This window comes from Phyllostomus hastatus, unplaced genomic scaffold (assembly GCF_019186645.2).
Source record: "Phyllostomus hastatus isolate PE091 unplaced genomic scaffold, TTU_PhHast_1.1 phas_contig_1771, whole genome shotgun sequence".
In the NCBI taxonomy this organism is placed as follows: Eukaryota; Metazoa; Chordata; class Mammalia; order Chiroptera; family Phyllostomidae; genus Phyllostomus; species Phyllostomus hastatus.
Genome location: NW_025333677.1, coordinates 3,034 through 66,314, shown reverse-complemented (window position 1 = coordinate 66,314; position 63,281 = coordinate 3,034). Strand labels below are relative to the sequence as shown.

The 63,281-nt window shown below is 34.4% G+C and overlaps 1 protein-coding gene across 1 annotated transcript; it reads left to right on the top strand.

The window, feature by feature from the left end:
• Positions 1 to 3,001: 3,001 nt before the first annotated feature.
• Positions 3,002 to 47,783, top strand: LOC123815492 (solute carrier organic anion transporter family member 6A1-like; the record flags this gene model as incomplete). Its single annotated transcript, XM_045833757.1, has 6 exons — positions 3,002 to 3,197; positions 17,107 to 17,257; positions 23,759 to 23,946; positions 39,936 to 40,000; positions 42,023 to 42,160; positions 47,632 to 47,783. Coding segments are annotated over 6 exons (890 nt in total), but the record flags the coding sequence as incomplete, so codon positions are not given.
• Positions 47,784 to 63,281: the final 15,498 nt, after the last annotated feature.

Below are 63,281 nucleotides of genomic sequence, written 5' to 3'. Positions count from 1 at the left end.
AAAAATTGATTGAAAATTCTGCACATTGCAGTTAAATTTTCAACTGTTTTGTTTCCTTTTAGGGTGGTCTTTCAAGGACACAGGTCTTTACTTGTTGAACCCCCAGTATCCAGTATTTTCTTATTGCTTAGGGCACTGATTTTCACCTTTCTCATCTCATGGCATATAAATTAATTACTAACATTCTGTGGCAACACCAAAGCATGTATTATAGTTTTGCTAATCTGACAAAAAATAGGTATAATTTTGATTCATTCATACTTGATGGCTGCTGTTGTGTTGGCTGTTGTCATTTTTTTTTTCAATTTGACAGTCTAAGGGAAAAGAGGTCAGTGCCCCTGGCTAATTAGTCAGGTATTGCATGTTTCAAAAATCATTGTGGCACACCAGTGTGCCTCAGCATACTGATTGAAAATCACTGGCCTGGGGCAGTAAGCCTAACAGCTGGTGGTTTTCTTACCTGAGTTGGGTTCTCAGTTTTCTGCTTAGAGATACAGTTGGTTTTCTCAGACCTACAGTTCTCATGTTCAAATTAAATAAATCTGGGCTCTTCTTCTTGGTCAATCATATGGCATGTGGGTGAGAATAGGAATTCTGAGGATCAAACATTCTATATAGACTGCCATCCAATCCTCTATCTCACTCTGTTTTCATTGGTACCTACTGCCTTTAACTTTTTGTGAATCTGGGGTAAAATGTGGTTTGCTTCTTCTTGATTTCCTTACAAGCATACTTATTGCTTATCCTCTGAAGTCTCCTGATTCAGTTCCAATTCTCAGAATATTCTGGACAAATATTGCCCCTCTGTACTTTTTTGCCTTCTGCCTGCCTTTTAACAAGCATTTGTATAATGTTTACTCTCTGACTAGATGATGTTCTAAGCACTTAAATATTAACTCATTTAATTCTCTCAACAACCCTATGATGGAAGTATCATCATTTACAGATTTTCTTTAGTAGCATCTCATACATTTAGGTATAATTTTATTATTGTTCAGTTGTAACTATTTTTAATTTTCATCATCACATTTTTATTTAATCGATGAATTATCAAGATTTTAGTTGCTAAATAAATGTTTTTGTTTCTATTTTAAAATAATGTTGTTCAAATCAATTAATATTTTTAATTGATTTTATTTTAATAGTGTTAAAGCTGCTTTGAGGAAGCTGAGTTAAAATACTATTTGTTTATGGACTTTTAATTTTCTTCAAATCTGGGTAGTTAAGTAATTTAATTTATACAATGTCATGATCTATTTTCATGATACATATTTTTCATTATTTTGGTTACAAACTTTGCTTTTAAAAATATCAAACTCAATAAAGTGATTTTACTAGTTTAATTTTACTTATTTAGTATTATTGTGAATTTTAATTAATTTTGACTCATTTGTATTTGCTTATTACCATTCTATTTTTCTTCTTTTATTCCTTACTATCTTTTCTGCTCTCAATGGTCATATTTTTTATTCATTACCCTTGTTTGGTTTAGGAAATTTTAACTCCCCACTGACAGCTCACTACCCCTACTTTTCAGGAGCATGTGTGTGCATGTGCATATGTGTTTGGTCTAGGTTACTAATTTTATCTTTTTAAACACCAGCTATAATTAAAATTATTTTGCAAGCAACATGCTTTTGGGCAGCTCTTATAATTTTTGCTTTATTCTAGATGTTATGAATGTCCCTAGCTTATTTTTTGTATGAGATAGATGTAATTGTTTAATTTGTACTCCTCAGTAGTTGAAGTGTAATTTTATTCCCAGGGCTAATATTTTTTGAATCATGGAACAATCCTCATCCTCAGTTATAGCTTTTCAAATATTGTTTTTCTTTTACACCTGTCATTGTATTTCTCACAACTGCTGTAAAATATTTTGTGGAGCTTTTTGTCCTGTCATCACTGTGTTTTAAAACAAAGTTTATTTTTTGAACTGCTTTAGTTTAAAGGAAAATAAATTTGAAGATAATGCTAGAGTTTCTATATATATACACCTAGATTCCATTTTCTAAAGGTCTTACATTAGTATGATAGAATGGTTAGGATTACTGAAGCAATATCACTTTTTTAAAAATTATATACTGGATGAATAACACAATGCCTTCTTCCAATTTATTCAATTTTTAGATGTCTCTAGTCTGGAATTTGAGTTTTCTTTTTAACAGTTATAATTTTAAATATCTAGTTTTCTTATTTGTTCTTTCCTTAATCTACCTGCTCTTATTTTCAATTACTTTCTATTATTATTCTAGTTTTTATTTTATGAAAATTACACTGTCATTAATCTTTCTGAGCATTCTAAAATTATCTACAAGTGTGTCAGAAAATTTTATGACATAAATTTAATCTGGTGTTAATAAGATTTTTATTTGTTTTTACCTTATATTTCTCTTCCTATTTTCCTATTTAAATCTACTATTTCTATATGTTTGGGGCAGAGGAGATTGTTATCTTCATCTGATTGATTATTTTCTAATTACATTTCTTTGTTGTGAGGTTGTTGATATTGCACATACATTCACAGAATCAATGGGTGACTTGGTCTAATTCTTGGTAACGAATCTCCATGTATTCTTTTCACTATGGGAATGCCTCTTGCTATAAACCATTAATCCAGGCAGCTATCCAATAATAGCTCTCAATAAAACAATTCTCATCTAGTTTGCATGGATTAAGTTTTGGGTTTACCTTAGCATTACCACATAAAATATCATTAATATCATAAATATCATTACCACATAAAAGCTAAATTTAACAGCTCTACTGTAAAGTCCATTAGGCTGATAGTGTCAGCCTCACTCACAAATTTGTATTAATTGTAAGGTTTAGGTTTGTTGGGTTGTCCATCATGGCTTTAAATTCTCTCTCTGTCTTTTTATTTAAACCTATGTTTGCTATATGTTTAGAGCAGAGGGGAATACATCAATGTATGAATTTTCTGTACTATCTTTAGTTGATTATTTTTAATTGTGTTTTCTTTCTCTTCTCCATTCTTTTTTAGGACTTGTTTTAATTCCAGGATTTGTACTTGGCCAGCTTCTGGGAGGCCTCATTGTTTCCAAGTTACATATGTATTGTAAAGGCTATATGAGATTTGTCATTGTTACATCTGCTATGTCACTTGTACTGGTTGTGATTTCAATTTTTGTACACTGTAATCCCATACCATTTGCAGGAATCAATGAAGATTATGGAGGGTAAATACAATTTTATATGTTATATATTTACTTCCAAACTCAACAGTATATTTTTTAGTCAGTTAATGACTATCCAGTAACTTTTATATCTTTATCATTTTTGGAATTATGGAACACAGACATATAAAGCACAGTTTCATCTTTGTTTTTTTGATAGTATTTTTTTAAAGATTTTACTTATTTTTAGAGAGGGAAGGGAGGGAGAGAGAGAGAGAGAGAGAAACATCAATGTGCGGTTGCTGGGGGTAATGGCCTGCAACCCAGGCATGTGCCCTGACTGGGAATCAAACCTGTGACACTTTGGTTCGCAGCCTGCACTCAATCCACTGAGCTACGCCAGCCAGGGCTCATCTTTCATATTAAGGACAGAAATATAATAATGATACCTGCTATATGATTGCTTATGCATTCACAAAGCAGTAAAGAAAAATACACATTGAAATGATTAGAACCTAGAAGCAGAATTCTGTACTGAAAGTGGCTAGCAACATGGTAACGGTATTGTCTGAACAAAGCGAGTCTTACTTTGTGTTCCTGAATTGGTATGTTTGCTTTCTTAAAGACATCAGAGAATGGAACGGAAGTACATGTGAAAGTATGTATGAGTAATGTCTCCTTTAAGCTAAAAATGCAAAATTCAAAGAACTGGGCAGAGACTGACATTAAATACACGGGAACAGAACTGGAATTGGAAACCAACAGACTGAACAAGTAAAACAAGTAAAGAAATTGCACTTCCAGCTACAATGGAGTAACTTATGGCAGATCAACACTCCCACTGAGAATAAGTAGAAAAGCTGAATAGAGTTTTAAAAGATTTGTTTAAAAGCTGCTCAGATAACTAGGAATTTAAAAGCCAAAATGCTGAGAAAGGCACACTTTTGAGAGGAGAAGCAACTTTCTGCTGCTTCTTTCTGTCGCCCACCCCCACCCTGCAGGCCAACTGAGGATATTTGCTAATTCTGCACATTGGCAAGAAACTGAGAGTCTGGACAAAAGATTTGGGCAAAAAGCACTAGTAAGATAAGAAGAAACCAATATAAATTTTTGACAGATCTATGAGAAAAATTAGAGGATGGGGTGGGGTATAATATCAAAGAAAGAGGTGAGCAAATGAGATGACACTCTGTTGGGTTTTCACTCAGTATATTTGCTGAATTAGGAAGCTAAGAGGCCAAAATCAAGCAGAGTCTTGTAAAAGCAGAGAAAATGTTCAGTAGTATTATGATGGCCTTTACATAAGAGGTTAATGTGCTGGGAGGTTAGAATGTACTAGGGAGAGGAACTTGGGTGAATATAAGTTCTCAATATATTTGAAAGGCTAAGACCTAGAGTGAGGTCCTCCCTAAAGCACTATTGCCTATCCAGGAGTTAATTCTGTCTTTAGTTGGGTTGATGTGATCAGCCAGCACTCTATCTAGCAGCAGAAAGAGACATCCTGCATTCTGAACAAAAGATGATACACAGAGCTGTAAACTGGCTTAGGCAAAGATGTGCATGAAAATAAATTATCAGGCAAGCCAAGGACATGGCCAAAAAGCTATGGGACAAAACAGACAATAGAACAGATCCACAGGGGATCCAGATATTGAATAGCATGGGTTTGAACTCGTGGGTTGACTGACTATATGTTTTTCTCAATAAATAACAGTCAGCACTCTGTGTCCCTGGGTTTCACATCTGCAGATTCCCACTCATGAATGGAAAATAGTATTTTTGACCCACATTTGGGAATGCGCATATACAATAGGTCAACTTAAGTTATACATAGATTTTCAACTGTGTGTGGGTTGGAGCTTCTAATCACCCAACCCTGTGTTGTTCAAGGATGAACTATGTGTACGTGTATTAGGTGTGTATATAGTTGCACTATATGTATCTATACTGGTCTGTTTACCTATACTACTGCCTGTTTTTGTATGGTCTGCAAGCTAAAGAGTGGTTTTAATATTAGTATGGGTTGTGAAAAACAGTAAAGAAAGCACTTCTAGTTTGTACTCTGATAAGCAAAGAGCATATAAATTGTTACTTGTCACAGCAAGAAAAAAAATTGAACTAATTACAGATTAATAAGTGTCCTTAGATTCTCCAGAGACTTGAGACCACAGGGCAAACTGCTGCCCCCCAAACTGGAGAGATAGATCAATAGAGACAATTGCAATTTACTGGGAGCCGAAGGTGTCAGTGCTGAACATTAGACAGTATTTGAATATTTTTGGATGTGGAGCTTGGACTAAGTGGAGAGTTAATAACTCTTGGACATGTAGTCTTAGGAAGAAACCCTCTCCACTTTAAGGGCTCTTATATTTAGGTGCCCTGACCAGGTTCTCGCAAGAAGAAAAATCCTCCTGTGTTTTGGATTGGGGGAGAGGGAATGTAACCATTTTGAAATATGCCCAAGAGAAGTCTGCTCCCTGTCACAAAACCCTGCTTTTTAGGGAAACAACCAGAGTTTCCTGTACCAAACTTTAGAACAGAGGGCAATTAGACAAGTGGGTCTTTCTCTAACCTTCCTGTCTCATACGAGGGAAAGAAAAAAAAAGAAAACCTAAGCAAAACTTATGAAGGCCACAGTCTAGAGACTCAAGCCCATGAAAAAACCTGAGATTTAATCATAAGATTTAATCATGAGAGTATAGAATACTTCCTCCCTACAATACTACCACATCAACATATATTATATAATGGCAGGTAATTACAACTGAAAGAGCTACAAGACACACTCTATTCAATAAAGAGTTTCTAAGGAAACCCAAAGACGATAGTGAAGACAAAATGGGGATACCACAGTAAGATGAGGCCTCTGATACCTACAGTTACAACGAACTTTAATCACAGCCTAATTCCTAGACAGATAATCGAAAAACCTTACAAAAAGCCCTATCTGCCTGATTTCTTATTACCCGATACACTCATTAGAACATTACAAGACATTCTAAGAGGCAAGAAAAAGCACAGGCTGAAAAGACAAAATAGGTATCAGAACCAAGTCAGATATGGCAGGTATTTTGGAATGATGAGACTGTGAACATAACTATGATTAATATGCTAGGGGCCCTGATAGAAAAAGTAAGCAGAGAAATGGAAGCTCTAAGAAAAAACATCAAAGTAAATTCTAGAAAGAAAAAATACAAAATACTATAACAGGAATGAAGAGTTCCTTCCTTGGGCTCATCAGCAGACTGGACAGGATTGGGAAGATTATAGTGACTCTGAAGATATGTCAATAGAAACTTCTCAAACTGAAAAAGAGAATAAAAGAATTTAAAAAACCAAAACAGAATATTCAAGAACTATGCAGCAATTTCAAGGGTTTAACAAATGTGTAAAGGAAACACCAGAAGAAGAAGGAAAGAAAGGAACAGAAGGAATAAGTGAATAATGGCTGAGAATATTCCAAAAATAATGACAAATACCAGGCCACAAATCCTGGAAGATTAGGAAACACCAAAAAGTATAAACATCAAAATAATCTATACCTAGGCATATAATATGTAAACAGCACAATTAAAAAACAAAGGCAGAGTTTTGAAAGAAGACAGAAGAAATAAAAACTTGCCTATAGAAGATCAAAGACAATTTATAACAGACTTTACAAATTATGCAAGCAAGAAGAAAGTGGAATAAAATTATTAAACATTGAGTGGGGGAAATCCCCTCAACCTAGGATGCTGTATGCAATGCAACTGTTTTTTCAAAAATGAAGGAGAAATAAAAAATATTCTCAGGCAAACAAAAAAATAAGAGAATTGTCACCAGAAAACCTGCCATGCAAGAAATGTTTAAAGAAGTTCTTCAGAAAAAAAAATGATGTAAGTCAGAAATTTGGATCCACATAAAGGAATAAAAGGCAAAGAAATATAGAACATTAGAGATACATGAAGATAAAATACAATGTTTTGTTATTCTTATTTTTATTTGGTATAATAGATAACTCTTTGTTCAAAAATAAAAATAGCAATAAGGTGTTTAGTGATGGTAGTTTATGGACAGTGAAATGTGCAACAGCCACCTGGTGGAAAGTAGGGAGGATTGGGAATGCTCTGGGGCACCTGAAGTGCCCATGAAGTAGAACAGCGTTCTTTGAAAATAGATTTGTTACTTCTAACTGTATAATGGGAACTCTAGGGAAACCACTCAACTGTTTTTTAAGTATGATTGCTGTGCTAACAGAGGAAAAAAGATGGATGGAATTCTATAAAATACTCCATTAAAACCCAAGAAGGCAGAAAAAAGAGGGAAAGATGAAAATATGAAAGCAAGCATGAAAAAACAATTTGATGACATATAATTGTGCATAATAGTTTCTTATAAGCTTCATCTTTTGTTATCAATCTCCTTGTTCATTTAATTTCTTTTGTGAACTTTATTTTTATTGTTGACACTCTGACAGAGGCCCCCATTTCCCCTGTCCTTCCCTTTGCTGAGTCCCAGCCATCCTCTCCCCTTTTTTTCCTTGGCAAGTCTAGTTAAAGATTTGTTTATTTTGTCTACCATTTCAGAAAAACAGCTTTTAGTTTTATTGATCTTTCCTGTTTTGTGAGATGTAAGTCTCTATTTCATTCATATTCACTCTGGTCTTTATTTCCTTCCTTCTACTAACTTCAGGCTTAGTTTGTTCTTTTTCTAGTTCTTTGAGATGTAAAGATTGGTTGTTTGTCTGAGATCTTCCTTCTTAATGTAAGTAAGTACTTTTTGCTATGAACTTGTCTCTCAGAATTGCTTTTGCTGCATCCCATCAGTTTTGGTACATTATTTTTCTATTTTTATTTATCTCAAGGTATATTTTTTAATTTTTCTGCGACCTGTTGGTTGTTCAGTAGCATGTTGTTTAATTTTCATATATTTGTGAATTTTTTATTTTTCTTATAATGAATTGATTTCTAATTTCATACCATTGTGGCTGGAAAAGATGTCTGAGACAATTCCAATCTTAAATTTATTTAGATTTCTTTGGTAGTCTAACATAACATCTATCCTGGAGAGTGTTTCGTATGTACTTGAGAAGGATTTATGTTTTGCTGTTGTTGGGAGAAATGTCTTAAAAATGGTTGTTAAGTCCATCTAGTTTGCATAATGAAGTTTAAGTTAATAGTTTTTTTAAATAGACTTCATAAATTTTTATGCATAATTTTATTCATTGCTGAAATTGGGATATTGAATTTTTCTAGTATTATTGTAATGCTATTTATCTCTTAAGGTCTGTTAATATTTGTTTTATGTATTTAGGTGCCCCTATGTTGACTGCATAAATATTTACAAATGTTATATTTTCTTTGTGGGTTGGTCCCTTTTCATTATAAAATGACCTTCCTTATTTCTCATTACAGCCTTTGTCCGAAAGTCAATTTTGCCTGAGAAAAGTATAGCCACCTGAACTTTCTTTTGGTTTCTGTTTACAGGGAGCTTCTTTTTCCTCCTTTCACTTCCAGTCTTTGTGTGTCCTTACACTGGAAGTGAATCTCTTGTATGAAGCATGTAGATGGGTGCTGGTTTTGTAAAAATATATTCATGTATTCTATGTGTTTTGATTAGGGAATTCTGCCCATTTACATTTAAAGTTTACATTAGTGCTTGATAGATATGTACATATTGCCATTTCATCATTTTCTGGCTATTTTGTAGTCCCTATGTTCTTCTCTTGCTCTTCCTTTGTGACTTATTTTCTTATTGGTATACTTTGACTCCCTTCTCCTTATCCTTTCAGGGGAGTCTAACCTTTTAGTGCCTCTGGGCCACAGTGGAAGAAGTGTTGTCTTGGGCCACACGTTAGGTACAGTGAGACACATAATCACACAAAAAAATCTCATAATGTTTTAAGTAAATTTGTGATTTTGTGTTGGGCCTCAGGTTGGACACCCTTGCTTACATATTTACTTAGGTTTTTGTTTTGTGGTTGCCATGAAGCTTACATAAAATGTCTTATTTTTATATGAGTTTCTTTTTAAGTTGGTAACAAGTTAACCTTAAATACATACTAGAGCTCTACATTTTTACTCCCCCTCCCCCCACATTTTGGTTTTGATGTTAGTTTACATATTTTACCTGATACAAGTGTAAACACTAATTATTGTAATTCTATTTATTTTAATAACTTTTAACTAGATGGACCTTATCCATAACTATATCCTTACTTATAATTGTGATAACTAGATTAATTTTATTACTCAGACAAGCCAGAGCTCTTGGATGCCTCTCAGACCTTTGTGATTGTGCAAGCCACCTTCTTTGTCTTTAGAGGCTCCCAGTGGTAGAGAATGTTCCAAGAACTGTCAGTGTCCCAAAGGAGAGTATTGCAGTCAGCATGTAGATGAAGGTTAACTGGAAGCTGGACCCTTAGGCACTGAGAAGTATGTAGTTAGGACCCTTCAATGGAGAAACTGGAAGATGGGCCTTTTTGCTTGATGGCTTGCTTCTTCTGTGTTGGGCCAAAGTGTACAGTTGTAGGGGTTGTTCCTGTGCTTTTTAACAACTTCTTTGTTTCTCAGCCCCATGGGACTCATGAATGCAAGCCCCTTTGGCTATCAGAGTCAGGCCTCTAAATGCCCATCCCTTGGTTAGCAGCTGCAAAGAGCTGTGGGTACCTGCATCCATGTAGGCTCCTTCTAGGGAGATAGTGACAATTTGGAGTAGAATGAAGAGAGAAGGCAGAGATGGTGTCTAATGACTTTCTTGGTCTCAGGAGGATTGCAGGCATCCCCTAGATACCTGCTAAATTAGGAGCCTTACTTGAAGGCAGTATCTTTCAAAGTATGCAAATAGGTCTCTTTCAGGGAAATTCTGAGAGATTGGCTATTTTCACCTGTTACTTCCATGCTGAGCTCTGGGGGATGTAGCCAGAGTGAGTCCCAGAGAGACTGTTAGGAACTATTTCTTTACTATGGTCTTGTGGGTCTCCTGGACACAAGGCCCATTGGCTTTCAGAACTTGGTAGTTAGGAGGCCCATTCCTCAGGTGTGAGACTTAAAAGTTGGTGTACTTGATGTGAGTTCCAAAATCTGTGCTGCTCAGGAAGGAAGTTGGGAGTTGGGAGCTCCTTCCCAATTATAGACTCTGTGCTGAGGATGGAGTTTACAATGAGAGTGTGTCTCAGCTTTTCCTACCCGTTTCAATGTGGGCGATGTGGATATTTTCTCATTTGCCCAAGGTGTAAGAGTCACTCAGCTAGTTCCTGGATTCCTTGTAGAGAAAATTTCTCCATGTATAGCTCTCCACAGGAGGTGATGAGTTCAAGAGGCCCCTATGTCAACAATCTGGATCAGAATGAGGATAGTCTTCTCATCAAATGGTGCTGAAGTAATGGAAAATCTACATGCAAAAAAAAAAAAAAAAGAAGGAAGAGTCTCTAGATACAGAATTTACACCTTTCACCTTTCACAAAAAATTAACTCAAAATGGATCATAGACCTAAATATAAAACACAAAACTTTATGTAAAAGAGTATGGTAAAACTTCTCAACAATAACATAGGATAACATCTAAGTAACCTTGGATTTGGTGATGACATTTTAAATATAACACCAGAAGAAAGATGCATGAAAGAAAAAGGAATACATTTGACTTTATTAAAATCAAAAGCTTTCTCTGTGAAAGATATAGTGAATAGAATTAAAGATAAGTTACAAGTTGGAAAAATATACAAGTATATCTGATAGAGGACATATCCAAAATATTAAAAAACTTTTAAATCTCATTAATTTGCAAGTAAATAACCCATTTAAGAATGGCAAAAGGTTTGAACAGACACTTTGCTAAAGAACATATACAGATTATGATAAGCATATGAAAACAGACCCAGTATCATATGACATTAGGAGGTTTCAAATTAGAACTATAAGATACCATAACATTATCTATTAGAATGGCTAAAATTGTAAAAACCGATAAAAGAAAATGCCAGTGACTATGTAGAGCAACAAGTACTCTTATTTACTGCTATTGGAAATATATAATGGTAAGTGACTTTGGCAGTTTCTTACAAAGCTAACCATAGTCTTGCTATTTGTCATCTACCCAAATGAGATGAAAGTACATGTTCACACAAAACCCTGCTAACAAGTTTTTATAGCAGCTTCATTCATAATTGCCAAAAACTGGAAGCAGCCAACACACCCTTTAATAGGTGAATGGATAAACTACACTATATTCATATATGGGATATTATAGAGTGATAAAAAGAAATGAGCTCTCAAGCCACAGAAAGACATGGAACAACCTTAAAAAATACATATTGATAAGTGAAAGAAGTCAGTATGAAGGCCTACATAATGTATGATTCCAACTACATAACTATTGGAATCGGGAAAAGGAAAAACTATTCATTCACCAATTTTTTAAAAATGTACCATACTAAAGCAACATATTAATAATAGGTGAAATTGTGTATAGGAGAAGAACATGGTAACTCTATATGCTCAATTATTCTGATCTAAAAAGTGAAGTTTATTAATCATAAAAGGATAAAGAATATACCACAGACAGTACAAGTTTTGTAAAGCTTAAAATATTTACTATCTGGCCCTATACAGAAAATATTCATTCATTCCTAGCCTAAACCTACTTATTTGAAGGCAGCAATTTCAGATTGGATGACAAGATTAAACCCCAAGTAAATGTAGTCTGTATGAAACCTACAACAAACAATGGCATATATAGTTTAAAACTATAAAAGATAATAAAAGTTATACAAACAGTAAATGAAAGAATGCTAGAAGGAGTATATTGATATCAGACTTCAGAATCAAGAAAATCTCAGGGATGAAGAGACATTGCAAAATGTCAATTGGTCAATTTACCAATAAGAACAAACACCTCTACTTAGGTACACAGCTAACAACAGAGCCTCAAAATATAAGAAAGAAAGGCTAGCACAACTTGGAAGGAGCAGAAGGCAGATCCAGAAATATGCTTGAAGCTTGATCACTACCCTCTCAAGAGAGAATAAGGAAATACTAAATAACACAGTCAACCAACTCAACCAACTCAAACTAATTTGTGTCTATGGAACTCTCCAGTCAATAACAGCAGAAAAGGTATTCTTTCTGAGTACAAATGGAAAATTCAGCAAAAAATATAGACCATATTTAAGAACACAAAACACACCTTGAAAGTTTAACAGAAGAACTGAAACTATACAATATGCTTTCTACCCCAGTGAAATCAAACTATAGTCAATAACAAAAAGATAATGGGAAAATCTCACATTAACAAATTAAGTAGAAATATTTTTTAAAACCAAAATTGTACATACAGAAATGAAAATTAGGATGTGTGAGAAAAATACCCTGAATACTCCAAAATTATACATTGCAGAAGATTAGTGAATATGAAATCAATAGAAATAAAAACCTCCCAAGAAGGAACACAAAGACAAAAGAGAATTAATAAAAATGAACAGAGCATCAGCAAGTTGGATGTCTTCAGGTGGACAACTATATATTTAGTTGGAGCTCCCAAGAAAGGGGGTTTGGGGAAACAAAATATCTAAAGAAGTTATGTCCAGAATTTAAAATTTTCATATAAACTATGCATCTACAGATTTTTTTTAAAAAACCTCAGCAAACCTTCACTATAAGAAACAAGAAGAATATTACACCATGGTTCATAATAATCAAGTTGCTCAAAATAAGTGTAAAGAGAAAAATCTTAAAAGCAGCAAGAGGTGAACAAAATACTTTGTATACAAAGGTCCAAATATAAGGCTAACATAGAATTTTACATCAGAAAAAATATAGGTAAAAAGATAGTTAAACAATACTTTTAAAGTACTAAAAAGAAGCCAACCTATAACTCTATATTGAGCTAGAATATCTACAAAAATAGAGAAATAATTTTAGACATAAAAATGTACATGATATACATGATATTGAAGTGCTAAAGGAAGTCTTTCTGCTTGAAATAAAATAATACTAGGTGAAAATAAGAACTACACAAAGCAAAGAAAAACAAAAGAAGTGATTACTATATAGTAAATATTTTTTCTTATTTAAATCACTTTATGTAATTTTTAAAGGGTATTTAACATGTAATATGAGTTAACATGAAGTGCTAGAATATGTGTTGGTACACGAAGTTAAAGACGTATAGAGGAAATTTTAAAGCAATCACTAAAATAAAAATGAATCGGAGTTGATAAGCCCTCATGAGAGTTAACACAGCATTTCATAAAAATATCTGTTTAATCTGAAATTAAGCAGAAAATAGGAAAAAGAACAAAGAAGAGATAAAATGAATAAAAAGAGGATAGATTCAAACCCAGTCATACTGTTAATCACATTAAATATAAATGGGTGTAATATCCCAATAAGGCAGAGAACCCCCGACTTGATTTTTCTTAATAATTAATGCAAGTAGTCCAAAATTAACCAGTGATGATACAAAAGATTTGAATAACACTGCCAACTGGATGAAATTGACATTTGTAGACTTTTAATCTAACTTTTTCATCTAACAGAGCAAAATATACATTCTTTTCAAGTGATGAAACACTTAGCAAAGTAGATTGCATTCTGCAAAACAAGTCTCAATAAATCAAAAGGATCAAATCATACAACAGAATTAAATTTCTAACCATGGGGAATTAAATTAGAAATAAATCAATAAAAAAGATTTCTGGAAAAACGGAAATATTTGGAAAATGAATAACAGACTTCTAAGTAACCTGCGGATCAAAGAATTTTTTGAAAAAGGAATTGGGCAGTCTTTTGGAATGAATAAAAATGAAAACACATAATAAAATTTGTGGAGTTCTGCTCAAGTAGTGTTTATGGGATAATGTATAGCATTAAAAGCCTGTATTAACAAAAGAAAAATAGTGTTAAACCAGTGATATTTGCTTCTACCTGAAGAAATCTGGAAACACTAAAGCAGATTGACCCCACAGGAAGTAGAACAAATGAAATTGAGATTGGAACAGGAATCAATGAAGTTGAGATAAGAAAAAACAATGGAAAAATCAAAAAAAAAGCACAGGTGATATTTTGAGAAGATTGATAAAATTGCTAAACTTCTAGAGGAGAAAAATTGCTATCAGAGTTAGAAATCTGATGTGATGTTAGTGTAGATTCTACCAGTATATTTTTTTTAGATTTTATTTATTTATTACTAGAGAGAGGGGAAAGGAGGAAGAGAGGGAGAGAAACAGCCATGTGTGGTTGTGTCTCAGGTGCCCCCCTACTGGGGACCTGGCCTGCAACCCAGGCATGTGCTCTTAGACTGGGAATTGAACCAGTGACCCTCTGGTTCACAGGCTGGCACTCAATCCACTGAGCCACACTAGCCAGGGCTCTACCACTATTACAAAGTATAAGATAATAGCATGAACAAGTTTATGTCTATAAATCTGAAAAATTTCATGAAATGGATAAATCTTTTAAAAGCTACAAACTCACTCAAAAGGTAATAGATAATTTATATATTTAGGAAATAAATGTGTAGCTAAAAACTTTGTGATAAACCAAAACAAAAACAAGTACAGGCCTAAATGGCTTCCCTGGAGAATGCTACAAAACATTTTTAAAATATCTGATTTTACAAAAATTCTTCAAGAAACTGGAAAAAGAATGGATAATTTTTTAAAATTGTACTTTAATTGTTGTTCAAGTACAGTTTTCTGTCTTTACTCCCATCCCAGACCACCCCCAGTCTTCCCCACCTCCCTCACATTTCCACCCCCCTACTTTTTGTCTATGTGTCCTTTATACTTGCTCCTGTAGACCCTTCCCCTTTTCCCATGAAATTCTCCTGAAATTTCCTCCACTCTCCTCTCTGGTCACTGTCAGCCTGGATAATTTCTAAGAGAAATTCTATGAGACTTTTTTATTATGATATCAAACTAGACAAAGACATTGTAAGAAAAAAATACTTATGTCATTCATGATCATTAATTCAAAACAAAATTCTTAATAAAATCTTAATAAATTAAACCCAATAATATAGTAAAAGGAAAATAAATTATGATCAAGCAAGATTTATCACAGAGATGCAAGGCTAGTTTAATATTTGAAAATCAATATAATCTACCATATCCATAAAATAAAAATGAAAATGTATATATAATCACAATCAATGACAAAAAAGCACTTGTTAAGTGCAATATTTATTCTTGGTAATCTAGGAAACCAGGAATGGAAGAGAATCTATGAAAATACAACAGTGACATCACACTTAGTGATTATTATGTACTGAATGTTTGTTTGGCCTCCTCTCAGAAAATTTGTACGTTGGAGCCCCAACCCCCAATCAATAGTATTAAGAGGTGGCACCTATAGGAGATAATTAGGTTTAGATGAGGTGATGAAGTTGGACCCCATGATGATGGAATTAGTGACCTTAGAAGGGGAGGAAGAACCCAAAGCCTTCCATCTATTAGTCCTGTGAGGATACACGGAGAAGTTGGTGGTCTTCAATCCAGGAAGAAAACCCACACCAGAAACTGAAGCTGTCTGTGCCTTGAGCTTGGACTTAGCTTCCAGAACTGTGAGAAATAATGCCTGTTGTTTAAGCCACCCAGTTGATTATATTTTGTTATAGCAAGCTGAGCAGACTGAAAAAAGATGAGCCACTGAATGACCAGGAATGCAATAAAGATGTTTGCTTTGATGACCTATATTAACATTGTACTGGAGGCAGTAGTCATTACTGTAAGAAAAATAAATAAAAGGCATCCAGGTAGAAAAAGTGGAAGGATACCTGCATTTATTTGAAGAACAACACAGTTATCTACACAGAAAATCAAAACACTATTATAACTAATAAACTGAGTTTAGCAAGTTTGCAGGATATAAGATCAACATAAAAGAATCTATGGTGTTTCTATTTATTATCAATAAATTGGCGGAAATTAATATTAAAATATTACTGTTAAGAACAGTATCAGGAAAAAAAATATTGTCAAAGAAAAGATCAGCCCTGGCTGGCGTAGCTCAGTGGATTGAGCGCGGGCTGCGAACCAAAGTGTCGCAGGTTCGATTCCCAGCCAGGGTACATGCCTGGGTTGCAGGCCATGACCCCCAGCAACCGCACATTGATGTTTCTCTCACTCTATCTCCCTCCCTTCCCTATCTAAAAATAAATAAATAAAAATTCTTTAAAGAAAAGATCAATATACAGGAACCTATAGTAATTCTAGCTACTACTTACAAACAACTGGGAATTTATAATAAAAATATTAGCATTCATATAAAGAAAAAGAAATACTTAATGATAGGTATGAAAAAGATGCTCAACATCTTTAGTCATTAGGGAAATTCATATTAAAAATCACAATATGAAGTTACTGTATCCCTGTTGGAATGTCTAAAATTAAAAAGGCTGACCATACCAGCTGTTGATGAGGAATGCAGGAAACAACTGAAACACTCACACACTACTGGTGAAGTGTGTAATAACACAACCCTTATGGAAAACTGACAGTTTCTTAAAAGGTTACATGAATACCTACCAGACTATCCAAATGTTCTTCTCCTTAATCTTTACTCAAGAGTATGGAAGCACATGACCATACAAAGATCAGCTGCATGAAAGTAGCCAGATAAAGAAAGGGTGCATTATGTATTATTCCATTTCACTAAAAGCTATGAAATCCAAACTAATGAATGGTGACAGAAAGTAGATCATCAGATGTCATGGGGTGGAGGAATTACAAAGGAGCATGAGGAGGTTTTCTGGGGTGATGATTATGCTTGTTAACATGATTTTGGTGATAATTTCACAAGTGTATGCATGTATCAAAATTTCAAATTATAAACTTTAAGCATGAATAGTCTATTGTATATTCATTATACATTAATAAAGCTGTTAAATTATTTTAATAATATTTTGTGAACCTCATTGATATCTTGATTTGTACATTAATAAGTATACTACAATGACATTATAATTACATTCAATGTCTTTTTTTTTAATATAGGACAGGGAAGTTGGGAGACCTGACAGCTCCTTGCAATTCTGGCTGTAAATGCTCAACATTTCATTCACCTGTGTGTGGAAGAGATAATATTGGATACTTTTCTCCTTGCTTTGCTGGTTGTACATATTCTAAAAGAATAAATGATCAGAAGGTAATTATTTTAAATTATGCTTCTTCCTCTCCAGTAAGATTTTGAAACTGTAGATGATGTTTACATTATGGCAGCAATCCAAATAACTTAAAATTGAACATATGTTATCTGTGTCTGTCCTTTGATATTTACATGGATCAAGTCTCATTTTAACATCCCCCTATTTGCTCATTTGGGGCCATTATCATCAGAATATCTTATTTCCCGGGGCCTTCTACCAACCTCCAAACAAATTCCCCTTTTTTGTCATATGGAGCAGTTTACCATTCAGCTATTTTTTGACTCCAGGTTAATTTTCTGTATCCAAAGTTGCATAAATACGCTTTCAGCTAAATAATGGACTGTAACTGCAGATTCTTCCTTTTAAGTGGCATAGGGGCAGGGACTTGAATTTTAAAAATTCTATATTTCTCTCTCTCTCTCCTCAGGCTAGTTTTTGTAAAGGGGAGAGAGCAACAGAGATGAATATTTCTTGATCCATAGGCATCGTCCCACCTCCCTTAGCTGGTAATAAAGTCCTGTGTTGGTTATGCACCTACATACCAATATTCTCTTCCCTGTTATACACAGATCGTTTCACTACAAGATACTAGCACACCTGACCAATTTCAGTTCCTTATAGTCATGTTTCAGTTGTCTATGATTTAATGATATACTTTTAGTTTTTTATTGACTATTGATATAAAGAGGTTGCATACCCTTTAAAAAGTCTTTATTAAATGTTATGATATATATTTAAAATTACATTTAAAATCTTTGAAATATGTTACTGGGGAAAGCATTCAATGTAATAGAAAAGCATAGTAGACTCCTATATGCCACTTACCTATCTTCAACAACTTATTAAGTTACAGAAAATCTTATTTTATACTCCTGCTTACTTCCTGTCCTCTATTTTTGTTTGAAACTAGTAAATGATTATTAAATGCTCACATTTAACCTTGGCGTTTGACCTTGGCATTTTGAACCAATATTATTTAAGAACTAAAACAGACAGCCACTGTGTAGCTCCAACCTCTTTTTCTTTTAGGGAGAATTCCTTTTAGGAATTTTTTTTTGTTTCTATTTAATAAAAATATTTATAACTTTCTTATGTTTTTCTAGGAAATAATTCATAGTGAAAGCAGTGAGAAAAATTAACAAAGTAATCAAACTATGTGATAACTGTGATATTAAATAAAAATTAAAAGAAGAACAAAATATTTTTTGACAATTTTTATAAGATTTATTTGAGCCAAACTGACAACACATACTGGAGAGCAGGATCTCAAGTGCTCCCAGAATAAAATATTTTTGACAAAAATTAGACATCTTAGAAACTACCCAGGACAGTTAACCTTGACAGAAATAATGGCTCTGAGGGAAAACTGACAATAGCAGAAGCTGTGACTACTACAATTTGATATGGATGCAACTGATGAATGGATAAAATGTGCATTAATTTTAGATGGAAAAGAATCAATAGTAATAAATATATTTTTAACAACATGAAAATTAAATAAAAGAAATACCATATACAAAAATGATCAAGTAGCTAAATGGTTTTAATGGAATTCCCTCTGGAAAATATTTTTTCAATGAAAATATGTTAACTTTAAAATAAATCTGATTAAATGTTAATTTTCTTTTTTTTTAAGATTTTATTTATTTATTTTTAGAGAGGGAAGGGAGGGAGATAGAGAGAGAGAGAGAGAGAGAGGAACATCAATGTGTGGTTGCTGGGGGTTATGGCCTGCAACCCAGGCATGTACCCTGGCTGGGAATCGAACCTGGGACACTTTGATTCCCAGCCCGTGCTCAATCCACTGAGCTACGCCAGCCAGGTTAAATGTTAATTTTCAAAACATGATCTGGGTCAACATGAGTTAAAATTGGACATGTTAATTACCCTTACACAACAGTTTGCAACTGGAGTGGTGGGAAATACTGTATCTCTGAATAGTATTTCCTATAGAAAATCAGAGCTTTACTAAAACTGAAAATAGATACATCCTCTTCATACCGATAATATTCCTGGGCAGGTTTGCTTCATTGAAACCCATATATAATCTTATCTATGCCACCAAAGATCGTCAAATTTTCTTATGTAGATGTAAAAGAAATCTTGTTGTTTTCGTCTTCATCTTCTCATTTGGATTAGTTCTTCTCAGCAGCTAACAGCTTTCATGATAAACAAGAAGAGAGGGCCTTTTCTGAAGGCTGCTCTAGTCCAGCAGGAGCCTCACTCCAGTGACCTATAAACAAGAAATCAGTCTCACCCACGGCATTTAGGATTCCAGGAAGCCAGGCTAAGGTCTCATTCAGCTGAAAACATTCTTAAAATATTTTACTTCTGTTACTTACCTCCCATCTTTGTGTTTTGTCATATATTTTATTTCTTCATATATTTTAAATGATACTTAACTATTATTGTTGTTATTTTGTACAATCAATATGCACTTATATTTGCCTACCCATTTCCTTGCATTCCATGCTTTCATTTCTTTTTTCTTGAAGAACTGTATTTCAGCTTTGTTTTAAAAAAAAAACAAATAAAAACAAAAACAACTGTTTTCACTGGGTATGGAATTCTATATTGGCATTTGAAAGATGCCATTATATTGTCTATGTCTCTGGCTGCTTTTAGGATTTTTCTCTTTGTTTTTGATTTTCAGCAGGTTTCCTTTAATGTGCCTAGATACGATATTTATTAAATTTATTTTGTTTGGGTTTCACAGAACATCTTTAGTCTGTGGATTTATGTCTATCTGTTGGAAAATTCTCAGCTATTATTTCTCCTTCACTCTCTCTTCTTTTTTGCAGGGTGCATGTATTAGTTTACTATTGCTACATAACCAAATGTCACAATGCTATGTCTGTAAATCATACCCATTTATTAGCTCTCAGTTCTAAAGAAAGAAATCCAGATACAGCATGAGAATCTCTTCTGCTCAGACTCTCACAGGCTGAAATCAGGATGTAGATTGAGCTGTGTTCCTTCTGGAGGCTCTGGGAAAGAATCTACTTACTAGCTTATTCCAGTTATTGGCCAATTCAGTTTCTTTGGGTTGCAAAAAATGAGGTCCCTGTTTACATGCTAGCTGTCCGCTAGGTCTGATTTTAGCTCTTAGAGGCACTCCCATTCTTTGCCACGGGACTTCCTCCATCTTCAAGGCTGGCAACAATCTCCTTTATCACATGCTTTGAATCTCTGACTTCAGGAAAAACTCAGTACCTTTTAAGGCTTTGAAGTTTACCCACTCTTTCTTAAAGTCAATTATGTCACATAATGTAACTCGGTAGGGGGTATAAAATTCACCAGTTCACAGTCCTAGGAATTATGTAGACATTATAGTATAAAATAGGAGGGTGGACATCTTAGGTGCCATTTTTGAACTCTGCTACCACACACTACCAGTAGACTTTTCCACTGTGTCTAATACTCTTTTGTCCTTTTCTCTGTTTTCCATCTCCTTTCACCTGTTTAAGTGTAAATATTTTTTATTGACTTGTCCTAGTCTCTATTCTGTAGTGTCTATTTGGTAATGTCTACTCTGCTGTTAAACCTGTTAACTGAGGTTTGAAATTTACTCATTGTATTTTTCAGTTCTAATAATATAAGTTTTTGTAGAATCCAAATCCTGTTGAAATTTCATATCATTTAAGATATTTTACCCTCCCTTTTGGAAAAATATTAATTACAGTTATTTTAAAGTTCTTGCTATTAAGTCCACTATCTAGATCAACTATGAGTCTACTTATATTTGTTCTTCTTTTAATTTTAAACTAATTATTCTTACCAATTTGTAAGCCTTGAAATGTCATATTAAGTCCTGAACATTGTGCATAAAAATATTTCCTAATATAATTATCATTTGGCTTCATGTGTTTTCAGACTCTGTTATTATATGCATAAACAGTGACAGTTATATCACCTTGATGAGTTCCTTTCGTATTTATAAAATGTCTCTTTCCACCATTCTCTGTCTTTAAGTAGTGCACTAAATTTTATATATTAAATAGTCACTCTGGCTTTTTCTGACTGTTTCCATGATGCATGTTATTTCACTCACTTTATTTTTCAAATATTTGTGTCTTTATGTTTAAAGTGATTTTGTAGCCAGCATATAATATGGTTTTTCTTTGTCTTCAGTTTTGTTAACCTGTTTTTTAATCTGAGTTTTTAGAGTACTCGCATTTATTATAATTATTGATATGGTGTGTTTAGATCTATCTTCCTTTTTATTAATGGAAATAAATGTATTTTACTATATTATTTTGATATGACTTTTGGCATCTCGATTATATCTCTTTGAATGTAATTCCCCCATTTTTTGTTTGGCCCTTTCAGAACCTGGGATCTTGTGATTCTACAATCTGTTCACCAACATTCTTCATATTTTCACTTTTGCCCTGAGGCAGCCTAGGTTTTATAACCTGCAAACACTGGCTGTGCTACATATCTTTTGTCTGACCTCCAGATCCACTTTTCACACTTTTTCCCAGTCCTCATTGTTCCAGGAGACTGATTTATATGATGAGAGCTTCTTTGCCTTCTGGCTTACAACTACACTAAACTAATACAGAGTTCTAATAGAAAATCAGAAAGATGAGGAACAGCAGTGAAGTCAGCGTCATTTTTTAGGTGCCCTCTCTGACCCATGGACTGACTACCTCCCCAGACTGAAGGTCTCAGTTTCCTTCAAGGAAGCCTCCACGTGACTTTTTCCTTCTGAACACCATTTCTACCCTAAGAGTTTTCAGAAAATCCTTTTAAATCTACTTTCAGAATAAATGCTGGATCTAGCTACCTTCATAAGTTCCTCTGATACTTACCGTGGTCCTAATCAGCATCACTTTGTACCTTGTTTCAATATCTTTTTAACTGTTTTCTCAGCTTTCACCTTTACCTTCATAGGCCAAGGGTCTCAATATAGCAGCCAAGTGATCTTTTAGAATGTCATTTATACATATATCCCTCCAATGGTTATACATTACTAAGATTAAAATCCAAAGTTTTTAAATTAGCCTTGTAATTATTTACCAGTCTCTGTATAATCTGATCTTCCCCCACTACTCCATTATATTTTCTTGTAGTTTACTTTATGTTCCTCTGCTCCAGCCACATTTTTCTCCTTGCTTTTCTTTGAACTTATCAAGCAAGCTCTAGACCCAAGACCTTTAAATTTCTGTGTTTGTTTTTGTTTCTCTGCCTAGAATGCATTTTTTAAAAGATAACAAATGGCTCCCTCTCTTCCCTTCTTCATATCTCTGCTCAGTTTATCAGTGAATCACTGGGGTAGTCATTAATTATAATAAGTTCACAAACATGATTTTTGGACCTACATGAATCATTCAGATTGAAGCCATCTTCGTTTCCTCTTATACCTTCACTAGTAACCTAGTGCCATATTTCTGTTGAGTTTATGATATTTCTTAACTTAAACCCTTTTCAATAAATTAATAAATTGCTAATTTGTCTCTGTATCTTCAAACTCCGTTTAGTTCTTCTGAGACAGTATCACCTATTCATCTTTCTTGAATTATCAACCCTACAACAACCACCCCCAGTTTTCATTTGCTCCCAGTTAAGTCTATCTTGTGACTTTGGCCCTAGAAACTTTGCTTTTGTAAACAAAATAATAATAATGATAATAATAAGAGTAACAGCAACAATAATACATTTAAACATTAATGTACAACTGCATTAGTATGAAGACAAATATCATCCAGGCCAGATTCATTATTATTATATTCATTTTTTCAATTTTCAAAGACACTAAAATTACAATTTATGTGGCCTAATATATTTGGGGCCTATTTGGCAATGCCTACTCTGCCTAATAGATAATAGCCCTGCCATCATGACATACAAAATAACATCTTAGCTTTGCAGTAATAGTCCCCATACATCCACATTTGGGTGACTGTCGATATTTTAAATCCCAGTTAAGTTAAATTTTTTAAAATATTTTATTTATTTATTTATTATTTTTAGAGAGAGGGCAAGGGAGGGAGAGAAACATCCATGTGTGATTGCCTCTCATGTGGCCCCCACTGGGGACCTGGCCTGGAACCCAGGAATGTGCCTTGACTGGGAATCAAACCCGTGACCCTTTGATTCATAGCCCATGCTCAGTCCACTGAGCTACACCAGCCAGGACTAAAGTTCAATTTTACTTATCACATCATCCTTAACTGCTCTCAATTTACAGATCTCTATGAAAATTACCTGTGCAATTAGATGTCAATATTTTTGGTGGAATTTCTTAAATTAATAGAATTTTTTCTAAGTAACTATAATTACATACATACACACAAAAATACATGAGTCTTTAAAATAGCTTGGACTTACATTAATATTTCATTTCTGAGTGATGACTAGCAGATTTAATATAAGGGTATTTACTATTAAAACTGGCTAGTCTCAATATAGTTATTGATTTAATTTTTACTTTATAATAATATGTTTTTGCTTTATAACTATATTTCTAAAAGATAGTATTCTATCTTAATTTTTAGACATATTTCAATTGTTCTTGCATTACTGATGGATTAACAAATGCAGATGAGGAAGGTGATTTTATTGATGCCAGATCTGGGAACTGTGATACAAAGTGCCATAAATTACCTTTGTTCATTGTTGTTATGTTTTCTACACTTATATTTGCTGGTTTTTCTGGTACACCAAACACGCTGACCATCCTTCGGTATGTATATTATTATTTATAATAATTGTCTTTTAAAATATAAAAAGTCAATTTCAGGAAGATTTTATAATATTATAGTAAATGATTTACTCTTGTCTCAAGGTAGCAACTGCTAGAGGAGAAATTGTTACACTGTCAAAATTCATGTGTATGGTTCATTCTTTATATTGACCAATTTATTTGCATAAAGCCTATAGCCATTGCATTTGGTTCAATAAACTTTAATTTATAACATGGAAAATTTATATATAGGCATATTGTTACATTGTCAAAATTTATGAACATTTCTAATTCTTTATCTAATTTATTTGCACACTCTACAGATGCTACATTTAATTTAGCTTTAACTTAAAATTAAGTTTAAATACTTAATTTACCAAACCTGGAAATTTTGTAAATATAGAGAAATTCTTAATTATGACAAAGATTTAATTATAAGGTTTAATTGGTTATAGGTATTTATTGAATATTTACTTTTATATTAACCAATTTGACTATGAAAAAACTTCAGTATCATCAAGAAAGGAACATAATTTTAGACTTTTACTTATTATAAGGTTTTTAAAAAATTTTATTTATTTATGTTAGAGAGGTGAAGGGAGGGAGAAAGGGAGGAACAGAAACATCAATGTGCAGTTGCTTCTCATGTGCCCTTTGTTGGGGACCTGGCCTGCAACTGAGGAATACGCCCTGACTGGGAGTTGAACCAGTGACCCTTTGGTTTGCAGGCTGGTGCTCAGTCTACTGAATCACACCAGCCAGGGCAATTTTTACAATTTTAGAATGTTGTTACATGTTTATTATTATTCTAAATTAAAGCAACATTTGTTATTGATTTGTTTTTCCTGAATATGTATTGATAAAATAAACTTGATATTTATTTTTACTACAGTAGCAGAATAATTGGTCATTATTTTCAAATTATTATTTTTTGCCAGGGGCTAACATAAAACTTTAAGTCATCAGGAGTGCTTTTTTGGTCTCTTAGGAAAGCATACTAGAAAACTTGAATAAATATATGCAGAAATAAAATCTGAATTGGGCTTATGTGACCTCTGTCCTCAGTAAAATTGCAATTTAGATGGGAGACAAAACTCGGGCATATCAATATAAGAAGTGGCTTTTTCATTTACTTACATGTGTCTGGCACTGAACCTGTAAGGACCAATAAAATATGGACCTTGACCTTCAGTTACTTAGAGTTTAATTGGGAAGAAAAAACACTTAAAAAGAAATAGAGTGAATATGTAAAAATGCTTTGATTAAAGCCTATACAGACTGATCCAGGACAAAGTGAAGAGAAGGGCAATTTTTACCTAGGATGATTTAGAAATGCTTGCAGAAAGTGTGTCACTTGAACTAAGGTGTAAAGATAAATGATTTCTTATAATGTGAGCAGACTGGGGACAAGTTCTTAACAGGAAAAGTGAGCAGTGCAAGTAGAGGCAAAATGCATAAAATATCTGAACAACAAGTTTTGTTTTGACTGGAGTGGTATGATGGTGAATGGGATGAGGAGATTTGAGCTTGGGAAGGGCCTGATAATGGGTGGCTTCTTTGCCACATTAATGTGAATGATGTTATTGTATGTATGTGTGGAGGTCATGACCACAATACCCCTCAAAAGTAAAAGTGATCAGCCCTGGCTGGTGTGGATCAATGGATTGAATGTCAGCCTGTGGACCAGGGTTGCTGGTTCGTTTCTCAGTCAGGGTACATGCCTGGATTGCAAGCTGGGTCCCTGGTGGGGGCTATGTGGGAGGCAACCACACATGGATGTTTCCTTCCTTTTCTTTCTCCTTCCTTTCCCCTCTCTCTAAAAATAAATGAATAAAAATCTTTTTTAAAAAGTAAAAGTGATCAAATACACATTTTAGATAGAATACTTTTAAAATAGTATGGAAGATGATGCTGAGGGAGAAAACTTGAAAAAAAGAAAAAAGTACTTAGGGTATCATTTTAAAAATTTAGTAGTGGTTTTTAGAGATAGAGATAATATTTATTTATTTATTTATTTATTTATTTATTTATTTATTTATTTATTTATTTTTAGAGAGGGAAGGGAGGGACACAGAGAGAGAGAGAGAGAGAAAGATCAATGTGCGGTTGCTGGGGGTCATGGCCTGCAACCCAGGCATGTGCCCTGACTGGGAGTCGAACCTGCAACACTTTGGTTCACAGCCCGTGCTCAATACACTAAGCTACGCCAGCCAGGGCAAGATAATATTTTAGAAAAATTTAGTTTACATAAAAGGGGGAAGTTATTACTTTGATATTTCTGGAACCAAATATGAAGAAATTTATGATTATGGCCAGATTTCCAGTCTGGGGAGCTAAATTAATGATAGTGCATTAACTGAGTTAAGAAATTTAAGGAGAAGAGAAAGCTCAGATTGAAGATAATCAGTGCAATGTTGAACATACCTTATTAAAAGTTTATGTGAAACATCCAAGGAAGTATTCCCCACAGTGTGGTAAGAAAGATGATAGTAATATTCCCGAAGTTCAGTTCTGAATCTTCTCAATTCTGAACCTGATAATGATCCAAAGCAAAAAGGAGACCAACACACACACATACATGCACACACTGTATTTTCAGTGCTATTATGAGACAGATAAAAACGATAAAATTGAAACTGCATGTAAGTATTTCTTAAATTGAAACGGACTGGAATCTAGTTTATAATTTCACAAAAATGTTAGAAAGAAAAACAGGAAATGTGGAGAGTGTCTCAGGATTGACCAATTTCAGATGTCTCCGTTATATATTTCTGCTTAGGAGAAGAAGACATCCAATTTTATTTATTTTTTAAAGATTTTATTTATTTTTTAGAGGGTTAAGGGAGGGAGGGAGAGAAACACTGATGCACAAGAGAAATATCTATTGATTGCCTCTCGCTCGCCCCCAGCTAGAGACCTGGCCTGCAACCCACACATGTGCCCTAACCACCAGTTGCACCAGACACCTTCCAGTACCCAGGCCAGTGCTCAAGCCACTGAGCCACACCAGCCAGGGTGACGACCTCACCTTTAGATGGAAGTTATGGGAGCATTACCTAGGTAGATAAGTTAAGGCTGAATATTTCTGGAAAGAATGAAAGAAAGGTTTAGAAAATGCCCATGAGGGCCACATATGGCAGATCTGAAGGAGTGCCAGTAAAATATGCCTTCTACACATGAATCCATATCTTTGGAAAGCAAGGAGTGTGGAGACTTCAGAAGCCCAGGGCTGGCACAAGTTCTTTTGAAACAGCCCAGGTTTGGGGAGGCAGAGTCTTCCCTCTATCCACGGAGGAGATAACACTATTTGAAGCTAAGAAACCCTGGCTCATGTTCCATTTCCATAAACTTCTGCCTCTACTTTCACAAAATAATCTCATTCAAATATGAGTAAGTAGAAAAGGAAAACGTTCTGCCTACATACAAAATAATTTTAGTGAAAGAAATGAAGCATTTTAATCACTACTACAAACCACACTAGAAAAATAATACCAAGTGCTAAAATCAGATAAAATACACAGGTAACTATATGTAAGTTTAAACCAAAAAATTTAAACAGTCATGTTCACAAAACAAGAGAAAAATATCTAGTTGAAGGAAGCTACGAAGTAAAAATGAACAGAACTCAGGAAAAAACCCAGAAATTTCAGAAAGTAAAATTAAGTTATAAAGCACACACAAAAGAAAAGACGACATACAAAACAAGTATGAGGCATAGAAAGTATAGAAAGAGAGGGAGAGAGAGAGAAATGGAGAATACAAAATAAATTTAAGATAAAAGGTCTTAAGAGAAATGAGGCAAACATAGAAGACAGATGATCCAACATACTACATAACTGGAGTCCCCAAAGAAGAAAACCAAAACAGTCAAACAATAAATATTTAATCCATAGTTAATTAAACTTTACTGAAATGATTTAAAAATTTTTATTTGTTGATTGTGGAGAGAGAGAAAGGATGTGGGGAGAGAATGGAGAGAGAGAGACAGAAAGCAGTATCGATTTGTTGTTCCGCTTATGCATTCATTGGTTGCTTCCTGTATGTGTCCTGACTGGAGATTGAACCCACAACCTTGGTATATCGAGACAATGCTCTAACCAACTGAAGTACCCAGTCAGGGGCTGAAATGATTTTTAATAAATACTGAAATAACAAGTAATAATAATAAACAATGAATAAATAAAATAAAATGAAATAATATTTGAATTTACATATTGAAACTGCACATCAAATATCTAGGGAAATTGACCCAGAACAATCAACACTGAGATATACCACAGCAAAATTGGATTTAAAGTAAAGAGATAATTTTTTTTATTATCTAAGAAAAAAAGGAAAGCAAAAAGTTTGGCATCATGTTTCTCAAAAGCAACATTCACCTCCAGAAGACCAGGAAGACCTTCAGGGAAAGAAAACATAAGCTAATTATTTCATCATCAATAAACTGCCTCATAATTATAAATAGTTTTGATATGGAAGAACCCAGGAAATGTTGTTATGAGCTAGTCTTTAAGAATGGACAACAAGGCAGGTTATAAGCAGCCAACATACGTTTGCTGATAAAAGGGAAACTAATAAAAGGTCTGGTGGAGAGCACTGAATGTGGCAAACTAAACAAATTTAAGTCATATATTTAACTAAATATATTCATTTATGCTGGAACTAAAAACTGAGCATAAGGGTGGCAAAATAGAATGAAATGTAATATATTTTGATAAAGTAGAAATTACATAACTAACAAAAAATGGGAGAATAAAACAAAAGAGAGCTCAAAAGAAGGACAAGATTGCTTGCTGGCTAGTAGTAAGTGGGAATCAACAGATGTCATTTTTATAGACATTTTATTGAAGATTAATACATATTCAGAAGAGTGCACAAATTGTAGACTGATGGATTTCTACAAAGTGAAGATACCTATGTAACCACAATCCAGTTCAAAAGGTTGATAATTACAGTTATTTCTTTAGCCCTTCCCCAACTCCCTTCTTGTCATTAACCCCCTCAACTCTAAGGTTACCACCATTTTGACTTCTATAATGAATAAGTTAATTTGTTCGGTGTCTGAGCTTTATATACACACAGGAGGATACAGGACATAGCCACTTGTGTGTGCATCGTGTTACTCCACAATGTGCTCATAAGAGTCATTCACACTGTCGCACACAACAGAAATTCATTTTCATTGCTCTGCAGCCGTGCTGTCTAGTCATATTTTCTATGAGGATGGATATATTCTACATTTCTGCCATCCAGCATAGTTGTCTCTAGCCAGGTGTGCCTATTGAGCATTTGAAATGAAGTTAGTGTGGATGTGGCACCAAACTTTTCATTTTATTTCACTTTAATTGACTTTTAAGTAGGCACATGTGGCTTATGGTTACATACGGGATAGTTTTATAGCAGTCCAGTGTATGAACATATACCCAAATTTGCTTCTTTGTTCTACAATTAATGTTGTCTTCAGGTGAGGGCTATCAAGACTTGTTTTTAAGAAGATTCTTGTACTTGTCTTTTGGGGAACATATGACTACATTTCTTTCAAGAACGTATAGAAACAGCAGAATTGCTGGGTTATAGGCTACACATATTTTAAGCTGTTTCAATAAATTATAAAAGAATTTTGACAAATTCATTCTTCCAGCAGTTTTGTTATTATTTTTAAATTTGATCAATTTTGATGGGTGTGTGTTTTTTTCCTTTGTGGTTTTAATTTCCTTATTCAGAAGACTAATATTATTAAACTTATTTTTCTTTATTTTTAATTTTTTTTACTTATTGATTTCAGAGAGAGAGAAAGAGATTTGTTGTTCCACTTATTTATGCATTCTGTTTCTTGTGCTTGCCCTGACAGAAGATCCAACCCACAACCTTGGCATATGGGATGACTCTCTGACCAATTGAGCTACCTGGTCAGGGCAAATTAGTTTCCTTTATCTATTAGCCATATGAATATGACATTTTGTCAAATGTCTGTTCATTTCTCTTGTCTATTTTTATATAGTGTTTTTTGTCTTCTTTAATAATTTGTAAGAATTCTTTATATGTTCTTTTTTATACTCCAAGTGGGGAGTTATTTGTCATGTATTTTCATGATAAATATATTCTCCAACTTTTCACCTTGCCTTTTTACTCTGATAACAGCATCTTTTGAGTGAAGTAAGTTTTAATATTCTGTTTAAGAAATCTTCACCTCATCAAAATCATGAGGACATTTTGTATTTTAATAAGTATAGTACATAATCAATAATTCAGCTGGAGATTTTTTGTATAAAGTAGGGGTTGTTTTATTTTTTATATGAATGTTAATTGACTTACCACCATTTATTTAAAGGCTATCCTTTCCCAGAGCAATGGACCAATAGGCTGTATCTATGTGGTCTGTTTCTGCACTCTTTTTGTTCCATTGGTCTGTGCATCCCTGCACCCATTTTATACTGTCTTAATCACTATATATTTATTGTGAATATTTATGTCAGGCTTTGTTGCAAGCCCACCTTCCAGATTTCTTGGTCATTCTTGACCCTTTGTGTTTGTAGGTAATTAAAATTACCAAGTCAATGCCCATAGAAAACACACTTAGATTGTGACAGGGTTGCCTTTGAATCAGTCTGGGAGAATTGCAGGCTACAGTTACCACGCTGAGTCTCTTGATCAATCAGTGAGATAAAATAACTTTATTTATTTAAAGTATTTCTTCCAATGTTTCCTAATTTTTATCTTCAAAGTGGAGGTCATACACCTCTTTCATTAGATCCATTCCTAGGTAGTTGATGTTTACTATAGTTCAGTATAGTATACTTGTTTATTGCTGCTATGAAAAATTGCAATTTATTCTTGTGCTTGGGCCTCATATCCTGTGGTTGTGCTCATAGTAATTTCTAATAGTTTGTTGGTAGGTTACTTTAAATGTTTTGTGTACATAATCATGATCTGCAAATAATAGTTTTTATTCCTTCTTTTCCAACCTTTATACCTTTTCTTTCTTGTGCTGATTAAGCTATCCTGTACAATGGTGAATAGATGTAGTGACAGTTGCTCTCCTTATTTTTATGCCCATTAAGATAAAGACTTGACATTTCATTGTTAGATATAAAATTTACTGTAAATTTCAGTTTTAAGCATGGTATTTTATAATGTTTATCACAATAAGCCAGTTTGTTTCCATTTCCAATTCATTAAAACTTTAAAATATAAACTTTGAAATTTATCAGATTTATCTCATATATCTAATACAATTATTGCAATATGATATGTGTACTTTTTTCTAGGAATAAACTGGGTTTGGTTAGTTGCTTGATTTGATTTGTTGATATTTCATTCAGAATTTTTGCATCATACTCATGAATAAAACTGTCATGCAATTTTCCCGTCCTATTAATGAGCTTGTTATGTTTTGGCATCAGTGTTATTCTGTTCTCAAAAAATCAGTTGGGAAATATCTCCTCATTTCATAACATCTGTGCTGTTTTATGAAGGTGTGGTGTCATTTATTAAATTAAATTTTTAGAAGGAATCACTTGTGATGACACTTGGGCTTGGAAATGTGAGAGGTTTGAAATTAAACATTGAATAACTTTGTGTGTGTAGGTGGGAGAGATTAATAAATATTTCTGCTTTTATAATTTCTATCATTTCCCTTTTATGTTAAAAATATTTTCATTTTATTCTCATATATCTCCTGCATGTTAGCATATATGACTTTTCTATCCAAGTGTGCACCCTGAAAGTCTTGATGTGTTTTTTCTCATTCTTTATATTCAAATATGCTTTTTAATGTATTTTTAAAATTTGAACCATGTGTTATTCAGAAGTGTATAGTTTAATTTCTAACATTTGATAATTTACTGGTTATATTTTGTTATTTACTTGTAGATTGATTCCACTGTTTTCAAAGAACATATTTTTAAACAAGCATATGTTTCTTGAAAGTTTCTTTAGATTTACAAAAGATTTTAAATCTTTGTTTATTATGGCAGATTTGTGTATTATTTTATTTCCATCACCTTTGCTATATACAGTTTGAATCTATATTAGTTGAAAACAAATTTAAAATTGCTACCACTTTCTGGTTTATTGACCTTATGAAATAGCCTTCTTTCTCTCTAATAACTTATAGTTACTACTTCTGACTTAAAAATTGCTTCATCAGCTATATTTTATTCATACTTTCATAATGTTTACTTTCTAGTATTTTGCTTTCAGTCTTCCTCTGACTATATTTATTTAAGCTATTTTCTTGTAGGCCACATATAGGTAACTTTTAAAAAAATTAGCAACTTATTTTTTAATTGGAGTATATAGAAGATTAAATTAAAAGTAATTGCTAGTATGTTTGGGGTTTTGTCTATTAGTGTTTGTTTTAATTTTTTCTTGTTCTTTCTATTCCTTTATAAAAATTATTTTGAATTGATATAGTTACTTCTAGTTTTTATTATTTCCCCCCATTATTTTTCTAATTATGTACTATTTCATTTTTCTTGTGGTAGTCACCTTAGACATTACGGGAGTATATATTACTCGTTAGAGTCAAATTACATTAGTACTTCTGCCACATCCTGGATAATGCCAGGACATAAGAACACCTGCCTCTCTTCCAAACTTTTTTTTTTGTTCTCACGTAATTTGAGGCAACATAAGTTTTAAATCCTAAAATATGTAATTTTAACCTATTCATTTTTTTCTTACATTTCTTAGGGAGTATTTTCTTCTTCCAGAAAAAAATATCATTTTACTCTGGCTCTGCTGGAAATGAATTTTATTCATTTTTTCTTATGTAAAGATGTCTTTAATCTATCTTCATTATAAAATTTATTTTGGTCATTTATGGAAGTTGAAGTTGGAGATTATTTTCTTTCAGTACTTTAAAAAGAAATATTTAAGTGTCTTTCTGGCTTCTATAAGAACATTTTTATTACAGTTCCTTTGAATGTGATGTGCCTTTTTCTCTAGATGTTTTTAACATTTCCCCATTGTTTTTGGCTGTCAGCAATTTTACTATGATATTCCTGAATGAAATTTTGTTTGTATTTGTGGTGCATGGAGTTTTAAAATTTCCTTATGTCTTTAAAAGAAAAGCTTGCTATCTTTCCCTGTTATCTAGAAGGATGGTAAGTGTGTTAGTTTGCTAGGCTGCCATAAAAAGGTACAACATGCTGGAAGGCTTAAACAACAGAAATTTATTCTCTTCACAGTTCTGGAGGCCATGAATGTGAAATCAGGGTGTTGGCAGGGTTGGTTCCTTCTGGGTGCTATGTGGGGAGGATTTCTCTTTGGCTTATTGATGGCCATCTTCCCTGAGTCTTCACATTGTCTTCTCTCTGTGCATATTTCTCTCTATGTCCATATTTCCTCTACCTAAAAGGACACCATCATATTGGATTAGGGCCCATCCAACTCACATCATTTTAACTTGATTATTTCTGTAAAACCCTGTCTCTAATATGGCAACATTCTTAGGTGCGGGGGTTAGGATGTCAGAATATATATTTTGGAGGTGATACAATTCAGCTTACAGCAATAACAAACCACTCCAAATTTAATCACTTCACAACAGTTTATCTTTATTTTTCATAATTGTGTGAGTTAACTGGGATCAATAGGTAATTTTTGCTTAAAGTTTTTCATGAACTTGTGGTCAGCTGGCACATGACACTTGAGTCATTTAATGCATTACTGGGCTGGATTCCAAGGTGTCTCATAATTTAGGCAAAAGTTTGCTGGGAAACTAGTTGGGGCTGTTGATTGTCCATAAGTGGTCTGTTTATGTGACTTGTAATTCTGCTAACAAATTGTAACAATTTCAAAAGGATGCAACTAAATTGCTGTGTTCCAAAGACCCAGGCATAGACTACAAGGCATAAACTGTAAGGTTTCATTTGAATTAGGCTGGAAGTCTAAGAATGGCACTTTTCTGCATTCTATTTGTCAGAAAAACTCTTTATGATTCAAGAGGAGGGTGACTAGAGTCCACCCCTTCATGTAAGGAGCACCACACATATATAGGGGAAAAAAGGAATCTATGACACTCATCTTGGGTGATTATCTACCAGCATGTCTTTCATTAGTTTTGGAAAATTCTTAGCTATTCTTTCTGCAAATATTGCTTCTGCTCTGTTCTTTCTCTACTCACATTTGGGATATCAGTTATACATATTATGAATCTTTCATTGTGTCCATGGGTTTCTTATGCTCTTTTACTTTCTATTTTCATTTCTTATTGTGTTCTCTGTTTCAGATCAAAGTTTTTTTAAATTTATTTTTATTCTAATCCGTTAATCAATCTGACCTTCACCTGCTTTTCCAGTTACTTATACTCTAGTTTACTAATTCTGTTTTCATCCATGTCTAATTAGCCTTTAAATTCACCCATTGAGTTATTAATTCTAATTGGTATACTTTGCCATTATAGAATTTCATTTATTTTTAGTAGCTTCCCATTCTCTGATAATATTCTCTATCATGTCATTTGTTTTCTTGGACATTAATCTCCCAAATTTAAAATCTTTCAGATATTTAGTATCTGAATGTACTGAAGGACTCTACATTTTGTATGTGTTTTCCTCTTGACCCTGTGTCTTATAATTCCTGTGATACTGGAGGTAAAAACAACTAAAAGAAATAACTGAATAATTAAAATGGTAACCTCCATGTAACCCAAAGGAGTGTGGGGTAGTAATGGGGGGACAAGAGGGCAAGGATTTAAACAGACAAGTCTCTCAAGCATGTTTTTCTTTATATCGCTTTGCTTTCTAATGCCTGTAATTATGTTGCGCGTGGGTCACCGGCCAGCAGTGACCACGGAACGCTGTGGATGGCTCGACGATAAACACGCGAGAAAAAACAACACATGCACAGAGACAGACTAGTTTCTGTGGGGAAGTAGGGACAGAATGGCCACCCCCCCTAGTGGGGAGCGCGCTGATTTACTATCCATACCTGCTTTTATTGGGATCATTTTGCATAATAATTCAGGTAAAGTACAGTACTCATTAGGGGAAGTAAGGAACTATAGAAAACAAAGAACTCTGCCGGTCTATTGAGTTGGGGGTCAAAGAGCTGTAAGACTGAGGAACAAACTAACTTCCTCCTAAGACCCTTCTCATTCAACTGAGAGCATTCTAAACAAAGAAGGTTTCACAGTAATTTACATATTCTTTCTTAGGCCTGATCACCCTGGGGAATCCGCACTTCTCAGTACCGAGCTGCACCACCCTGTCATTGTTTTAGGCTTAGGTGGAGCAAGGGAACTAAGGCAACCGAGAGATAAGGAGATTTTCTCCCAGACGCTGAGAACTCAGGCTATGTCAAAGCCGAGGAGTGAGGGTCCATCACCCCCTTTTGCTGCAGCCCCCCAAGTCCTTCTTTTGGGGGGCCTCCCAAAGTGATCGTGCCTGGCTTAGGTCGTTCCCCTCATGGGGAATCTTACCCGTCTTTGGCTAACTGACCAAGCTTTTTGGGGTTCAGTTATGAATAAAGCAGCAGAAGCAGCATTCCTGCCAGGGAGATAAGCTTTTGTCTCCTTGCTGGCTCACGGTTCCAAGGGCGTTCCCTTAGCTTTAGCTAGGCGGGGGTTTCAGCCTCTGATACCAGTCAGGGTGGTTCCCAACATAATTATACTATGAATTTAACAAATAAATTTCAATTAAAAATTGAAATTTCAAATACCATGAAAGTCAAAACTTAAAGGCATAAATTATGAAATCATTATCAAATAAGTGATTATTAACATTGTGAGAGTTGGGTAGGATGGAGTAACTTGCAACAGACCACTGCTCCTATAGGGCATGATTAGAGAAGATGGATCAAATGATAAACATCATATTGTTTAAGGCAGAAAGCAGAGGACTAGAGGAATTGAAATTCCAGAGAGAGAAGAAGGTTTTAGAGGTGAATCAGGATCTAAAGCTTTCCCTGAAATCCTTGATGGTTCTTGAGAAGGGGTAGATGCTGATACTCTGGACCAGGTCCAGTTAGCAGACATTTGGTCCTATTAGATGTCCACAAGGACAGCTTGTCTATACCATAAGGTGTAGATATTTGGTTCTGTCCAAATGTTCCCAGAGACATTTGGTCCAGAGTTAATACAATCCTGCTCTTCTGCAAGATTCAAACCCAGACCCATCTCCATCACACTGGCTACCAAGGCAACAAGGGTGATTCTTGGCAATGCAGCCTCAAACCAATTATTTAACCTATATAACATGGTAGTATTTTTATGTATTAATCCTGTAAACCCAAAGTAGAAATAAATATTGTGGGTGGTTTGAACACAGGGATATTTTCTATGCATGGACTTTTTTGACAGGACCAGATATTGAGGACCATTTGTCATGGACCAGTATGCTTATGGTCAATATGGAGAGGAGCAAGTGTTCTGCAAGGCTAGGTCTAGGCGGAAGGTCACTACAGGAGACCTGCAAATTGGCAGACCTTTGCTGCTCACATGAAGTTAAGGATGACAGCATTGTTTTTTCTCTGGAGAAATTTTCTGAAGTTTGAAGCTATGTGAGGCTTAAGTCTAAATAGAAAAGTATCATGATTTATCTGTATCTCTTCATCAATGTGGTTATTAAGAAAAACTAGTTTTTATGCACCACAATGTTCATAGCAGCACAATTTACAATAGCTAAGTGCTGGAAGAAACCTAGGTGCCCATCAGTAAATGAATGGATCAAAAAACTGTGGTCCATTTACACAATGGAATTCTATGCAGCAGAAAGAAAGAGGGAGCTCCTACCCTTTGTGACAGCATGGATGGAACTGGAAAGCATTATGCTAAGTGCAATAAGCCAGGAAGTGAAAGACAAATACCATATGATCTCACCTTTAACAAGAACCTAAACAACAAAACAAAGAGCCAAGCAAAATTTAGTCAAAGACACTGAAGTAAAGGACAGACTGACAGTTACCAGAGGGGAGACAACAAGGAATTTAAGGAGAGAATGGGAAGGGTTAACAGGAACAAAGATAAAGGACACAAGGACAAAAACTAGAGGGGGATGGAAATGGAAGGGAGGTGGGGAGGGATGGGTGGGAGGGCTGGGATGGGAGTAAAGGGCCGAAAACTGTACTTGAACAATGATTTAAAAAATGAAAAAAAAAAAAAAAACACAACTGAATATAAAAACCTAAAAAAATACCAAAACTAGGTTTTTCCATCTTTCCCTTTCATTCCTCATTATTTTAATATGTTTGTGTCTTCTGAACTGTGATAGACACCATGGATTCAAATAAGAGGGTAGATGGACACTTTAAGGAAAAAAATGGACTAAAAGAGGAATAAAAATGACTGGGTTCCTACCACCTTAATGGATGTGTAAGAGTGGCAAGAGAGACAGCCAAAAAATAAATAATAAATTAGGTTTCACTAATTAAGTATTTAATAAAGTAAATACTTAAGTATGCAATTAAGTATTTAGTTGCAATATTAAAACACGCTGCAAAGAAAATAGAAAAATGCAACGAGAAAATTATAGGATGATCTAATTTAGTCTGGGCATTCAGAGAGGGTATGCTGAAGAAATAACACTTAAGCTGAGCCCTAAAGGGTAGGGACAAGTATTTCACTCAGCGTGAGAAACACACGTAAAGATTCTGATGCAGCTTTATAAGACTGTTCGTATTTTTGAATGTTGTGGACAAAGAGAGTAAGAAAGACAACAGTTGTGAGGTGTCATGGAATGAGACTGGTAAGACTGGATGACCCTTGAACCTTTGTTTTTTTTAATTCTAGATTTTATCCTAAGAACAATAGGAAGACTTTGAAGGATCCTAGTGTAGCAGTGAAATAATCAGACCTCCACCCTTAATAATATCAGTGTGTCTCTATGTGGAAAGTGGAATGAAGGATAATGGTGTTGGGAGGTATGAGAGGTAAATTAGGAAGTCATTTCAATTTTACTTTAAGGCAGAAGATATAGGCTTGGAATAGATAACTGGACTTAGAGATGTAGAAAATCAGAAAAAGAAATATGAAAAAAATAAAATTATAAAATAACAGTATTTGATTATTGATTGCAGTGAATGGGGAACAGGATGGTATCAAGGATGCCTCTTTCTAGGTTTTGGGCTTGAAAACCACATGGATGATGGTTCCCTTCTTATGATAGGGAGCATTAGGGGAAGAACAACTTTAGTGTAAGGCAGGAACTGAAGTCTACAACTGATGCCTTCTATGAAAGACATGGACTGAAAATGTACATTTAGAAGTTGTAAGAGATAGTAGGAACTGCCTTTTACATTTTGAAAGAGTACTAACAAAATTTTTGTTTACTCCCTGAAGTTCTTAAATCATCCTATCATAACCTTACTTGTTAGAATAATAAAATGCATTCACATTGTTATGAAAACATTGTAGTTTTTCATTAAAATTTTGTTTTTATAAGTATCTATTATTATTTTTGTGTTGTTCATTTAACTGAGTTTGGAAAATCCTGGGAATCATTAATCTTTCCGTGTTGTTTTGTTTATCAGTTAGGAAGGGGATTGTAATCAAACTGAAGGTACATAAATACTTCTAATGACTCTACTTATGAGTTATGGTCTGCTCTATAGGTGCTTCAGAGAGCAGCAGTATTACATTCCATATAAGAAAACTACTTATGCTAAATGAAGCAGAGCACTCGATTACAGTTAAGCATATGACTATTTCCAATTTGTACCAAAACCTTTACACTAAAGTGTGGTTCTAAAATGTGAAGCTTTACTTATTTTATCTTTCTTTAATGAATCTGCTCAGAACAAAAGTATAAAATCTTTTATTTAAAACTGATCATTTGAGAATTGGTTCATTTATTTTCATTTTACTAGTAGTAAGCATTAGAGGAAAAGATATATTTTCCAGACTGGTACAGGTGGAATTATCTCACTTTCTGAAAAATAATCACAAAATATTATACATATGCTACATTTTAATAAGTTGAGTGATGTTGGGTGAAAATATTTGTCATGCTAGTTTTCTGTCCAAGTTCTGGAACAGGAAGCAAAGGACAAGTATAGAGTTTACTTAAAATATTCATTTAAAATATAGCTAGTTTTTATAGTTCCAATTCCTGAAAGGTTGAATTTTTTAATTTGTTTTCCATTTATTTTCCAAACTACAATGTATGATATTATGCATTATTTTTCTTTTTGAAATAAGTATTCAATTAGCCAATAGAAAATACAGAGATCTTCATTGTTTTTATTTGGGAACTTTATTTTTTATATATTTTAGCTTTTGAATAGTAAGGTAACAGTGAGAGGTCCAACAGGAAAGAGATGACACCCCCAAATTAGGGCAACTCAAGCAAGGTTGACTAAAGTGGCCATTTAAAAGGACAGCAGGGTTTAGGGAATCCCCAGGTATAATGCAGTACCTCTGGGTTCCACCCCAGCCAGGCCCAAAGCAAAATGGATAGGAAGGACAGAGACTTGTATGGAGAACCTCTTTGTCTAGGGACCAAGTCATCCTGAAGGAACTCTTCAGGGATGGAGTTTGGGGGATGAAGATCTTGATGTCACTTTCCTTCCTCACTGTGGAGGGTTCCATTGGCAGAACCCAATGAGAAGGCAAGAGAGCCTATTGATATAGTCCATTTAGGTCAGCCCATTCAGGGCAAACAGAAGGGTGAGAAATGTAGAGAGTGGATCTTCCGGGGGCAAAAAGAATAATCTAAGACAATGAGAGTGTACCACAGAATGACAAAAGAGAAGTGGGAAAGGTGGTGGTATGACTTTTTTTTCAGGATTCAGGGACAGAGGGTTTGGGTCATAACTGCCTACTCCTTGTGAAGTGCAAGAAGCTTTGGAACTGGTTGGCAAGGGGCAGGTTTTGGAGAACTGGGAGGAGTAGCGATTCTATAGTTAAAGCAGGCTGTACTCTGTTAACTGACCAAAGATTCTTAGTTTAATTCATGCACAGAAAAGAAAAGTTCACCTCGAACCTAGAGAATGTTCTCTGTAGCTAACAATAATGATGCTTTGATGATATCATTGCTTTTTGCTTGCAGGATCACACCTCACAGACAACGTTGTTTGGCCTTGGGCATGAGTTTTGTGATTTTGAGAGTATTTGGTATGTACTCTTAGTAATCTTTTATTATATCAAAATGTTACTATTTTGATATGTGAATATGTACGTTTTACATGTATATTTATGTAAAAATATATATGTTTACATGTATATTTATAATTTCAAATAAATAATGAAGGTAAACAGCAATAAACCAAGTGAAGGAGGAGCTGCTTTGCAGAATTTAGGAGGTAATACTTAATGTAAAAAGATAATAACTAATGTAAACCCTATTCTGCCATATAAAATATGCATTAATATTGTATTCAATTGGGAGAGATAATCCATTTGATCACAAGTATGTTCACTAAGCTCACACAAGTGGTTTGGTAGCTGAAATAAACACTTATATGAGCTTAACAACTACACATTGCTTTGTATTTGGGAAGTCAGTAACCTAAACTACTGCTTTTAAACATTTCATTACCAAAGTGACTGAATCTGATAATTTTAAGGATTTCCACCAAAAGAAAGAATTAGTTTTGCTGAGGGTAATGTACTCTGTATTCCATGCTTTCTTAAAATAGCAAAAACTAGCTTTCAAATCCACATTAGGACTATATTAGGGCCCCTGATTCAAGGAGCTGATTGAACATATTGGTGGGGTAAGAAAACAAGATTGGCCTGGATTGAAGACTGACACATGATAAATGCAGTCAAGAATGCAGACATAATTTTAGTGTGGCTCTGATGTGAACCAGAGAAACCATTCCAGACCTACATCAGTAGGGGGTTTAAATTAGCTTTAATAGGGAAAAAAAAGAGGATATTTTTATGGTGCACAATGATCCACTAGAGAAGGACAGGCTTGTAATGGAAGAGAGAACATAAGAAAACTGCATAGACAGTTTCCTGCATCAGAAACAAACCCATTGAAAGTGATGCATTTTTTAATGAAAGTGGGTAGAATAAGATGATATTTTAGATACAGACTCTCTGGACAGGGCTTTGCTATCAGAGAATTTTAAGCAGAGGATAGATATTATCTGATTTACATTTAAAAGATAACTCTGCTACTGGAGGGAGAAATAGTTAATAGAATATAATGTGGAGAATATGAAAAAAGGAGGCTTTTACTGAAATATGTCCTAGTCACATTAAATTGGTGTCTGGGGCTTGTCATAGAGACAGAGAGAAACCAGCATATCCAATCTATGTTTGCAGTTAGTGTTACAAAAATTTATCATGGATTGGGAATGCATAGTAGGCCGAGGGTTTTTTACCTTGAACAATTACAAACAGAGTGCCAGCCCTCATTGAAACAAGATTTCTGGTGTTAGATAGTGGTCTTTGGCAGGAATGAAATCATGAGGCATGAGGGCCCTCATAATTTATTAAAGAAGATGGTCAGTCATTAGACATGTTAGTTTTCAGAACCTGGTCCTGGTGTCTTCGGGGTGGCTTTATAAAAATGACTCAATTCACCTTTACCTGCAAGTGACACTGTTGCCGAGCAGACGCGGCCTCCGAGGGTAGTAGAGGCTTCATGCAGGCAGCAGCGCTCAGCTGTTCTGCGAATGTGGACTGGCAGTCATCTGAACCCAGGGCCGCTATTAACACACCAAAGTTTAAGTTATTCTCCTCAATATTTTGATAAATAACAGATACACATTTGATTATAAAATTAATTTTTCAGTTACTGAAAATTCCAAATTTGAAATTTTTGGAACAACACTGAGTACTGAAAATCAGTATTTAGTATCTCTGTTGGAAATACTTTGTCCTAAATTTTTCATTCAAAACTTAGCAGTTTTGAGATGTCAAGTAAAAACATACACACCTTTGTGAAAAGATGCAAATCTACCAATTTTTTATACTTATAGGGATAAACTTTTTCAAAATCATATTGTTTCTAGTTATTATAATCCTATTTGTAAGTAAATTGTTACATAATTTTCAATGATATGTTTGATAGTGATGATGTCTAAATATATATGTAGAAGTTTAATTTTAGGATAAAAATTATTATGATCCCAACCTATAGTGTTTTCATGAAGAATTGACAATCTCTGCATTTTTTCATAGGGAGTATACCTGGACCAATAGTGTTTAAAATGGTAGGAGCAAGTTCTTGTACCTTTTGGGACAGTGGGCACTGTGGAAACAGAGAACACTGTTGGATCTATAACAAGGCAAAAATGGCCTACCTGTTTTTTGGAACATGTAAGTCATATCTACTGAAGAATTGTAGAGAGGTAAAATTATTTTCAAAATTATGATTGTTCATAGCAAATGGATACTTTGATGATTAAAGAAGCCTTATATTACTACATAACAATATTTTAGAAACTAAAGTACTATAGAATATATGTAAATATTTGAGTCATTGTATTAGATATACAGTTGTTTTATATTATTCCTGAATAAAGGGTGATAATTTCTAGATTTTCAATTTGGGAAGTAGTTTTGCCTATATACATATTCAGCCAAGTTGTTTGGCCCTGCGACCCTTTCCATTTCTACCATGAAAGATTGGATGATTTAAAAAAAGGTTTTCGCACCACTAAAGAGCATCAACATACTCTTACCCTACTTAAATATAAGTTTCATATTGTCTCTTATGCTCAATGATGTAACAGTGCTTGGCACACAGCAAGCATTCATTGAAGAAGTGAGAGGTAGAGGACTTGACATGCCGTGGGGGGTGTGAGCTACAGCCAAAGTGCTGGGATAGTCTAGATACGTTTGTATGAGTTTGGATAATTCAGTAGATCTTCCTGCATCTTTATTCATCTGTAAAAGGAGGATTTGGCGCTATATAATTTTGAAGTCTTAATCATTACTAACATTGAATGATGTTATTGTATAGATGCTATTGGTGTGATAAATATTTTAAAGTGATTATATGTTTTGTGATTTTACTAACTGGGTTCAGTAATTCAAAGAACCACATAATGTTAGACTCTAATGTTTAACAATAACAATTACCTGTTTGATAAAAAATATAGAGCAATGCCTTCTAATTCAGAAATTAATTACCTGGAAACTTAGTCAACACTTAACCTGAAAAGTAAAATTTAAGAAAAAATTAAAAAGTCAAAAATGACATTTAAGAAATCAAAATAAATTTCTCAGAGGCAATTCAACAAAACTAGGCATTGTTCCTAAGGACATCTGCTTAAAATACTGCTGAGCCTTTCAATTTTTATGCTAACCTACCTTTAAACAGAGTTCATAATTGAGAATGATGATAAACTACTCAGTCCTTTTAAGGAGCTACTGAAAGGAGATCACAATAATAAAAACATGGGAAATTACAGTAAGAGAAGGCAAATACAGGAAACTGTGATAGGAATATGCATTTGTGGCAATTTTGTGTAAACCAGTACATTTTAAAGTATATTTCATAAGTCACTTGAATCAGAAAAACTTGGAGTGCTTGCTAAAAATATAAGTACTGGGGCCCTGAATTAGGATCCCAGGGATTAGAGGTAGGCATGCATATTTTTAATAAAGCACTTCAGGTGACTATCTAGAGTACCAGAAATTCTAGAGCTATTCTGTCAACACAGTGCATATTAACCATGTATAGCTATTCAAATAGAAATGAAATAAAATTAAATACAATTAGAAATTCAGTTTCACATCAGCAACAGCTGAATTCGACCTGTTTGATGGTCATGTTGGACTGCTCTGTTGGACAGAGCAGGTGAAGAGCAGTCATTGCAGTGAGATGTACTCAGTGTGTGACTACGGCCACGATGGAGCAAGTCTCATCCAAAAGGGATCCGTGGACCCTAGAAGCCCATACTAAGCTTTAGTATATCTTCGAAACCCTAAAATTCTTTTCATTCAGTTTATGTCCAAGAAGTTTTTTTCCTGTGGAGGGAGGTGGTAGCATTCACCATTCTTAGAAATTTTATCACTCAAAAAAGTTGGTAAGAAATTTATCATATCAATCCTTCAGTTCTCTGTGGTAGCAAGAAAATTCTTCTGATCTTTCTCTTAATTTTCATTGGAATGACTCACTACATATGTACATTACATACATACTTTTACCTTAAATGAAGGGTTCTATCACTAAATTGCACTAGAGAGATGACTTATAAGTCTTTTGCAAACATTTCCTATGTTAACTTGCTATGTTTACCACTTCATTAGGCTTGTTTTATATTATCTCTGTAGAATCTTTATTGAATTATATATATTTTCAGAAAAGGACACACAAAATATAATTCAACACATTTTTATAAAGTGAATATACCTGTAATTAGTATTAATATCAAGAAATACATATATTGGAATTAAGAAGTGAATTTAGTATGCTCATTAAACATAGAATCAATATACACAAATCAATTGTGTTTCTATATACCAGGTACAAACAAATAAAAAAAATACAATAACTAAAATAACATAAAAAATGAAGAACCAAGAAAAATATCCATTGAAAGTGGTATAAAAACTGTATACTAAAGACCACAAATTTCACTTAAGAGATGTTAAAATGTAAATACAGTGGTACCTTAGTACTTGTCAACTTCAGTACTCTTCAAACCTGGTACTTGTCTCATTGATGAGAAAAAAAGATTTCAGCACTCAGTGCTTGCACACCACGCTTCGCACATATTAGAACTTGTATGAGTTACAACGCCACCCCACAAGAGAAAATGCTTCATCAGCTGTCGCTTGCTCACCTCTCATTGGAGCAAATTAATGGTGAGTACTGAGGCACCACTGTAAATGAAAAAATGCATATGCTTCCAGATATAAAGACTTGAAAATGCCACTTCTCCTAAATTAATTTATAGCATCAAGAGATCACAAACAAAATCCCACAAGGTATTTATTTTTTTTTTAAATTGACAAGGGAATTGAAATTCACTTGAAGGTCAAAGGGCCAAGAGAATCTTGAAGATGAAACAAAATTGAAGGATATATTCTACAGATACCCAAACCTATTATCAAGCTATCAACACAGTAGGATAGTGAGTGATACAAATGTCATCACACTGACCAATGGAACAGAGCAGGGGTGTCAAACTCATTTTCACCAAGGGCCACATCAGCTTTGAGGTTGCCTTTGAGGGGCTGAATGTAATTTTAGGACTGTGTAAATGTAACTACTCCTTAAATAGGGGCAAGGAGCTTGGTGCTGCCTCTGGGTAGAAACAAGGTGCCAGGCCAGATAAAACAAGGTGGAGGGCTGGATTTGGCCTGCGGGCCTTGTGTTTCCACCTTCGGAACAGAGGACCCAGAAACAAACCCACACCTGCACACTCAACTGAGTTATGGTGAAGGAAGACAATGAAATGTTAAAAAGATGGTCTTCAAACAGGGTAATGGCTCATTTTATATATGCATATCTAAAAACATATCTTGATCCCTACCTCAAATCATATGTACAAAAAGCAATTCTAAATGCATAGCAGATGTAAATGTAAAAGATAAAACAATCAGTACTTTTGAGAAAAACAGGAGAGTATCTTCATGGCCTTGGAGTAGGAAGAAATTTCATAAACAGGATACCAAAAGCAGTAGCTACAAAAATCAAGCTATATGAAAACTAATAAATTCTGATCATCAAAAGAAGTAATTAAGAGAGAGAAAAGAGAGCTGCAGTGTAGAAGACAGTGAAAAAGGTGAAAAAGAACAAATGTCCAAAATATATAAAGTACTCTCACAAATAAACACTAAGCAAAGGAGTAATAACTTAATAGAAAAGTGGACAAAAGACTTGAAAGAAATTCACAAAAGTAGATAATCAAATAGCCAGTAAACAATAAAGTGGATAATAATTTTGATAAAGGCAACAATAGAATACTATACAACAATGAAAAGGGAAAGTGCCCAAATACATAAAATATAGATAATTCACACAAACATAATGTTGAAAGAAATAAACCAGTCATAAATCCGTTTGCAGTGTATGATTCCACTTACATAATTTTGACCTGCCATCAAACATTTCTAAAGCAAAGCAAACCAAACTAACCCTTTTGGGTTAGTGAATTTGATTAAACGTGAAGAGGGATTCTCTGTTGTAGACAATGTTTTGTTCTTGATTCAGATGCTGGTTACACTCTGTTTCATTGAACAGATAAAAAAAGCAGTGGTACATTTACACAGTGGAATACTATGTGGCCATGAAACAGAAAAAATATCTTACCTTTTGCAACAACATAGATGGACTTGGAGATTATTATGCTAAGTGAAATTAGCCAGTTAGTTTGATTCTCACTTATGTGTGTAATCTAATACCACACATATAAATCATATACCATATGATCTTCACTTATGTGTGTTATCTAATGGACAAAATAAACTGATGAATAAAATAGAAACAGGCATGGATACATGGAACAGACTGACAGCTGTCTGAGCAGAGGGGGAAGGTGGAACTGGATGAAATAAGGTGAAGGGATTAGCCAAAGCACATATATACATGACACATAGACACAGACAACAGTGGGGTAATGGCTAGAAAGAAGTGGGAAGGAGAAGGTTGGAGGTAGGCAAAGAAGTAGTGGATGGGACATCTGTATTAGTGTCAACAATAAAAACGAATGGAAAAAGTAAAAGAATATTAATGATAAAAATGTATCAAGCAACAATCTAAAATAACTGATTTTTTTTGTAATTAATATATAGTTACATAGTATAGATCTTAGGTGTTTGGTTTGATGGCTTTTGGTAATTGACTGCACCTGTGGAACCACCACCCAAAACAAGGTATAGAAATTCCCCCTGCGCCCCTTCCCAGAACATCCCCCTCCTCCACAGATAAACATCGTTCAGATTTCTACTACAATATGTTGGTTTTACCTATCCTAGAAATGTATGCAAATGTAATACAGCATATACTGATTTTTTGTTTATTCGTTTGTGTCTGTCTTGCTTAATGGTATGCTTTTGGAAAATTCATCCATGATATTTTATAGCAGTAGTTTGAGCTTTTAACTTTTTTTGTGAATGTACTACAGTTTCTCTATTTTCATTCATGTACATTTGGATTGTTTATAGTGTTTGGCTCTTATAATGAAATGTACAAAATACTGTGTCATTATAAATGATATAGGCTTGTTAATTTTTTCTTTTATCTTTTGAAATCACTGCAATTTATATTATCAGATAATTGATATTGTTGATCTGTAATATTTTTTACTTTAATCAATAGGGTTATTTGAACCCAAAGCTCAAGTACTTTTAAGTAATACTTGTACTATATTAATTTTCTGAAACTTGAAACATAAAAATCAATTTAAACCCTCCTATAATCAATTAATATTTCTAAAACATTTGTTTGTATTTGGAGAATGATGAATATTTCAAGAAGAGTAAGGCTGCATGAAGTGACTTAAACAGATTCCAGTTCCTATTGATAATTAAGTTTTGAAGGTAGAAATAATTTTTTTTTGTTTTTGACTTAACACATTCTGTGAAATAGCAACGCACCTTGCATTTTTCTTGGGCTACACATTTAAGAAATCTGAAAGTTTTTGTGACTATTTTAAAAGTCTCCTTTAGGTAACCTGATATGTTTATGACTTTAATTACATTGTACAATAAGAAAATTGGTACCTTTAGAGACAAAGTACACTTATTTTTTCTTTGGCAGCTAACATTCTTTCCACAAATATTTTTGCTTTAAATAAATTGACGCATCTGATGGTGGTTGTTTTTTTTTTATTTAGGTTTTTTTTGCAAAGTATGCACTATCTTGTCCACTGCTACTGCATTTGGCCTTCACAAATATTCACTAAAGGAAAAAAATGAATTCCTGTCTATGCCTGTAAAAATTCTAAAATTAAAAAAAAAGAGAGAGACGGAAGAAACTGATTTATAACCGGATCATCAATGCGTAAGAATTACATGTTGTCAGTCCTTCAGTGGAATATTATACTAATAAATTCTAAAATAATTATATAATGGAATGTTTAATAAATGAATATGTTCCATATGATCCCATAAGTTTTCATATATTTTAGTATAAATATAGAAATATAGTCTTTGTGTTTTCAATTTTTTACAGATTCTAATATATATATTTTGTACTTTCAATAAAAGAATAATACTTGGAAGAAAAGGATGAAGTGGATATGGGAAAACACACACAAGTGACTGAATGCAGTACTGTCTCACAGACTAGTCATTGGACTTTGACTAAATAATGTTACTTGGGTTTCATATGTTTTCTTTGTGGTACTTTTTATGTGCATTGAGGATGTTTATTTCTCAATAATTTTTCAAAATTAAATTTGCCAATTCAGTTCATATAATAAAAATTTAAATTAAGGTCATATTTATTCTCCAAAAGAAAACCTATTTTAAACCCTTAAAAATGAACATTTTATTTTTCTTTTATTTGATGATAGAGATTTCCTTAGAAAATGTCTCTTGTCAGTTGGCCAGTTTGTAATCATATTTTGCATAGTCTTTTAATTTTAGTAGACATAAAATTCAGCATGATATTGTAACCTTTCTATTTTTACCTTGACTTGAATTTTATTGATAAAACCTACCTGATACCTGAATTAATATCCACTTTTGTGCATTTAAATGTCATTTTATGATTAATAATAATTATTCCATGTGAAGAAATTTTCAAATTTGTGTGTAGAAGAAGTGTCAACCCTTTGTGGAATTTTTCTTAAGCTTTAACATGTCAATACAAAGTTTTTTTGTTTTTTTTAAAGATGTTTATTTATTTATTTATTTTTAGAGAGGGAAGGGAGGGAGATAGAGAGAGAGAGAGAAACATCAATGTGTGGTTGCTGGGAGTTATGGCCTGCAACCCAGGGATGTGCCCTGACTGGGAATCGAACCTGCGATACTTTGGTTCACAGCCCACGCTCAATCCACTGAGCTATGCCAGCCAGGGCCAAAGTTTTTCTTTTAATTACTTCATATATATTTATGCTCCCATCCAAATTATATAGAAAATTTGCAAATATTAGAATGAAAATCAGGTTATTATAAAACAAAAACTTCTTTATCAACAATAGCTTTTAGTCTCTTGAGAGAAGGAACAACTGACAAAGTTTGTCCTTTGTTACTCACTGTAGCCAATGACTGTGTGTGTAAGGGTACTCCCTGCCCCATTCAGGGCCCTGTCTAGCAGAAAGAAATGTGAAGCAGCGAGTATTTATATGATACTATATATTTTTCTTCCTTAACTTAAATATGCATTTATGAACATCTATAAACTAGTTTTTTGGGTGGAAACTACTTAACTGCTTGACTCTTCTCTGTTTGAACGAGCAGGAGTGCAGAATGTCTACGGAGCTGCATGTGAAAACAGGAGTTTCTTCTTCAAAGCTTCTACCAGATGTGATGCTGTGCCCTGCATTTAGAAAGGGAAATCCACAGGATCTTCACCTGTCTAGTAGAAATGTATCTATGGAGATCTTTCTTTTCATAATAAAGTATTTTTCTGTGAAACATTTCTAATTTGTTTTTAATGTATATAGGATTTTACATATCAGTTTACAATATGGCTCTTTCTAGGAAAATTAAGGTTTAATAGTTTTAGTTTACTTTTATCCTTCCTTAATATTCTACTGTGAAAAATATGTAAAATATATTTTAAAATTTATATAACCAGGAATAAAGTAAAACAACGACATTCAGATCCATTTTGAAGGTGCTTGTAATGTGTATGTATAAATATGTATTGTCTATATATGTATTTTTTTAGAAAACAAACTAGCAAAGACATACTTAAAATTATAACACTTTAGAGAGTAGCATTAAGTCTTTAAATTTGAATATAACTTTATCCTATGAAAGAACATATGACCGTTTATATGTCACAAACTACTTTATAGAGAATTAGTAAATGGAGAAATGATGTAAGTATAACCCAGATGTTGCACTGGTTGACACCAATTTAGTGGCTTTTGAAAAGATCAAGGGAAGTTTTCTCATTATTAAAGAGAATACCTTAGAAATATGTTGTCTTAAAAAAAAGATATAAAAATACTAGAAAAGTGCCTTTCTTTTGGTGTTAATTTTGAATGATTTGATGTTATCAAGAATCTGTGTGCTTTCTACAATGTTTGTGTATCCAGTGAAGCTGCAAGTGCCAATAAAAAAAGTTGAAAATATTTCTAAATAGCAAGACTTTTAATTTGTTTTGAAATATCTCCATTGAGAATTCATATCCTCGGGGACCTACATGCAAAAGATGAAAGGTGAGCCCCAGCATTTGAACCCACAATTAATTGACTCAGGTACTAGGTGAAAATACCAGTGGGCATTTATTTGTGCTAAAATTTATTAACACTCTGAGTCCTTTATAAATGTTCCTTGATAGCCCTTCCCCTAAAGCCTAAGGGGGTAGTTTGGAGCGTGAGAGGTGGGGATGGGTAGTGTAGGGGAGAGGGTATGTAGTTGTGGTAAAATGGGGACAGCTGTACTTGAACAACAATAAAAAATTATAAAATAAAAAAGAGATTTATTAAGACATTGTTTTCATTAGGACAGGTTACAAAGTTGCACAGGATTTTTAGTGGTTTACCTCTACAGTACTTTCTTTCTAAGTCTAGTTATTTCTGGTGCTTGATTTTGCCTAAAAGGACATTTTAAATTAATGCATACATAACATTATAGGAGAAATGCTAATGTTTTAGAATTGATGAGTTTATTTGTGCTCTTCAAATAGAGTTTTCTCCAAACTTGCAGAATAAATACTATGAAAATCCTGGTTCCTCAAGCTTTTCCTTTTCTGGATTCTTGTTTGTATTGGATTGAAGATTTCCTGCTTTAAATGAAGCATGTGCTCTTTCTTATATAGAATAATAAAGTATCAACTTTCTATTCTATATATACATTATATATATATAAATATGTGTATTTATATATAGATATAGTGTGTATACATAACTATATATAACTACATATACGTGTGTGTGTATATATATATATATACACACATATATATATACTTTTTAACCCATCACTTGCACACTTAGGTTGTTTCTGTGTCCTGCCCATGATAAAATAAAGATGTTATGAACATGGGAGTGAATATCTCTTTGACATGGTATGTTCATTTCTTTTGGACATATTGCTGGAGATGGAATTGCTGAATCACATGGTAGTTCTATTTTTAATTTTGAACAATTTCTATACTGTTTTCTGTTTTCATTACCAACTTACAATTCTACCAACAATACACAAGAGTTCCCTTTTTTCTACATCCTTTTCAGAATTTGTTATCTCTTGGCTTTTTGATCACAGCCATTCTAATTGATATGCAGTGACAAATCTCACTGTGGTTTTGATTTGCGCTTCCCTTATGACTTTATGTGTCTTATCTGGTTTTGGGATTAGGATGATGCTGGCTTCACAAAAAGAGTTTGGGAGTCATCCCTATTCTTGGATTTTTTGGAATAGTCTTTGGATATAGGTTAGTTCTTCCTTAAATGTTTTGTAAAGTTCTTTGAAACTGTCTGATCCAGGGATTTTGTGTGCTGGGAGTTCTGATTACTGCTTCAATTTCGCCAGCTGTTATCAGTCTGTTCAGGCTTTCTCATTCATCTTCATTCAGTTTTGGAAGATTATATTTTCCTAGAAATTTGTCCATTTAACCCAGGTGTTCAAATTTCTTGGCATATAGTTGTTCATAGGAATTTCTTATAATACTTTGAATTTCTGAGGTATCATTTGTAATCTGTCCTCTTTCATTTCTGATTTTGTTTATTTGGGTCCTCTCTCTTTTTTTCTTGATGATTCTGCTTAAAGGCTTGTCAATTTTGTTTATGTTTTAAATGAACTGTCTCCTGGATTTATTGATGCTTTGAATTGTTCTTTTAGTCTCTGTCATTTAATTCTGCTCTGATCTTGGTTATTTCCTTCCTTCTACCATCTCTGGGCTTTGTTTGTTGTTGATCCTCCAGTTCTTGTAGGTATAGGGTTAGGTTGTTTGTTTGAAATGTTTCTGCCTTTTTTTAGGTAGGCCTGTGCTGCTATGAACTTCCCTCTCAGTACTGCCTTTGCTGTGTACCATAAGTTTAGGACTGTTGTGTGTTCATTTTCATTTGTTTCCAGAAACTTTTTTTATTTCTTCCTTGATCTCATTCTTGACCCATTCATTGTTTAATAGCATGCTATTCAAACTCCATGAATTTGAGTGTTTTTGAGTTTTTTCCTTAAGGTTGGTTACTAGTTTTAGGCCCTTGTAGTATGAGAGGATGCTTGATATAATTTCAGTTTTCTTGAATTTGTTGAGGCTTGTTTTGTTTACTATCATGTGGTCTACCTTTGAATGATCTATGTGCATTTGAAAAGAATGTGTATTTTGCTTCTTTGGGATGGAAGGTTCTATATGTATCAGCTAAGTCCATTTGTTCTAGGGCACTGTTCAGTGTCACAATATCTTTGTTGATATCTTGTTTGGAAGATCTATCCACTGTTGACAGTGGAGTGTTAAAATCCCCTAGTGTAAGTGTGGTGCTGTCTATACCTTTCTTGAAGTCCTCCAAGATTTTCCTTATATATTTGGGTGCTCCTATGTTGGGTACATACATGTTTATGATGCTTATGTCTTCTTGATGGATTTTTCCCTTGAGTATTATGAATTGTCCTTCTGTCTCTTTTTATGACCTTTGTTTTGAAGTCTATTTGTCTGATATACATATTGCTACCCCATCTTTTTTTTCTCTCCATTTTCTTGGAATATTTTTTTTAACACTTCACTTTCAGTCTGTGTAGGTCTCATGTTCTGAGGTGGGTCTCTTGTAGGCAGCATATTTGCGAGAGTAATGTTTTCTTGTCCATTCAGCTATTCTATGTCTTTTGATTGGGGCATTTAATCCATTAACATTTAAGGTTATTATTGATAGGTGCTTATTCATTTTTCCCCTGTTGTACCTGTTCCTCTCTTTCTTACTCTTTTTCTTCCTCTTCTTAAAGCAGACCCTTTAGCATCTCTTGCCAGAGCTGGTTTGGTGGAGGTGTATTCTTTTAGACTTCTTTTTGTCCCAGGAAGCTCCTTATTTGGCCTTCCATTTTAATTGACAGCCTTGCTGGATGAAGCAGTCTCAGTTGCAGGCCTTTGGTTTTCATTACTTAGAATATTTCTTGCCATTCCCTTCTGGCTTAGAGCATTTCAACTGAGAAGTCAGCTGCTAGCCTCATTGGGGCTTCCTTGTATGTTATTATCTGTTTCTCCCTTGCTGCCTTTAAGATTTTCTCTTTGTCTTTGAATTTTGCCGTTTTACTTATGATGTATCTTGAGTAGGCCTCTTTGGGTTCCTCTTGACTGGGACCCTCTGTGCTTCCTGAACTTGTCTGTCTTTTTCTTTCCTCAAATTAGGGACGTTTTCCATCATTACTTTTTTTCAAACAGGATTTCTATCTTTTGTTCCTCTTCTTCTCCTTCTGGTATCCCTATTGTATTATATTGTGTTTCATGTTGTTTCATGAGACTGCCAGGGATCTACTCTCTGTGGCTGTCTCCTTCCATTGTTAATCTAGTCACTCTGTAGTACCTTTAACCCTTCTTCATTCTTTCTGAGTCTTTTTTCCTTTTCTTGCTCTTTCTGGGAGTTTTTTTCACCTTGTCCTCCAGCTTGCTAATTCAATCCTCTGCCTCATCTAGCTGCTTTTGATTCCTTCTGTGGTGCTCTTCAATTCAGAAATTGCATTCTTCATTTACTCTTGGCTCTTGTTGATAATTTCTACATCCTTTTTTATGCTGGTATAGTTTGCCATAAGTTCCTTGTAGTTTCCCTGTAGTGTTTGGTAATTCTCACTGAGTTCCTTAAGTTTCCTTATAACTGTTGTTTTGAACTCAGTATCTGATAGTTGACATGCCTCTATTTCATTTAGCACTCTTTCTGAGGATTTCTCCTTTTATTTTGATTGGGGGTGGTTTCTTTGTCTTCCCATTATCTGTGAGACTCATCTTGTATGCTTCTACTTCTTAAATTGATCTGTTTTGACTATCTGAGTTTGTGGTGTGAACTTCTACGTTAATAGATTTGTGGGATTCAGTGGTGTCATCTCCTTGATCTCCTGAACTTGATGTTCTTGGGATGCCCTTTATGCCATTTATGTTGGCTGTCTGGATATATTTGGGTTTTGATTGTTGTTGTGTCATTCTTTGATGGGTCCTTTCCTCCAGCTGGTTGACTGAGGGTCCCTCCACCCACCACATCTTGTATGCTGTTTTGCAGGTCCTGCCAGAACAAAACCACAAAGCCCAGGAAACAAACCCACTTCCACAAAAATAAGTTCCCCCCACAGTGCCACAATCAACAGCAAATGAACCAGTATTAACAAGGGCATAAAAAGATTAAGACTATTATATGAAAGGAGAGAAATAAACTCTAGTATAAAATCTAGTGTCGTAATATGCACAATCTTGATGGATAAGAAATGAATGTTAAAACTATGCAGGAAAGCAAATATCACAAATCATGGAGAAGACCACAGTGGATTTTGTTTTGATAGCCTCTAGTATTTACCACTATTTTTTATTTCTGGATCTGCCTCTGGTGAAGTCAGATGTTGACCTTGTCTGACCTTAAGCAGCCTGCCCTGAGACTGCCAGGGATCTACTCTCTGTGGCTGTCTCCTTCAGTTGTTAATCTAGTCACTCTGCCCTCAGCAATCAGGCTTAATCCCTATAGAGCATGGCAGAATCCCTCCTGGGGTTGGGGTATAGTTTCCAGTCATGCTGCTGCTCAGAGGTGCTGCCTACAGCTACAGTACTCATGAGGTTTTGGTAGTAGCCCTCACTGTTCTCTTAACTTTGCTGTCCTTAAAAGAAAAATTCCACCCCATAAAACAATCTACAGTCATTTAAAAATGTTAAATTTACTTGAGTTATTCCTATTGTTTGTATTCTACTGCAGTTTTAACTGATACTTAAAAATATTCATAGACATGTTTTAACTTTTGTCTTTTAAAAATAATTAAGTTCCTCTTAAAATGACTGTTGTTTTGAAATGAAATTGTGCTAATGTTTCTATAACAAGTTGGGAATCTTTTATTTTATTTTCTATTTTGAATCAGTTTAACACACAAGTATTGGTTGTTTCTATTGATATTTAAGATAAATTTTTTAGAAAAATTATTTCAGATAGGTTGATTTTTGAGGTAGACTTTGATTCTTGCTTTAATTTATTCCAGAATCATAGCTTCATTCAAAATTTTTTTATCACTTATGGCCAATACTTTTAAGAGATTTTCAAATTTCTTGGTATAAGGTTGTATGCAGCATTTTCTAATGTTTTAAAATGTTTTTATATATCTGTGGTTATTCCTAGCATATATATGGTACTGAATTCTGTTTTTCCTTAAATTTAATGGGTTAATTAGGTCACGAGTTTACATTTTTGAGAAGATAGGGAGATTGACTGTTAGGTCTTATGTCAAAAGTTTTTGTTTATTTTATCCTGGTAGTCAGAAACCCTTATAGAAATGTTTTGAATTCATATCCCAGATTATTTAAGTAACTAATTTATTTTACTTTATGTCACTGTTAACCATGAGATGAATCTGTTAAATGTTTAGGCTCTTAAATCTTAGAGATTTTGTAGAAATTAATCTAATCCTGACTTTACTCATCTGTAAAATGAGGAGAATAATTGTCCCTCCTTCATAGGATATTTCTGGGGATTATAGAACATAATGCATAGCGGTAAAGGACTTTGCATAAGATAAGCGCTCAGTAAATATTACTGTTCTTGTTTGTGTCTATGCTTGAGGATGAGAAATGAGTAAGGCATGGTAAGCAAGAACCTGGTGAGACATGCATGCAGTTAAAGCTTCAGGGTTTACAGTTACTGCAAGAAGAAGGAATTCCCTTTGGGAAATTCAGGGGAGACCTTCTAATAGGAAGTGAATTTGAACTGGGATTGAACAATGGGTATAATTTCAGTAGGAAAAGCATGTGGTATTGTCATTAAAGGCAAGAAATATAATAATATTGAAGGATTTTTATGTTCTAAACTTGATTAGAAAACAGATGTTATAACCAGATATTAGAAAATCAGATAGAAAAACTGTACTTGAACAATGATTAAAATAAAATTTAAAAAAATTGAGAGGTTGGTTTTGTGAGAAAAAGGGTGAATTTGCTTTAGAGATAGAAATTTGGTATTAGAATATGTAACTCTCTATTGTAAGACATACTGGGAATTCAACATTGAGATTTGGAGTCATTTTTACAGTTTCTCCATCCACGGTAGTGAGTGTTTATTCTAAAGAGGAAAGCTAGTAGAGAGAAGGTGAAAGGCCAAGTCCTAAATCTTGACAGTAGAAATCATTAAGTGATCATTGATAAGATTTACCCATTTAAGATTTAAGTCTCTCTATACAAGGATTAAATTTTAAAAAACTGTATTACCTAGAATTGTTTGTTTTACCTGACACCTTTGTGGTACCTCAAACCAGTATTTTTCAAAACTGTGTTTCATAGAGCATTCATTCTGTGAGATGATAGGCATCAATGTACAAAAAAAATTAAATACAGGATGGATAATGTGTAAAACTTTCTTATATTACATGTTAGTGCATCATATTACTAAAAGGAGAGGTGCAATGATAGAGTACATGTTTTCCAAACTAGTTTGACCATAGAACCTGTTAGAGAACTGCAAGAGATTTTGCACCCAGTGCTAGCACAGCTGAACACTAGACACTGAGAATTGCAGTGGATAAATATTGGCTATTTTACTATGAATGGCACCATCCAGGAGAACGGGAAGCTCATGGTCAAAAGCCTGAACTTCCCAGTGGCATGGAGGTTTCAGATCATATAGAGGCCTGGGGCCATGTTGGGAGCTGATGGGTGGGAGGCAAGGTGAATGATGAATCATTTTTTCAGGTCTTGCAGGCAGCTCTGAGGTCTGTTTTGGTGTCCCTCTATTCAGTCTCATGGGAAAGTAGCTGGGAGGTATTCCACCTTAGGACTAAGGAGCTGAAATATAACTTAGGTCAAGATGTTATCTTCATCCTGCTAGACATAGAAGGCAAGGGAAAGGAAGATGTGATTTCTAGATCTAGGGTTTAAATAAATTAAAGTCAGGAGTACCCTTTGCTTTGAACCTTTTTGTTCATGGAAATCCTCAGAAGCCTGGGTTCCACAAAGTGTATGTAGGGAAATCTTCCTTTATACCTCTTCAGAGGATGGTTCAGCTTATTAAACTGTAGGTCAAAGCTCATGGAGAATACATAGGAGGGTCAGAAGAATAGGAATCAGATTATTGGGTTATGTTGTACAGTATGACTTTGGGTCTCAGTTTCTGCATTTATAAAATGTTTACAGGAAGTTGTAAAGATGAGGCTAGGAAATATATTAATATGTGAAAGCTTTGGGTATCGAGAAGCAGCATGACACTAGCAGTATTTATATATAGTTTCTTCTCCCCAACAATGCACTGTGACTAAAATAGGATATATCCATTGTAGTTACATGTTAGTGGGTTATTTGTTCAGAAGGTGTTATGTATATTTATAGCTCCTGTGTTTTTCCTTTGTACATTCATAATTTGATCATTGCCTCTTTTGGAATTTCTTAGCTCATTCTTACATTACTTAAGGACTCAATAGCCTCTGCCCACCTGTGTGTTCTGAAGTTACTTGCAAGTGCTTGTGACACTCGTTACATAGTCTGCTGCTGGTATCCTCTAAAAATAACACGTTATTCTCAATGGTCCATATGTCTGTGCTATTCAGTGTCTCTTCAAAGCCCAGTCCAAGCTTCATGTCGGCTCTGACTATTCATGTTGTCTTTCCCTGGCAGCCAGTGATGTGGATTGCAGTTGAATTTATAGGCATATTTTTGAACTTTAGGGACTTTTCTTCAATTGTATCTTTGAGTATTTGATTCCATGACAGTCCCCCCCACCTCAGGTACATCAGTTATGTGTAAATATGATCTTTGACCACCTCGTGCATTTAACATTCCTTATCATTCATTTCCTCACATTTCTCATTTCTCAACTCTATGCCTATTCGATGTTCTCAATCTGTTCATCTTTGCACCCCAGGTTTATGTTTTTCCTATGGAGTTTCTATTTTCCTCTTTTATGTCTTTCCTGAATTCTGCCAGCACATGCTGAATCTCCTTTATTTTTCTCTCACCATTTCATTTATGCTTTGCTGTCTTCCCCGTGTAAATAATAGCTTTGTTTCACGATGTAATGTGTGGTCAGTTGTGGTCAGTTCACACTTTCCACCTGCTCCATGAAAATTTTTTGTGGTCAGTGTCCTAATATTAATAAAAATGCATTGCTCTTTCTTCTTATAACATCTTTGTATGGATGCTGTGGTATTTCTTTTGAAAATCACTTGAGTGGCTTAGGGAGGTACTTAGAGGCGATGAATGATAAGGCTGGCATCCCAGGCAAAAGTTCTTATCTTTTTCAGTTCCTGCAAAGATGGAGTCCTGCATTGTCTTTGAGATTCTTTGTGCAACCTCTTCCTATGCAAACTTTTATTTTTAGGAACAAAAGAAACTCATGAAATCCTTGCTGTTACGTTGACCCATCTCTTGTTCCTGTGTCAGTTGTTGCAGGAAAGGAAAGTCTGGACTTTATTGTTGCTTCTGACTTTCAGGAAGAGTATTTGTCTTGCTTTCTCCACCAGCTGCCCTTACGCTTAGAAAGTAGGGCCCTACTCTGAGCCCTGTGCATGGAGCAAACCACATTACAGACACTGAAGCTCAAAGACATTTTTTTTCTTTTGGAAAATTTTGTAAGAAAGGTTTTTGAAAGGTTGGCAACAGAATCGGTGAACAGAGGTTATCAGAGAGGGATGTGAGGGTGACCTATACTCTCTAGGCCAGGAGATGGTGTTTAAACTTGGGAATGGTCAAGCTGAAATAAAAGCAATAGCTCTTTCTTCTTCAGAGCAGTGATTAGGGGATGGGAAGTAGAACCAAGGGAAGAAATGTAGTCACTCCCTGGGAAGGGAGAAAGAGGTTGTTTTTTATTAACATTAGCCACCTCAGAGTTCCTGATACAAGTAACTAGGCAGACCCGAACACCCCTGTTCTGCTTCTCATGAGACGTGGATACTTCCTGGAAGTACTTTCAGAAAACTGTGGTTGAGGGTGTGGAATTTCATCTCAGACTGGGGCACCCTGCCTTACTGCAGGCAGCCGGATGAACCCGGAAGAAAACATGGTCCCTTTTAATTTCCCGGTTTTGAAGGTAAATACCTGGGGTGAGGTTTGAGATGAACTTGATATTTAACAACTAAACATTCTGCTATACAGATTTCATTTGGTCCCTTTGCCTTTAGTTCCTGCATGTTAGTAGGGCCAGACAGGTCACTAGTTTGTCCATTAAGTTTTAAGCCTTAATTTTATTAGCAAGGCTCTCTGTTCATAAACAACAGAGGATCTCCCTCTTGTGGTATGTAGTCAAATCATGTGCTTTTTAAATGTGTTGGAAATTTGTTTTTCCAGAAAATGTTAAATTTCCCATTAGTAGTTGAAATTCTAGGTTCAAGTAGTTTACTCACTAAATAATGCCACAGAATTTACATTATAGGTAAATCTAGCTATAAAGATGTTTTATAAAGATGTTTTTAACAGGTGCAATGTAATAAATTATTTAATGTTACTTATGATGAATGGTGTTCAGGCCCCCATGGCATCTCTGAATTCAAGCTCTCAAAGTCTTCTTCTTATCTCCCCCAGGAAAGGTTAATTTTAAATATATTTAAATATTTGTTTTTTTGCCTTTATGTTTATTTTTTTATTTTTCAACATTTTATCATAAAAATGTTTAAGCGCATAGATAAGTTACAAAGAATAAAATGAGGGGAGCTGACATGGCAGTCTCCAGAGTTGGTTCTGTAAACAAACAGAGTAGGTGGAAGCGGTGAACACCAGGATACCCAATGGAAGAGGAAACCCAACAACAAAGGAACCACTAACAGAAAACAACAGAAAAAGGTGAAAGAGGGGGTAGACACCACACAAACCTCAATCCAGGACCTATCTGGAAATACAACTAAACAGTAGAGACGGTACTCAATACAAACAACTGAACAAGAGCAAGAGAGAATCCTTAAAGCCTTATACACACGGAAGAACCAGCTTCAACACAACCTTCCCTCGCCAGCACAACAAAATACAAGAGGTGGTGGACAGAGTGACCCACATTTAACCAGCTGGTGGAAAGGAAGCACCAAAGAAAGACCCAACAACAATCAAAACCCAAAGACAAACACAAAGCCAACTTAAATGACAGCCCAAGACCAGTGAGCTTGGGAGATCAAAGAAACTGCACCACTGAAACTCGCTGGCATTCTACCATAGAAGTTCACACCACAAACCCAGGGAGCCAGAACAGATCAATTTAAGAAGCTGAGGCTAACAAGAAGAGTCTCACAAACACTGGGAAGACAAAGAAACAATCCCCAAATGAAAGGAAAGGAGGAAGCCTCAGAAAGAAAGCAAAATGAAATAAAGTCAATTCAACTATCAGATATTGAGTTCAAAGCAATGATTGTCAGGAAGCTCAATGAGCTCTCAATGAGCTACTAGAAACTACAGGGAAGCTACAATGAATTCACTGCAAACTATATCAACATGAAAAAGGAAATAGAAACTATCAACAAGGGCCAAGAGGAAATGAAGAATACAATTTCTGAACTGAAGAACACAGTAGAAGGAATGAAAAGCAGGATCAATGAAGCAGAAGATAGGATCAGTGAACTAGAGGAGAAAGTAGAAGGAAACACCCAGAAAGGGCAAGAAACGGAAAACAGGCTCAGAACGAATGAAGAGGGATTAAGAGAAATGCAAGACAATATGAAACGTAATAATATCCATATAATAGGGATACCAGAAGGAGAAGAAGAAGGGCAAGGGTTAGAACACCTATTTGAAAAAGCAATGATGGAAAACTTCCCTAATTTGATGAGAGAAAAAGTCACAAATCCAGGAAACACAAAGAGTTCCAATCAAGAGGGACCCAAAGAGACCCACCTCAAGACACATCATAATTAAAATGGCAAAGTTTCAAGCCAAAGAGAGAATCTTAAAAGCAGCAAGGGAGAAACAGGAAGTAACATACATTTAAGGGAGCCTCAATAAGGTTAGCAGCTGACTTCTCAATGGAAATGTTCCGAGCAAGAAGAGATTGGCAAGAAATATTCCAAGTAATGAGAACCAGAGGTCTGCAACCAAGGCTACTTTACCCAGCAAGGCTCTCAATCAAGATAGAAGGCCAAATAAGAAGCTTTCCAGATAAAAGAAGTCTAAAAGAATATACCTCCACCAAACGAGCACTGTAAGAGATGCTAAAGGGTCTGCTTTCAGGAAAAGAAGGAAGAGAGAGAGAGGGAGAGAGGAACACAGGTACGAAAATGGCAATGAATAAGTACCTATCAGTAATAACCTTAAATGTAAATGGATTAAATGCTCCAATCAAAAGACATAGAATAGCTGAATGGATAGGAAAACATGACCCACACATATGTTGCCTACAAGAGACCCACCTCAGGACAAAAGATCTACACAGACTAAAAGTGAAGGGCTGGAACCAAATTTTCCAAGCAAATGGGCAGGAAAAAAAAGCTGGGGTAGTAATACTCATATCAGACAAAATAGACTTCCAAAAAAGGGCCATAAAGAGAGACCCAGAAGGTCACTTCATAATACTCAAGGGAAGAATCCACGAAGAAGACATAAACATTGTAAATATATATGCACCCAACATAGGAGCACCCAAATACATAAAGAAAATCTTAGAGGACTTTAAGAAGGATATGGACAGCAACACAATTATAGTGGGGGATTTTAACACCCTACTGTCAAAAATGGACAGCTCTTCCAAACAAAATATCAACAAAGATATTGTGGCATTGTACAATGCCCTAGAGGAAATGGATTTAACTGATATATATTTAGCCCTTCATCCTAAAGAAGCAAAATACACATTCTTTTCAAATGCACATGTAACATTTTCAAAGACCACATGATAGGACAGAAAGCAAGCCTCAACAAATTTAAGAAAATTAAAATTATACCAAGCATTTTCTTTGACCACAAGGGACTGAAACTAGAAACCAACCCAAAGGGAAGAAATCCGAAACACTCAAAATCATGGAGATTGAATAGCATGTTATTAAACCATGAATGGGTCAAGAAAGAAATAAGGGAAGAAATCAAAAAGTTTCTGGAAAAAAATGAAAATGAACTCACAACAACCCAAAACTTATGGGACACAGCCAAGGCAGTCCTGAGAGGGAAGTTCATAGTGATACAGGCCTACCTGAAAAAGATAGAAACATTTTAAACAAACAACCTAACCCTACATCTACAAGAACTAGAGGAAAAACAAGAAAGACAGTCCAGAGCAAGCAGAAGAAAGGAAATAACCAAGATCAGAGCAGAATTAAATGACATAGAGACTAAATGCACAATTCTAAGGATCAATGAATCCAGGAGCTGTTTCTTTGAAAAGATAAACAAAATCAACAAGCCTTTAAGCAGGCTCATCAAGAAAAAAAGAGAAAGGATCCAAATAAACACAACCAGAAATGAAAGAGGAAAGATTACAACTGACACCACAGAAATACAAAGGATTGTAAGAAATTACTATGAAAAACAGTATGCCACGAAATTTGAAAGCCTAGGGGAAATGGACAAATTTCTAGAAAAAATATAATCTTCAAAAACTCAATAAAAAAGAAGCAGAAAGCCTGAACAGACCAATAACAGCAAAAGAAATTGAAGCAGTAATCAAAAAACTCCTGACACACAAAAGTCTGGGTCCATATGGTTTCACAGGTGAATTCTACAAAGCATTTAAGGAAGAGCTAATACCTATCCTTCACAGACTATTTCAAAAAATCCAGAATGATGGACGACTCCCAAACTTTTTTTATGAAGCCAGCCTCATAATCCGAAAACCAGATAAAGACACAACAAAGAAAGAAAACTTCAGGCCAATATCACTGATGAACATAGATGCTAAAATCCTCAACAAAATATTGGCAAACCGTATCCATAATATATTAGAAAGATCATATGCCATGCCCAAGTGGGATTCATCCCAGGGATGCAAGGATGGATCAATATTCTCAAATCAGTAAATGTAATACATCACATAAACAAAAGCAAAGACAAAAATCACATGATCATATCAATAGATTCAGAAAAAGTATTTGATAAGGTACAACACCCATTTCTGATAAAAACACTCAGCAAGTGGGAATAGAGGGAGCATTCCTCAACACAATAAAGGTCATATATGAGAGACTCATAGCCAACATCATACTCAATGAGCAAAAATTAAAATCTTTTCCACTAAGATCAGGAACAAGACAAGGTTGTCCACTTTCACCACTTCTTTTCAATATAGTATTGGAAGTT